Source organism: Gallinula chloropus (assembly GCF_964237585.1).
Source record: "Gallinula chloropus genome assembly, chromosome: 4".
Classification (NCBI taxonomy): Eukaryota; Metazoa; Chordata; class Aves; order Gruiformes; family Rallidae; genus Gallinula; species Gallinula chloropus.
The window spans coordinates 8,005,667-8,077,755 of NC_140088.1; the positions used below are offsets into that span (position 1 = coordinate 8,005,667).

The window sequence follows — 72,089 nt, forward strand, 5'->3', positions numbered from 1 at the left end:
TAAAACCTGAAAATAGTGGAAAGATTTCCTTCACCTTTTCAGGTGAAAAAATGGTGAAAATCCTGCTTGGTAATTTATTTCTTTTTAAATGACAATTGCTTGCTGCTTTAGTGTAATTGTATCAGATCTTCAAGTTGTATATTTTAATTACTAATCTATAGAGTTATACAGATAATAATATAGGTAAAAATATAGTTAGACATTCCATGCTGACTTTAAAAATACAGACATGTTGTACATTTTGGAGGACATAGTCTCAGCCACTGAAGTTATTTTGAATTGCTTAAGATCAGTCTCTGAACTTGTATCTGAACTCATGTGAATTGTTTCAGCAAAATACAATAGGAAATCCAGAGCCAGTCACTCCAGTGGTCATGCTGGTGGGACCATAACAAAATGAGGGAAAGGATTTTGCAGTTAGGGACACAAAGTAGGTGAGAATATATGTCAGCATCTATGGAGGAAGAAGCAGCTATGGCTTTTCTCTGTAATCTATCCAGCAAATGCCAAAACCAGCATTAGGACTTTGGATTTGCCTCCCACAGTGACCTTTAGGGTAAAATTTTCAGAAGCAACTCCTAATTTTAGAAACTACGACCACCAATAGCTTTCTCTGAACTTCATGGGAACAAATCCCTCCATCCCCAAGATGTCACTAGTTTTGGACACCCCATATGGAGACATCCAAAAGTGGAAGTCACTTGGCTAAGTTCTGGCCTTAACCTCTATGTCTCTGAAACTGTTCCACGCAACAAGTAGAGGTTATGAAAAGTGAGAGGGACAGGGAAATATCGTGGGATAAAGATATTTGGCAGTGGCATTTGCTGCAGAGAAAAAGTAAATAGTAAAAAATGGGACACAAATAGCAAGGAGCTGTTTGGGCTCAATGAAGGGGAGGCAGAGCAGTGAAAACATCGCTTCCCAAATGGAACAATGTTCAGTCTGTCCATTTTCCAGGCACATTATGTAGCCTATAGAGAGGACTTTGCAGGTAAAGCACCCTACTTGGTGCCTGGAACTGGGTGTATAAAGTACTATTTCATGTGCACGTTATGTGATTTGGTTTTATTTTTAACCCTTCTCGCATTGTTTTCAGCAGCGTGGGGCTTTCACTATTTACGGAAAGCCAGGCTTCTTGTGAGTCAGACTTGCTGAGAACATAGGGGTAGACTGAGGAAGCGTATCCCTTAGCAACAGAAAGCAAGTTAGGGTTCTTCAAAACTTCTCTATTCATGTTTTCTCTCATTGTTAATAGGTCTTTTACAAAGAAATTGGCTCACACTTCATTTGGAGTGCTTTAGGCCCAAATGTTAGTCAGGTTTAATGAGACAATTCTGTGAGTTTCTTTTGACACCAGACAGTTACTGAAAATTATGTACAGCATTATACCAATTGTGCCAAAGTTATATACCTCCTTGGGAAAAAGGTGGTGGAGAGACTTATGTCACTGTTTTTGTAGGTATGAGCTAATCTACTTAACTAACACATAAACTGTAGACAGGGTGCATTGTAATTTAACTTGTCTTCATATGACTTTCATTAGTCAGGCTTTAGGCATTAAGAAACTGGTTGTCTTGTTAGATGTATCAGTTAAACGATTTTAGCCAGAAAGCATTTTTACTCTACAGCAGTGACTTGTACAGCAATGGGGAGTATTACCTTTCTGTTTCAGGGACTGCTTTACATTGAATGTATGTGGGCTCTCGGGTCCTATATCCTGAGATATTGTGTGCCTTTCTTTATAAAACCCTCCCTGCTAGGCTCCTTAGGGTTGTCCCTGACAACATCCCACCCTCCCCACAGCTTCCCCTGTACTTTTTGCCTGAATTCTGACAAAGCTGATGGGTCCTGATAGCAAAGGATGGGGAAACTGGTTTCCATTGGTGCCCACCTCCCAGAACGTGGCCTAAGGCAAGTCAGTCTTAAGAGTATTTCCATGCATATCCCATGCAAGGCAGTGGTTGTTAGAACCCAGAGCTGGAACCTCATGCTTCTGACATTGTGTGTTCCTACACTAATGATGGCGGATGAACTCCAAATGAACTTGCACCCAGAACCCAGATGCTTAGGTACATGCTTAAGGGAAAAACTCAGGCAGTAAAAAGGTAATGTCCACCCTGTGTATGGCAAACCATATGGCAAAATCAGTAAAGGCTGAACTGGCCAAGTAGCACTGATAAAAAGGGGAGAAATTGGGGAGGAAAATATTTCACGTAAGTGGAAATAAAAAGATTATTTTGGGTGTCTTTTCTTGTTAGTGAAATAATTTACTGCACTATTTAATTGTTTTTATTCTAAATAAACCTGTTAAATTTTGAATGGTAATAACCATTCTCAGCGAGCTAAAGAAAAACTAGTCTTTCTCTAACTATATTGCTTAGTTAAATGAGGCGTGTTGCATATCCTGACTTCAGACCTTTCTTTAAGTGTCTTTTCTGGGTTGTTGATTCAGTGAATACTTCATTTATTTTCTGGCAGTTTTCCTGAAAGGAAAGCCAAGGAACATCATCTGAATAAATAATTGTGGTTTATTTTGGCAATATCTTGTAACAGCTCAAGTGGTCAGGTATCCTGCTTTTTAACCAAAGCACCCTATCATGTTGGAGCGTGACCAAGGGCTTTCTGACACTTCACATCACTGCTTTTGCTCTGCTACCTGACCAGACTTCTGCAGTTCATGCAGAGGACTTGCAGCTAAACATTGCTGTTTCTAGTTTAAGATGTCTGTCATCAAAAGTCATGAGTCTAGTGTTAGGGATAGTAATGTCTGTATGGTTCACTGAGGGATGTGGCTGATAAACTCAAGGGCATTACGTCTGCAGAAAATCTTTAAGTGATTCCTATAGAAAACTCTTTGAAAATAATAGGAAAAGGAAAGGAGCCACAGTCCTATATATTCTGGTAATTGTAAAAGGAGCTTCCCATCACTGATTTGTAAATTTATTTTACCTAAGCTTAGAAAAAGTTACTTCCAGCAAAAATTAGCAAATCTCTCTGAAAGATTCCTTGCTTTCCACAAAGAAAGAAAAGACATCACATTTCCATTGCAAGGTCAGGTTTTTATTGGAGGAAAATTTTCATTAACAAAATTAAGTAGCTTTTTTAGTTTATTCTTGAGTAAGGGCATTTGTAAAGGTAATTCTGTCAGGCAGCAGGTGATTACATATGAACAAATATATGTGGACTGAAAAATCTGTCCTGCTGCAGCCCAATGCTGAAGATACTCTTGAAGATGATGGTTGCTCTGAGTTCCAGTTCTGGCTTCTAATGTCTGAGGGTTTTACCTGGGCCCTTGTCACAAGAAATACATCAGCTGTCTCTGCAACTGTGTGTGGGCTTCACTCGTGATCTTTTGGCAATGAGGCCTAAGAAATGGGGCCCTTGAACTGAAGGGTATTCTTGCTGTGACCTTGCCATAAAGTAAGAATTGTACTAAGACTCCTTGGGAGAGCCAAATTTTTAACATGAGAGTCTGCAGAAGCAGCACTTCAGTATCAGTGTCCTTGCTTTGCTTCTATTTCTGTGGTAAGTCTTGGCAGAAAACTCATGGCATAAGGGAATTTAATGATTCCTTGGGCCATGTTTGTTTTCACCTTCCCACCTCTGTTTTTTCCTCTCTCTCTTCAAACAGAGAGCTATAAAATGTGAAACTGAAACCGCATGCTTTCAGAGATTTGTTAAGGAAATAAAAATTTAGTTTTTGGTGAGTTCCACCCTGGCATAGCGTGAAATGGGACTGCCTGCTTAATGCATTACAGGCCTGTTTGGTTTTGCCAAGAAAAGAGTTCCTACTTAATAAAGCCCAGACATTTTCATAAACAAGAGGACTAAAATGATTTGTAATGATATATGCTAAGCTCAGTGGGTGAGAAGACCAGCTGGCCTGACCTTGGCAGTCAGAGGAGTTGAACTCCAGGTCTTTGACCCTTGGCAGGCTGTTTTGCAGAAGTATGTCTGTGCTGACCATGCTAATAAGCAGAATGGAATTGGTTTGTGTCTATTGCATCCTTTACTTAAGTGGAAGTGGTTAAAAGCAGCTCCTCTAAGTTGGTGCAATGCTATTGAGAGATGCAGGAGGTGATACGTTGCTGCTTGAACCTCCCCACCCCACTTCTGCCAGGAAACTGGCTGCAAGTTGGATGCAAACACCTGCAGGCAAGAGTTGGGTGGGGAAGTGCTGGGTAGGTTGTACTGACCTAGCTGACAGTGTACTGCAATGTGAGACTGGAAGTCTTGGGCGCTGGTTTCAGGTCAAGCAGAAATCTGCTCTGTGAACTCAGGCAGAACATTAAGGCTTGCCCTCCAAAATAGACATCACGGTCCTTGCTGGGTTTGTTGGGTGGGGGGTGGGATTTGTTTTGATTCGGTTTTGTTTTTTATAAAAGCCTGGGATGTATTTGGATGTAAAGGACTTTGTGAGAATAAATAATATTTATTTTGGGGGCTGGGACTGCACTGCACTTTTCGATTTTTTTTTTTTTTCTCTCTAATCCCCTGAGTTGGGAAACAGAATCTTATTTTTCCTGGAAGACAGGGGGAGGGTGACAACAAGAATCAATGTGTTAAGCCATTAGTCACCAACTACTGGAGTACAAATATTGACAAGTGCAAAGGTTTGGTGGTCTTGCTTTTCTGCATGAATATCAGCAATCTATCACACAAAGCCTGCCTGTGCTTCCAGGAGGCCTGTCCCTGGGTAACGTGATTATTGCAGTGTAATAGGGAGGTAAATGGTTAGACATGGGTAGCATAGCTTCCACTGAACCTACATTACCCCATGTCTGCTTATGTAGAGTTTTGCCTTGCAACACAAATATCACCAATGTTAGGGTTCTAAAAATCAGCAAATTGCTTTCCTGCATCATACTTCCTCCTAAGGACAATCTTGTAAGTTCATATCTGATCATTTGGTTGTGGTTCTCAGGTCTCCATCTTTGCTTAAAAACACATGCTCTGAGGGACATCCCCTAGAAAAAAATGCTGTGTCTACGTTGTTCTCGTGCTAGGAATAGAATCACTGTGGGAACTAAGCAATTTTCAAAGCTGAAAGCACCCTGCAGTGAGACCTGTGAAATGGATGGCCAGTGAGCTCTGTGAGCAGAGGGGTAGATGTTAGTCTCAAAAATCTTGCCTGTAAAAAAAGAAAAAAGAAAACTTTCCACTGTTGCTGAGTCTGGCTAAGCTCCATCAGCTTGCAACACAGAGCCATTGTGAGTCACTGGATGCCATAGGCGGTTTCAAACCCTTATTGATGGGACCTGCTTAGAGGAAGGCTATAGAAGCCCTTGTGTTGGAGGTGTCTGCAACCTGGCAGACATGTACAGCCAAGGAAAGAAGTGTGATCTTGGTCCATCACCCAAATTGCATGCTTGTAGTCCTTTCTGCCCATGTCGTTCCAAAGCTCAGCATCTTCTGCAAAAATTGTGCTGTCATCTCCTTTCTTTCTGAAAATCACAAATCTCTTTCTGCAAAAATCTCGGTTTTTAGCACAGTCTGTAATGCTCTGGAACCACTCCTTTAGTCTCCCTTCCTAAGAACAGTACTGCTGTGACAGGTATAGACACATCTGTATGTAGGTCAGCAGCAGAAGAACAAGGAAAAACACAATTAAGACTTCCACTGACAGGAGGTAAAATGACAGTTCTGTTCCCAGACCAACCATTAAATGTACTTCCAGCAAGTTCTGCCCTCTTTTGGTGTCATTGTCTTTGTGTGCTTAGTTGGGCAAGTAGCTGCTTCGTGTGTCCATCTTCCAAACCTTGAGACATGGAAATTCATGGTGTGTCTAGATTTTCTGGTTGCTTTTACTTTTACCATCTGTTATAGATGGTTTATCTACTGTTTTAGGTATTCCTTCTTCGGGTTGCTATACATAATTCTTCTGGGTCCTTGAAATCTAAGGAGAGTTGCTTTGTTTCAGCAAAGCTTTTCTAAATCATCTCAAATCACCATTCTTAGAAGCTATCCCAATGAAGTTAATTGCTCTTCTGTGAGTAACAAAGAATTTACCTTGTTCTTGTGCTGATTGTATGTTAGATACTCATTAACAGAAGCATTCAATAATGAAAATGTCCATTCTTCACTAGGCCTCTAGTGCTTTACTGGGTTCTGACCCATAAAGTTAATTTACTTCATTTAATTCATTTTGCAAAAAAAGAAAAAAAAGCCATCTTCAGTCAACTGTGTTATGTCATCTGTTACCTATCAACTGTCTGATAAATGTGTACTGAAGGGCCATGATCTATCTTTAGGAGCAGTGCAATGACTCGCACACTTAACGGTCTTCCCTTGTGAAAGTATTCACATTAAAGTAAATAGGAACTTTTCCTGAAAAGGAACTGAATGGAGTGAGTGAAGAGTCAGGATTTGGCTGGTGGGATGATTCATATGCATTGGGTCTTACATTTGTATCCATTCCAGTTGTGTCACTGGAATTTAGGACATTGTCTCAGTCACTTTCTGATGATGAAGAGCTAGAAACGTGTTTGTCCACATGTCCTTAGATTAACAGACAATCAAATGTGTCTGCCCTCTTTGAGTATCCATGGACATATTTTTGGCATGACTTAACTGTTTAGAGCTGGGGTGCTGAGAATCAACTGTTTCCAGTTTATCATCCAGTGTATTTTTGTCTTTGACACATTAAGTTTTAGTCTTGGTGCTAAAAACATGGAGGAACTTTGGTCGTAGGAACAACTTTGTTCATAGATGTGTGAGTCAGCTATTTCAATGTCTGTTTCAGAGACCAGGCCCTAGATATTTCCAACCCAATTGTGAATGAAACTGACTTTATCCAGTGAATCTGCTATGATGCCCTACCTGGGAAATACTATAACATATATATATATATGTTATATATATATTATAACATATATATATGTTATAATATATATGTTGTAATATATAATGTATAAAATCATACATATACATATATTTATATACATATATATATATAAAATATATATGTATAAAATTATATCACAGGCACCATCCTTAGGCAGGAGTGGACTATAGTTGCAGAATTTCTACCTGGGATTTATACCTGGTAATTGCTATATTGGTCATTGACTTTTTATAAATTTCTATTCATATAGTATAAATCAAATCCTACTTTTCATGCTTAAGCCCTGACAATTGTTGTGAGCCATATTCTATACAGAACAGGGGTATACAAGTTTGAGAGCACTCGGGTACAAGTTCTGTCAAGGTGATTATGAGGCTTTCTTAAAAAGCTGTCAGTAGGGTTGGTGTGGTTTACTGGTGGGCTTGGCAGTGTTAGGTTTACAGTTGGACTTAGTGATCTTAAACATTGTTTCTAACCTATATGATTGTATGGTTCTGGTTGGTTTTTTTTTTTTCTTTCAATGCATGGGTTGAGTCTCTTAATTTCTTACAGGTTAAAAGACCTTGGGTATTTGGAGCACTTGAAATATGCCATTAAACTTCAGATCTGTGTCCGTTCTGGCTATTCTAAATCTGTTCCGCATGGTCAGGCTCTTTTCCCTGGGATTATGCTAGTTAGAGCTCACTGTTGATGATGGTGTGTGAACACATTGCAGCAGATAACTCCTGCCCAGAAGGGGAAAAAACCAACCCAACCCCAAAACCAGAAACCCACGCAAGGTTTTAAGGTGTAGAATTTGCTAATGCTTTTCTGTCAGAAAAGGCACAAGGACAGGGTTTCTAGGGCAATGAGCTAGGCTTGTTACTGAGACCCACACAGCCACAGTGATGGTGGAATTTGCTCATTGACTGATGTTACCCTCCTGAAGTGAAGCCTTATCTGCCTCATCTGTAACTCTGAAGGGAGGGGCAGTCTCAAGAATGAATTCTCAGATGACTCCCTGGCAAAATTCCTGCTCATTGAGTAGGATTTTGCTCCTGTGATGTATATTTTGCTGTAGATAAATTCTATTTAGTTGCACACAAGTTCCTACAGTTATGTACATGCCTTTCCATAGCTATTTTAACAACACCTGGCAGTGTAAAGATGATGAATGCTTCAGGAAAAGATCAAACCAGTAATGTATTGCTAGAACACAGACCACCAGCTTTGAGAGCACTTTATTATCCAAGCCATGTTTTCCCAGTGGAGTTCCCAGACTGTGTAAAAGGATTTTCAAGGAAACCTCTGTGCAGCCTCTGCAAACTTCATCATTTTTGGAAATGACACTTGTGTCTGAGTGCTTTTCAAATGAAAGAAAGCAGGGAACAAAGTCTCAGATGTTTTGCTTACCTGGAACATTATGGTTTTTTCCTGCATTTTTAGTTGGGCAATCGGTTTCTTGGGATGTTTTGTGGCTTTTTCAAGACCTGATATCATGTGTTGCTATTTATAACTGCTCAGGGTTGTGAAAGCAGAGGATTTGTCAGAAAACACAGAGGCTGATGTAAAGTATTTGCAGATCATAGCACTGGGTAGAGGGACAGTGGAAATGCCCTTCTTTCTATTGCAACATGTGGATTGTCAGACCTGTAGAGGACACAAAGCACTGTGAAAGGAGACAGTAAGAACACGGAGTGAAAAGAGAGATATGTGCAATGCATGGAATGGATCACATCATCTTTTAAAAGTCATAGCATCTATAAATAGATTGGTTCTTGAAGTTGGGGTAAATAGCCACCAGCAGCTATTGTGTGGACATGGGTCAGATGTTAACAGCTAGGAAGAACTCAGATCTTTTGAGCTGTTATTTAGCTCTTTGGTTCTGCCTTGCAGCAGTGAGAGGCAATGTATGACCTCCTGAAGTCCTTTCCTGCCCTTATTTCTGTGATTCCGAAAGCTACATGTAAATAGTTTGTGTTGAACTCAAAAAGCCATCAGAAGAAAGATAATGGCTGTGCCAAGACCATTCATAGCTCAAATACTTATTTTTCTTAGCATAACTACAGCAAAGATAAAATAAAGTCAATGATGTAGAGCTCTGTTTGACAGAAAACCTGTGGCTCACAATTATTTCCAGTGCCAGTGAATGATAATGGAATAAACATGGAATTGGATGCACTTACTTAAAAGAGAAAAATTAGAAAGATACTTAAGTGAAATGCTACCATTTTATCCATTTAGCTACTTACCATACCAACATGAACAGGGACTATAGAAGCAGCACTGATAATTCCTTCACTGCCTGGGTGCTCAGACTCTACAAAATAAGCTTGTGGTGGGGTAGTTGTTACCTGCCAGTGCTTATGTATCTTTGCAGAAAACAGCAGTCACGTTGAACTATCATGTGAGTAGAAGCACCAGGCTACTCTAATGTGCATACAGGAAATGGTGTCTGGCATAATAAGCATTTCTTGTGCTTTGCTAATCTTTATGAGTCACTGGTTATCCCCCTTGGCATATCTTACAGAAAGTGGACAAGACAGAAAACAAGCCAGCAAAATAAGGTGATATAATGATATAAGGCACACCTCTAGTGCTGAGGAGGGCTTGACTGGGCTCGTACCTGCACAGAAAATCCATTAATGCTCTTGTATATAGGAATGTTCAACTAATCTGAGTGATGCTTCAAAGTACAGTGGTTGTACAGTATTTATCCTTCTGCATGGATACTCTCACTCAAGAGTGAAAGTAGGTTAATCTGTTTTTTTCTCTTAGGGTTAGATTCAAGCAGAAATTTAGGAAGAAATAGCATGAGTTATCACAAGGTTGGTGTCCCAAGGGTAAAGACTATTACCTGCTAGACAGGGAGATCTTCCTAGGACTGAAAAGAATTGCACTCTTTCTAATTCAGACCATTTGTTTGACAAGTACTTGCCCTGGCTAAATTCCAAGTAGCAATAAGAATGGACTTAAGGAAGAGGTGAAGCGGACTTGGAAGACTTGAAGGATGTCATCTGGTGAAGACTGTAGCTATCCTTAGTTTAATTCTCTGCTTTTCTTCATCAGCTTGACATATCAGAATTTCTGTCTCCTTTCCTTGGAGTTTAAAGAGAATAGAAGGATTGGTGACTGGGAGAACTCAGACCTGAGAGAGCTGTGATGCTGGACTGTGTGAAAGATGTTAGAGCAGAGATGATAGTGGAAGTGGAAAGAAAATAAAAAAAAAAGACTAATGGAACCGTGTGTCCAGACAAGTATGTGAACTATGTTAAGGATGGAGAGAAAAAGTCTGTGGAGGAGAAGAAACTATAGAAGTTGACAGGTGACTGCTTGAGGTCCTAAATGATAACTGGAGTCTTCCAGCTGGCATGCTGCATCTGTCTCTCCCTCTGCCTTTTGTAGCTCTGGAACTAATTTTACAGATTAAATAAAGTACTTTGTCGACTCAGAGTGTCTGGCACTGAATTTGTAAATCCATCCTTTCTATTTCAGTCAGGCATGACTGGGTGAACAACCTCTATAAGTAAAAGAAGTGACATGAATAATTCTTCCTTGAAATAAGGTCAATGTTATCCTCATGTGACTGGAGTTGTGTGGAAGGAACAAAGACCTACATCAACCTGGTGCTATTAGCAACACTGGGTGCAGACATATTTTGTCATAAGTCTCAGCTAATAATTAAGGAGTCATTACGGTTATCTCAGTTTTTACAAGAACCACAGTAGTCTTCATAGAAATGTATTTCAGCATCAAATTCACCTTGGGGTGAAAGAAATTTTTTTCATTACAAAGCAACTTTTGTGTTATGCCCAAAGCTCTGCATTCATAGTGCATGTTGTACTAAAGAAGTTGCTAGTATTCATGTTCTGCTTGGGTTTTGTCATCATAAAGCCTAATCTTTCCCTGTCACATTAGAATGCAGTTTATGGAATATTATTTTTTTTCAGTTTCTGTTCCTTTATGTACTTCTGACTTCCCATTTCAGTATATAACATAACTGATTTAAACTACTATTGTCAGCTACCTTTGCTACACTTATGATATTTTAAATGTAAGAAAAAATGGTTGGTGCAGCCTGCTGCTGTTTTCAGATAGCATCAGATGGGAATGTGTTTTTTAAAATATACAATCTCAAGCTATCTTAGTTTAGTGTGGAAAGCTTATTTTGTCCTTAGCACAAAAAGAAATGGACAATTCTGTAGATTATTTTTTTCGTGCAGAATGATAGAATAGCACCAAAACCCAGCAAAAATAGTATGTCTTGCTAGTATAAAATGACAGTATCTTTAGCAAAATGAACTTGCATAGACTTTTCTCTGATAGTTGAAAGTATCCTGCATTAAACAGGAGGTAATCTCTTTAGAAATGCTTAAATTGCCAGTTTCACTGCTGTATTATATTTCTGCTTATCTGTCAACAGGTTCACATTCTGCACCACGTCTATATAAATCTGCTTAGAGAAAGCAATAAGGCAGGTGTTTTTACATTGGAAGACCAACATTATTTTCTTCTCATCTTTCTTACTTATCTGTAACCGTTCTCAATACAAATTAATCAGTATAGGTAGGGAAGGTTGTCTTTCTCATATATACTGATTTTTCAGTATATACAGTATATACAAATTTTACAAACATACAAAACATAGGACTTTAGAAATGGGTTGTGGAAAGCTTATGATTATACTACTGAATCACCATGAAAATTCTATTATACAGTCCCTTTTGTTTGGCATGGAGAAATGTTATGTAAGAGGGTTTTTTTAATGAATTGATGTTTTGCTTCAACTCTCTCAAAATCTGCAGTCATTAATGGTATCTCTTAGCCTAGTGTGGTATCTCTTAACCCTGGCTGAGTGCTCAGTGTAGAACTTGGAATATGGGAATAAAATCCATTCTGTGTTTACTGCCTGGTTCATCTGGATCCACTCAATGTGGATCCCAGCTGTGGGACTTGTGTGGGCTATGGCAGGAGCTAATGGCAGTGATGGAGCAGGTATGCAAGGAGCCCACTTTCCTTTGCCCAAAATAATGTTGGGTGACTCACAAAAGCAAAAATCACAAATAACCTGTGGGAATCACAAAGTCTGCCTAAATTTTTGCAGTACAAAACACTTAAGACATGCACCTTTGGAAGGCCTGTGTACAGGTGGCTGCCAGTGGTGAGCAGAAATGGGAGGCTGGGTGCTGTGTGCGCTGCACTGCTGCTATCTCAAGCCAGAAGATGCAATCACTCTCTCCCTCCTCCTCCTCCTCCTCTAAGGAGCTGGGATTAAGCAAGAAGACAGAATCGGCATTGGCCTCAGTGGCTTTGATATTTAAGTGGTTTGTCTGACTCTGGCTACTGTTTTTTGTACAAAAAAGAAAATTGCCAGGTAGCAGCCAACAGGAGGATGTTATGGATACGAATCTGTCTCAACTTTAGCAAACATAATGCTACTTTTGAAAGAGCTACTTCCTTGTACCAGTGCTCGTTAGCATGTAGAGCATCTTGAGGCCTTACAAGAGAGAACAGCAAGCAGTGTTCTGTACTACAGGTTCAATGAATCTTCTCAGGTTACCTAAGAGAAGACATCTAAAATACCAGTTGGTCTGGCAAAGATGTGGAGTAATTGGTGCTACTGTATTATGGGAACCACCTTCTTTAACTCCCAGATTATCTTCACATAATTATATTTGACTATTCTGTTGAGTTTACCAAGGTTCAGAAAAAGAAAGCAGGTGGAGATATGGGTTTGTGTTTTTTGCTGATTATACAGTATTTGTTGATAAACTTGTTTCATTATCGGAATCTGACACAGGTCACAGAAGACTGTATTTCTATTTCTAGGTATAGCAGTGCCCATTAGCAGCAGATTTTGGCAGAGAATTCTAGCCAAACTCATCAGTCACTTCAGATACGTGGGAATATGACCAAAAGGCAATTTCTTATCCATTGAAAATATGTCAGGAGATTAGAAAGGGTTGAACAAAGAGCCATTAACATGGGTTGGAAAATAAATTCTAGATGTAATGATCTATAAAACTAAAGTGGGACAAATTTGAACTACAGAACTACAATGATATATATCCTTTGCACCTTTTGAGTTCTTTAAGCCAGTTTATATAAACTGACTTCTTTGAAGATGTCGGAATTAAATTTACACATCAACTCTGTTTTTCTGAAGAATTCAGAATTTTTAGCACTGCTCCTTCTTCTGGTGACAGTTAATAATTTAGTGATTGGAGAATTAGAAATTAAAAACTGAGCTACTGCCTTTTTCTTTCTTACCCAGGCTACTACTGGCTAAACAAATTGCCTGCATTTTTCAGGGTCCTGCCTCCAGGGTCCAGTGCAGGGCAGTAAAAATGGAAACTGCACACCCTAGCTGTATTTAGGCTGGTTTTCCAGAAAAGAAACAGAGTCTGATCTCTGAATTTAACCTCACATCTAAACAATACAACATACTGAAGCCATTAGCTCTTTAGCACTAAACTTAGGGATGAGGAATTCCCTAGATGATTTTTGCATTCCAGGGCTGCTACCACACAAGATTCATGAGGACGTGAGGAAGATTCAAGATGCTTAACAAACATGCATATATATATATATATATATAGCGCATTATTCCCCAAACTGCCTGGTGAACTAACATTCTCATCTAATCACTAATTAGGTCTTGAAAAATTCTGTGGTGTCACTGATGTTACTGCAGAGGAAACCACACTGGCAAGCAAGGAGGAAATAGGAACAGCACTTTTGTTAATTTAACAGAATAGAAGGCTTAACCCTTTTTATGTTAGAACAGGGTCTGATATTTTACAGTAAATGTTTCATCCATTTGAAGGTGTTAGTATTTTTCCCCTGGAAAAAGGTTTGGCAAAGTCTGGCCAGACATTTCACATAGGTTCCATTTCAATCTCTCCCCAGGGCCAAATGCCACTGTATCTAAAGGTGGATCTTTGATTAGCAAAAGGACATTGAATCACAGGTTGTTTGGAGTGATCTGGTTTCAGACTCTACTGGTAAAACTCAGAGCAGAGTCTAGCTCTACAGACTAGAGAGGAAAAAACATCTGTGATACAAGTAAAAAAGTACAGTCATTCTATATAATTTTAAAAAAATCTATGCAAGTGATATTTATGGCTACCACAAGTTTGTTTTGCTGTTTCATGACCCACCTGGTCTTGTGTGCTCTCAGAATCACACAACCACAGAACAATTGAGATTGGAAGGGACCTCTGGAGGTCATCTGGTCCAAACCCCCACCCAAGCAGGGTCACATACAGCAGGTTATCCAGGACCACATCCAGATGGGTTGTGAGTATCTACAAGGATGGAGACTCCACAAACTCTCTGGGCAGCCTGTACCAGTGGTTGGTCACCCTCACAGTAAAAATGAATTTTCTGATGTTCAGATGGACCCTCCTGTGTTTCAGTATGTGCCCACTGCCTCTGGTCCTGTTGCTGGCTGCTACTGGAAAGAGCCTGGCTCTGTCCTCTTTGCACTCTCCCTTTATGTATTTGTATACATTGGTGAGATCTCTTGAGCCTTTTCTTCTCCAGTCTAAACAGCCCCAGCTCTCTAAGTCTTCTCCAGTCCCTTTGTCATCTTCATGTCCCTTTATTGGACCGTCTCCAGCATGTCCATGTCTCTCTTGTACCGGGGAGCCCAAAACTGGATGCTGTACTCCAGGTGTAGCCTCATCAGTGCTGAGTAGCAGAGAAGGATCACCTCCCGTTGCCCTTCTCTTCTGTTTTCTTCCTTAAACTAGGATCAAGGGCATTGTAATTTCCAACATCTTTACCCAAATTTGGTCAAAGATATTTACTCTTAGAATAAATTAAACTTTTCTCATCAAGCTCCTGGCAAACCAAACAAAATTAATAGCTGTAGATTGACATCTGGAGCAGCCCATTGGAAGTATCTTCTCTGTCTGCAGGTATAGCAGAAACCATCAAACTTTCACAGTGGTGCTTCATAATTTAGACCCTAGCTTGGGTCAAGACAGAGGACACTGGAAAGTTTCTAATGCTGATTTACGTACTTCAGATGGTGGAAAATTTGTTTTTGCCTTTGGTAAATTATTCCCCTTGCTGTGTCCCCTATTGCTAATCTGAAATTGAAGCTTTGGCTTCTAGCCATTGGATTAGTTTGGATGTTATTTGGATATACCAAATTAAAGACTTTTCTCCCTGTGAAGTAATAGAGTCCCCTCAGGCTCCCTGTAAAGCAGGTTTTCTGCCATTCCTATCATTCCCTTTAGGAAGCTTTCAAAAATTTTTTACATTTTCTTTTGAAATGTGAACACTAGGCTGTACTATTCCAATCGTGGTCTGCTGTCGTGTGTGCTGGTGTCAGATAGACCTGTATTAGCACAAGTAACACACTGATGCTTCTGTCTTTCTGAATCCACCCCAAAGGTTGCTAAAAACACAAACTGCTGAGGCACAAGGTCATTGATTTTGCTAATCCAAAAAATGTTCTTGATGGAGTGACTGAGCCCCCTTGTCATGTCCCAGCTTCTCTCTGCATGGCAGTGTGGAAGTGCACCATGCATAGATAGCTGATGGCCTTGATCTTACTTGCTGCATCTGTGCCTCATTAGAATCTCAGCAGTGTGACCACACTGCATACGTGTGCTTCAAGCAGCTGGAGCTCCCCTGGAGCAGGCAGGGCAGAGCTTCCCAGGCAGACCCATCCTGCTGCCCCCAGCTGGGGACCAGGGCGGCCTGGAGAGCACTGGGGATGGGGATATTGCCAGGCTGAGATGTCAGCTTGTGGGTGGGGGTCAGGAACAGGTCTAGTGAGGGGAAAGTAGCAGGAATCAGGATCAGACACAGCCCTGTGATGGTCAAGCTCAGGTTGGAGGCAAACGGTAGAGTCTTGCCTCAAAGTGCCTACCACGGGAAGAGGGGAGGACTGCCTGGTAGCCTCTCCACACAGCCAGCAAAGGGACCCTGAGCCCTGCAGCCAGACATAGGGAGCAGGGATGCCTTTGGAGCCCTGGAAGCATACCAGCTCTCATCATAATAGTAGGTGCTGAGAGTGGAGATTCTTCTTAGTCCTCCTTGTGTTGTTAATGGATTTATAGAAACATCTTTAATTTTCTTTTATGGCAGTAGTCAAATTAAGTTCTAGTTTGGCTTTAGCCTTTCTAATTTTCTCCCTGCATATCTTCACAACATCTTTGTAATCCTCCTGAGTTGAACACCCCTTCTTCCAAAGGTCATAAACACTCCTTTATTCCCTGAGTTCCCGCCAGAGCTCTCTGTTCTGCTGGGCCAGTCTTCTTCCCCTCCACCTCATCTTTTGGGGATGGCCTGCTCTTGTACCCTTAACATTTCAATCTTGAAGAGAGGTCAACTTTCCAGGGCTCCTTGCCCTTCAGTACTGCCTCTACCAGTCCCCTGAACGGGCCAGCCTGCCCTCTGGAATCCCAAGGTAGAAATTCTGCAGACCCTGCTCCTGAATCCTTCAAGAATTGAAAACTCTTATCGTTTTGTGATTACTGTGCCCAGGACAGCCTCCACCCACAAAGTCCTCCTTTGGTCACCAACAACAGGTCCAGCAGGCAGCCTTGCCTAGTTGGCTCACTCATCAACTGTGTCAGGAAGTTATCTTCCAAAAACTCCATGTACTTTCTAGACTCTTCCCTTCCTGCTGTACTGTATTTCCAGCAGATGTGTGGTAAGTTGAAGTTCTCTATGGGAACAAGTGCTAGCAATTGTGAGACTTCTCCCAGCTGTTTATGGAGTATTTTGTCTGCCTCTTCATCCTGGCTGGGTGATCTATAACAAACTCTTACCGAGGTATCTGCCTTATTGGCCTTACCCCTTACCCATAAAAAGTCCACCCTATCATCACCATCACTAAGCTCTACAGGGCTACCCCACCACCTCTCCTTCCTTGCCTATCCCTCCTGAAGAGTTTTTAACCATCGATTGCAGCACTCCATGTGCGAGTCATCCCACCATGTTTCCATAATGGCAACTATATCATTGTTTTCCTGCTGCATGATGGCTTCCAGCTCCTCCTGTTCATTGTTAATGCTGCAGACATTGGTGTAGATGCACTTTAGTTGGGCTATTGATCCCACCACTTTTTTGGGAGGGCAGAGGCCCTAATTCCTATGTGACCATTCTTGTGTGTTTCCATGTTTTCTAATACATCAGTAACGTTAGTATCTTTGCTGCCTCATGGCTCTCCAGCCCCTACATCCACTGACTGGAGACTGTAGGACCTTACTAACGCACTGTCTCTCAAATAGTTGTGTGCAGCACCCAGGCTTATCTCTGGCAAGCCAGGTCTTATCCCTTTCCCCCTTCAAACCTAGTTAAAAGCACTGTCAATCAGCCCTGCTAATTCCCGTGCAATGACCCTTTTCCCCCTTTGGGACAGGTATGCCCTGTCTGTATGCAGCAGGCCTGGTGTTGTGTAGGCTGAGCCCTAATCAAAAACCCCCAGATTTTTCCAGGTGACACCAGGCAACTCAGGAAGCATTCCGTGAAACACTTGCAAAGGACTTCTCCCTTTCCCAGCAGCCTAGTTGATATTCACGGTGCTAATCAAGATAGTAGCTGTCCCTGCCTGTCTTTTCCAGGCTGATGAAATGCAGAGGTCTCTTTCTGCTAAAGGAAAAGTGGCAGATAGACACAAGAGGGGTGGAGTAGCTCTGTGAAAGCTGGCAGGCAAGTGGGAACCTGATATGGCTCAAGCTCAACAAGAAAGCTAGACTAGGCTACATCTCCTATTGGGTTTTTGGCACACAGAATTTGTGAAGTTCACTTGTAGCCTGTGGGTTTGCTGCCATTTTGGGTGAGGATGGGGAATGTAGTACTAACTTATTTTGAGAGTAGGTGATCTTGTCCAGTGGTTGTAAGGCTGCACCCTGGTGCTTCTCTCTACTGTCTCTATTGTTCATCTCCTGTCTATTGTTACAGTTATCACTTACAATAAAAGGACATCGATTTACAAAACACTTGATCTTTATTAATGAGGTATTGTTGTGGGATGATGAAATCAATTGAGAGCTTCGTAGGAGGAAAAGGTGATGATGGAGTGTGATGTTGCATGGGCTGGTGGAATGGATTGCATGCCTTTAGCTGTGTAGCTCAGGGACTATATTTCCTGTGGTTGCCATCTATTCCCTACTATTGTTTCCAGTAGGTCTGTCTTGTGTTTCATTGACTGGATTGCATCCAGCTGCATGTCTTTCAGTACTTCTTTGCCATTCCCAGGATGGAGCAGAAGTCCAGTTACCTAACATCCTCCTTGTAGCAGCAGTAGATACTCCAGGAAATTCCTTAATACTGATACACTTCTGGAAGGATGCTTTCCCAGGTATACCATCCTAAGTTGCCAGTTGACACTGTAGGATTTCCTGCTTCTGTTGGCGTTTTGTTTGCCTCTCATAAAGTAAGCCCATAAAAAACACACTCACCTCTTTATTTTACCCTGTCATTCAAACATTCTCCAGAAATTTTGCAGAGGTGTAGAAAGATACTGCAGAAATTTGCTCCTTGAGGTCACACGTGAAGTGAAAAAAAACCCCAAACTACAGATAATTATTCCTAGTCTTTTTATTTCCCCACTTAAAGACATATATTTAAACCTTAATTAAAGTCTTAAAGCAAACACTTCATTTAAAGCCTTGGGTGCTGAGTGTTTTTTCCCTACTGTGCAAGATCAGCATCTTATAAAACTTCTCCTGGGATTACTGAAGTAAAGGGATAGGGAAGGGCAATCAGAGGAAGTATTTAATGAAGGATGTTAAACTATTCCAAACAGAATCCTTGAGGGAATATCTTTTGAGAGGAATCCCTATGTGGCAGGAGACAAGCTGGGAAAATATGCAGCCAATATCTTTTACAGCCTCCTGAGAAGTGCTGGTGGAATAATATGAGGAGCGTTTTCCTTTCTTGCCACATTGAGTTTCTTCCTCTGTGCAATGCTGGCAAAGCGTTAAGCATCCTGTAAAATACTGTCTTTAAATATATAAATGTTAAGAGGTTTCTACAGCTGTAAGCCACAAGACTGAGTGTGGCTACCTCCACTGAGTTTTTATAGCCTTCTGCCAAGTGACCTCTCTGGCTCTCTCCGCACCTCTGCCTCTCCCATGGTGCCTCATCACCATGTGTCTGCACTGAGCCGACCCTCAGTGGCCATGGCAGGCTCCTCAGAGCACTGTAACATTAGAGCCCAGATGTTGTAGCTGCTTCCCATCCCCTAAATAAATACTGCCATTATTTACATTCTTCTTCTACCACGTGGCAAGATAGGCAGAACATAATCTGGAATCTGCGTGGCACAATCCTGTACTCAAGTGTGTGTCTGAACAAAAAAGGTGGGATTCTGATACACACACACACACACACACACACACACACACACACACACACATATGGCAAGTTTGTGCATCTGTGACTGAGTTTGTAGTAGGATCCTGTTCTATTTCAAAAACACATGTATTAGCTGGGTAATTTAATTTCTGTAAACTATCTTAGATGTCTTTTCCCTTAGTTGGTTATTTGTGTGTATCAGATTTCATACCACACATTCATTCATGTGACATAATCAATGAGTGCGTTTTGTGTGAATCTATCATGTAATTTACTCCTCTACTTTTCTATATTATGGCATTACAGTAAATTAGCTTTGTCATATGAATACTGCATCCTACACTTCATGTGGTGTAAATACATTTCATTAATGGATTGAATTGCATGCTTTAAAAAGATCCACAAATTATCATGTATTGTATCGCTGAAGTGAAAACACTGCCATCCACAAGTACTGTCTTTTGCTTTTGGATTCAGCCTATGCTTCTGGCAACAATAAAGGTGCCTTTGGAGGTTATGTGAGGATAGAGGAGGGTACTCACTGGAAATTACTGAACGCTTTTAAAAGAGGATTTTAGTGAGTTCAGAAGGTGACTTGGAAGAATGTGGATGAGCCAGAGGAAAGACAGGATCCCCACATTGTCACTTATACCTGTCTTCATTAGCTGGGAAAGTAATGTCCTCTCAAAATTGGTACACATTACTTTGAATTCAAGGTTATTATTCAGGAATTTGACAGAGATTAGTGGGTACCAGATGTTCTTCTGAGTTTCCTTTCTTATGGAGTAGTAAACGTTCAGGCATCTGAGTGAGATTTTGGGCTCCGTCTGTGTTAGGGTTGGACCTGGACCAATGCTGGGCTTTCAGACAATTCATTGTACTTGTTCTTTGCCTCTCCATCCAAGACAATCCTTGGCTTCCTCTCTGCACCTTACTGACCACGTAGTTCATGTTTATTGAAAGGGAATAGAAGTGGGAGTGTGGCAGCTCATAATATATAAAGTCTTTTATTATCACTGGGACTTTGAATTCTGGACAGTAGCATTCAAAACATCTCCCAGATGCTTGAACATTGAAAGTGAGAAGACCTGTGGTTGGGTGGCTGTGTCGGTGTAGGTCACCATTTCCCCTGCTCTGATGTGGCCCACTGGGAAGGGTGTGCACTACTAGGGAGGAGTGTGCCAAACTGTCAGCAGGATATGTCAGTGCCAGGTAGACACGGGCACAGCGCACACGTGTCTCTACTAGAGAAAAGTGAAATTTCATGGCATAATTCCTGTGCTTAGACCAACACTTTCTGTCATGACCGTATTGCTTCTTCAGCTGTGATCCTGTAAAGCAAACTTATTTTCCCTGAACTTCAAGGCTTTTTGAAAATCACTGTGGATCCCACAGCACAAAATTGTTTATGGGTTATCTGTTATACATCTAAATATACATGCACACAGAGACCCCGATCTTACCTATGTTCTTTGCTTCACAGTGCATAAGTTTACTTTCTTCTGCACTAAAACACGTATTGTTGATACAGGACAGTGTGGGATGATCCACTTTTCTCTGTAAAATTGGCCTATCCTTATGCTCAATGCTGTAACTATTCCTGGTCAGGTATTTAATAACACACTCTCAGCTTGTTGCTGAAATAGCAGCTTACAGGACAATCTTTAATATGACAATTTGTATTTTATCTTTCATGGAAAAAACAGGGGAGTTTTTAATAGAAATGCTGAGAAAAAAACAAAACAAAAACAAAAACAAAACAACTCAACAAACCAATGTAAATCAAACTACTCTGTGATTAATAAATTATAATATAGTGAGATTCTGGCCCCTAGAAAAGAAGTAACTGCCAGAAGAAATATGCATGTTTTTCCTCCTCGAGCCTTTACTGAGGTCACATGCAAGACTTCAATGGGCTTTTCATCAGGCAGTTAGTTTAAAAAGCAGAGTAGCTCCTGGGATATAAGGTGGCCTTAAGGGCAGACTCCTGGGCCCCCAGGATAGACTCGTACCTAGAGCAAACCTAAAAGAAACCAGGGTAATCAAGCTCTGAAATTAAAACACAATGTAGCACAGATCTCTTCAGGTGATTCCTCACCCCAAAGCCAGAAGGCATAATCACGTAATAATTCCTAGTTAAGTAAGGGTGCGGTCATTTGCTAAAATCTTTGTTTGCAAAACATAAACAAGTTTTTCTTCCTTAGGGAAGAGAGAAAAGAAACAATTTTAAGGCTGTGTTGGTTTTGGGTGGATTCGGGTTGGTTTTTTTTCTCCTTATTCGGACCATTCCGAGCACAGCAGCGCAGATAAGACCCCATTCACCACCACACAATGGGGAAACAAGCTCAGTCAAGGGAGTTCTCCTAGTATTTTTCTCTTCCTTCCATACACCCAGAAAAAAAAAAACCCAAACCAAAACAACAAACCTCTGAAAATTACTAAAGAATGAATCATGTAGAGGCTCACTTACCATAGTCATGAGGCCGTGAACGTGCACCTAAGCCGCTCCAGTCTCTGCATATAGCAATTACCCTGTATCTGCTCAAATGATCTTAAAATGAGGTAAGTGTTCACGGAAGATATTGGCTGCTCCCATCTGGTGTGGGCACCCACATTGCCAGAAGTGGTGCTGGTCTGTGATCTCCAGGTTTGACCTCCCTCAAGGTTGCTATAGAATCTCCACTGGGGTTTTGTCAATAAATGGCTACGTATCGTCTGACTTGCAGAACCTCAGAAAGGCCAGGGAGGAACTCCAAAGTGGGACTGATCTGTTTATTAAGTAAGGCCAACATTGTGAATGGAGCCTAATTACTGCAATTTCTGAGCAGGAAAGGCAGCTCAAAAGATCCCTCATGGAAAAAAAGTTCATGTCGTGGGACAGAAGTGTCCCTCTTCACAAGCAGATTATGGTTGCTTGTCTAGGAGGTTTATTTGGACACACCAGCATCCTGACATGCTAACACTTCATAGTGAAACAGATGGTGAAAGAAAGAATATCAAGCTTCTAAGGACAGATGATGGAAAAAACATGAATTTAAGTCAATCAATCTATTATAACAATGAATTAGGAATAACTGGGACTTTGCTTTGGCCACAAGATGAGTTGCAGGAGCATTAGCTTGTCTACCAAGGAAACGCTCTAAATTTTATGAATTAAATAGTATATAAAAATCAGCATTTTAAATTAATTATGTCATCCTTTGGTTGTAATATTTTGCATTCTTGTTGCTTTTTGTAACTAATCAGGCAATACAATCATTCCACAAAAGTATTTCTCCATTAAAACCCCTTATCTAGCAGTTAATTCACCATATTGTGCCTACAACACACAGATTCCTACTCAGTTTTCCTGTAGGACATTGTAAACCACAATAAAAGACATTTCAGCACTTACAAAAAAAGATATTGACAGTATCTTCCCCTCCCCAATTCTTAAAAATCCTCTTAAGAGCCTGCTTTTTCTACTCACTACATGGAGTCTTGGATTTTCTATTCTGCACTGCTTCGCTGGGGAACCATACTGTAACTGGGTAGGTGGAAACAGCAAAGCATGTTTGAAAAGACAGATTTTAACTATGAGTGGTGGTTTGGGGATTGTTTGTTTGTTTTGTCTTTTTTTTTTCCTGAGATACATGTGGTTTGTGAAAGATGACATAATTTGGCCAGCAAAGAGAGTGGGAAACCCATGTCAGCTTTGTCCACCCTATTCAAACACCAGGATAAGGACTTTGAAGTTTAAGAGGAATAGTATAGCATTTGCCCAACATGAGCTGAAAGCTGTGTAAGTGTGATTGATGCCTACTGTGAATTCTGCTGTTAACTTTTAACCTACCATAATCACCTAATAACATTGATTTTTGTTGCTATTGTGTGGCTGGATAGCTGGATAGGCTCCTGAGGCTGAAAAAGATTAAAAGAAGAAGAAAAAAAATTGCTTATCAGAAAATCACATGTGGTAGGCACCAACAAGATTCTCAGAGATGCATGAGCATCAAGATCTTAATTAAACTTAATTTACAAAAATAAAAAGCAAGTCATATCTTCAATGGAACAAATTGGATGTCCTGCCATGAAGGTGTCTGGAACTGTTTACAGGACAGACTGACTGCAGCTTTGTTTTAAGCCTGGCACTGCAACTACTTCTATGTATAAATTATTAATTTTATAACTTGATGTGAACATGCATTTTACGTTCTATGCAGCCAAAGTAATACTCTGACAGTACTTGCTCTGGATAACATCGGGCAAACATCTTAGAAAATAGACAAATTTTGTTAGAAACATTAATTTAAAAGAGGAAAACACATCTTTGATATAAGTTTTATTAGCAAGCCATTCAGAAGAGAATTTAGGGAACAGTACATTCATGGTTCTGTATTAGGAGAAAAAAAAAAGCTTTAATTAGATATGGTAAGTGATCAATTCTGCATGCTATGATCAGGAGGACAGCTCTAGTAATTATACATACAATAAGATGTCCAAGTCCATGAACATCTGTTCCTAATCATCCAACTCAGAATATAGAAAAAGCTTACATTTGTATTCATTTTGTATCACAGGAACCCAAACCCAGAAAGTTTTATTGTAATCATTTTGCAAAAATGCCCATTCTATTTTAAATAAAATTAAAAAAATTTAGCAAAGTATATACCCTACTTTCAGTAACATAACTGAAAAAGATCTTAATGTTAGAGATAAGCATTTAGGTTGGCAGAGGTACCACATTATTTATGGCCAGGCTATATACAACAGATATAATCAATATTTGTTAGGTTTTTTTTTTCATAACAGAATAATTATATTAGTAAAACTACTGGTTTGGATATAATTACAGTAATATGAATGTGCCTCATATTTATAGCATTTATTCTTCTCCTGAAGAAAAAAAGAAAAAGTCTATGTACTAGTACTAGGTAGGGACTTCCTAAATGAAAAGGCAAGGAGATGAAGTAAAAGCAATTTCACCACTCACCCATATCAAAGACAATGCTTTTGTAGCTGTATCAGTCAGAAAGTACTAAGAACCAAAATTCTGCTTTTCTTCCATTATACAGTCTTCTGCTGTTTTCTGCTTCAGCATTTAAAAAAAAAAAAAAGAAAAAAACACAAACCAAACAAAATCCCCTCAAAGCCCAAGAAAAAAGCCTAATAACAAACCAACCCCGACAACTTTACTATCTTACTGGCATTTCAGCAGGACAGTAACTGCTGAAAGCCAACTGTAATTTTCACTGCCAGCTACAGATTGCACAGAAATAAAGTTTGCCAGTAGTGAAAATTGCACAGTGGAGGTTTGAATTATAAAATCCAGATGGTAAACGATTGCACATTCACTGACTGACAGAACTGGCAAGGTGGAAGTTCTGATCCCTAAAGTTGTTGATCCCCAGAGATCCTATTTTGGGTTTTTTTCTGTTTGTGGGGTTTTTTTTTTAAAGTTGGAAAGGTGTTTTTTGTTTACATCATATAATTCTCTCATTTCCCTTGGAAGCTGTGGGACAACTAGACCTGTGAAAACTCAGCAACTGCAAAACCACTGGCTTTTTTTTTCTTTATGTATAGTGATGTTAAATGACCATATAATGTCTTTGAAAAAAGACAAGACGTAGGAAAGATTTTGAAGCCTGGTCTTTTCTTTAATGTTGAGATCTTTGATTTCTGGTCTGTCAGAACTTCTGTTTCTGAGTGCTCTCTGACTCGAAATCCTTGGCAATGCAGCTAACAGCTATGGCTGCATCCTTCTGATCGGTGGATTACTACTTTCCTGGACAGATTCTCTATTTTATTACAATGCACCATTTTGGGCAGACATGTTTCTCTGTCGTTGAGATGCGTGTCCCAGAAACACTGTGATGCACTTGGTAGGATATGGCTTCTGGGGAGGAGTATCTATTTAAAAAGGAAATCAGTTTTAAGGTAATCAGGATGTTATTTATGGTAATTTTCTATTTCCTTTCAAATGCAAGTACTTGCCCTAGATAGAGTTCTTAGCACTCCAAATCAAAAAGGTAAGACAAACCTCTTTAAAACATGGAAATGTTTGTATGGATGCCTATACAGCCAGAGTCTTAGAAAGATGCTGATTTAAAAATCATCAAAACTTTATTTTACAAAGTTATTATACTAGCAAAGTTTACTGCTCTGCCTTGTTTGCACAATTTACTTAGCAGGTTGAACTTCTCTGTTTACATAAGGACAGTCTCAATAGTTAGCTTTTCTTCCTCATAGCCATATTTACTTCCAAGGTTTTGAGAGTATGATAGTCCACAGCCATAAAATTAACTGCCAAGTGCTATGTTGTCAGACCATCGGACATTAATTGCCTTTACTATGCAACTTTGCCTCCTCCACTTGCAGTCTGCTCTCTCTCTTGAACACCCACTGTTCTTCAAACTGCTGACAGCATGCCACAAACATCCAGAAGACATGCACAAACTACCAGTAAAAACTGCAGGTTTTAAGGTTTGGCGTATCCCAGGGACTGATGGAACAAGATGGGGCACTTAATCCCTTCAGGAAGCTGGAATATCACTTCCCAAAAGGCTATTTTTACACTTAGAAAGCTTTAGAAAAACTTTGAGTAAACACTCAATTATCACTGATGCTGGCTGAATTCCCTCAGTGCTAACAACCTTTAAGGTGTATTTGTTTTCCCAAGGCCAGGATTTGGAAGATACATCAGTTAAAAGCATGTTCATTTAGCAGATGGTAACCTGACTCAAAGCCTACTCTGAAGTTTTATCACCCTAACTAACTTTGAACCCTAGTGCAGGCCAAATGATGGTGGCAGTGAAGGAAAGGTACCAGCAAAGGCTGGGCTATCAAACAGCCCTGCCCAAATGGGTCGAGTCCTGATGGTTCCCATCCTTCCAGATGGTCTCATGGGACCTGACCCAAGGATTCAACTCTCCGATGTGACTCCTTGTTTTGCTCAGGATTGCTTTTCTTCCACCTTAGCAAATGGGATTGGCCGTGGAGGAGTCCAAAGTGTGTCAAAGCAAGTGCAAAAAGGGGGTGTGGGGGAAAAGCCACTGAACGAGTTGCTAGATCAGCTCAAGCCATGACACGTACCTTTGTCCTCACACCAGCTTTCAGTATGATATAATATTAAGGGTGCTGACAAAGGAGCTCCAGCAAGTCTCACCGTTGTAGTGGGAGGAGACCTCACACCAAAACATGGCTGCTTTGCCACTCTGCTGGGATTTGGTGCCTGCATAGGAGGCAGGGGAACGGTGCAGGCGCTGGTGCTTTGGCTGCCACCATGTACAATTAAGCCCCCAGTGAAGGTGGGTTTTTGAAGTGACTGAGGCAAAACCACACGTTTCCCTCTGTCAGGCCCACGGTCAAAACCTCCAGCAGCAGGGTGGGAAGGGCAGGTTGGGTTGGTGACCTCTTTAAGCAGTCACAGCAAGATGTGCTAGCAGTGCTGTGTCATCTCCGTGCAAACAGTCCTGACCCTTGGGGGTTGGTATAGCCATACCAACATCGTCACAGAACTTCCTTCTGTAGGCAGGGCTTCAATTAGCATCTAATTAGATCATGAGACATCAACTCTCCATGACACTGTGAGGTATTAAAAATACTATTTTTTGGTTCTCACTTATACAGAGAATACTCCTCCTCTCTTGCCTTTTTCTCTCTTGGGGCCTTTGCAATCCAGCTCTAGGCACAGAACTAGTCTGCCTTTCCGAAAGGAAGAATCTGAAAGCAAGGCTCAAAATGTTAAAAACTCTCTGCTCTAAGAAGTGTGAAGCATCTGTAAACTCTGCTGTTAACAAAATACATCAGCATGTAACAAGGTACCTAGCCTTTACTGACACTTAGCAAATGTTCTTGGCCTCTAAACCAAGCCTCCTTAAAATAAATCATTCTGTCAGAGCTGAATGTCCTATTTCAGACTGCTGAACTCTTACTAGGTGCCATGGAGTCAGGTGTAAGCAACAGGACTCAAAAGTTAGGGAAATAAGAATCCAGAATGGAAAATAGAAAAATATAGAATTATTTGCAGAAGGAAAACCAAAAGTTTCTATGGTGTAAAGATAAACTGAACTTTACATGGCAGAGGGATAGCTCATATGTAATTGGGTGATGTAGGATTTTTAATTAAAATGTGGTGACACCTTTCATGTCTGTGATACACAGTGCTGTAAACAAACTGTGTGCTTGTCTAAAGGTGTGGGTGATGTGAATTTCCTTATTTCACACCTTCATGCCATTATTTGTGACCTGTGCAATGCTGCTGTAGCATACATGCTACAGTAGCTTGCTTTGGGGAGCTGTGGAGTGGTCACAAGAAGTGCTCGTGGAAGCTTTAATGTCTGGTCCTGCTCTGGCTCTATTCCTCTGGGTGGTCCGTGTGAAGCATAGTTTGTATTGAGAGCTGCTTTGCCTCTTGTATCAGCAAGTTGATGACTTAACTTGGGAGTTACTGCACTTGCAGCCCAGCATCTCTCCACTCCGCTTTGGTATCCCCACGGGGAAACAGCAGCGTGCCTGTGGGCTTGGCAAGAAGTGATCCTTCTTCAGTGATGATGAAAGTGTGTGGTAGAGATTGTGTGATTGCTTAGGTTACAAACTCCAGTGTGGAGACTTGCTGGGTGCAAACTGCATGCATGGGAAAAGAGTTTCTATAAAAGTCAGGAGGGGCAAACAGATGAAATAAAATATTATCAGTAAATAAAATCACTACTCTTGGGTCTTGTTTCTCCTGGCATTTTATCTTCATATGGAAAAATATTGAGTCTGACTGCTACTGCGAATACTAGCAGTGTGAAAAACACATCACCCTTCAAAGGACTGAGCACATTGTCCACCAGAAAACCCATTTTGCCAGCAAAGGGTGGAAGATGCCCTCCCAAGGAAGACAGGACTTAAAAATGCTTGTGGAATAAACGTATTTACAAATCTTTCGCTATTGCTCTGCAAGTAGGGCTGTGGACTCAGCTTTGTAAGAAACATGTATAACTCTCTACAGTGGCTTTTTTCTGATGGAGATCTGCCTAACTCATAATTTCAAACTCTCAAAAGGAGAAAAATTGAGCTGAAACGGGCAACTTCAGCTACAGCCAGAAGATACCCGTCTCAGCCCTTGACTTGTCAAAGTGGCAGCATTAGACTCAATAAAGAGGCTAAACGTCTACAAATACTTGATTCTGGCACAGGATCATGTGCACACATGTACATATAAACAGAAAGAGGGAGAAAAATCCAAGTATTTTGGCACATCATGGCTTTTGCCTGACAAACATGAATGAGCAGTACAACAATGCAGCATTAATGTTTCCTAATGTATCCAAATTTTATAACATTGACATTTTGCCGTTGAATTAATCTTGCATCCCTTGCTGATTGTTATAGCTGCTCCTACTGAGTTTTCAGATAAGTATTAAGGGATTAATACGGTTGAGAATTGTATGTTATTAATTAGGACCACAGTTTATTGTGAAGCGTGTACCTAAATCAAATAAAGTCCTTTGACAATCCATATCTCACCGTGTAAGAATTTATCTGATGTAAAAAGCCTTGCTCGGCTCTCAGCAGAGCTGTCCGAGGGTAACTGTGGAGGACCAGGCATGTGCGCAGTGTTGTGCACTGGGGGGGCTGATGCTGCCGGATTCGAGGAGAACAAACGTGGGATACGTGACCCATGTGTCGGCTGAAGCAGCACCAGCGGCACGGATAAGCCTGTCATCCCGGCAGGACTCGCGACTTGAAGGGCAAGAAAATAACCGGCCTGTTTCGGGGGGAACCGTGCCGGGTAGCAGCCTGTTACGGGGGTGAAACGCATGAAGCTCCCGTGCCGTGGCAGATCCCCCCCTCTCCGCCCCCGGAAACACGCACCCCGCACCCTGCGGGGATCCCGGGCTGCGCCGGACGCGGTGCCACGGCGCGCGTGGGACAGCGCCGGTTCTCGCCGTGCCGGGAGGATGCTCTCGTCACACGGGGCGGCAACATCAGAGGGGGAAGGAGGCGTCGGTAACTTCACCGACACCGAGTTAGGCGCTCGCCTTGTCCCGCAAGGTTTCCAGCCGGGCTTGGCCGCAACCAGCATCTCTCCGCAGTGTTCCGTTGCTTGAGTTTTGGCTTCTGTGGAGGCTTTGTTTGTCCGTTTGCTCAGCAGAGCCAGGGCACGCTGTGCGTTGTGAGCCCAGCTGGGCAGCTATTTACTTTTTGGCTTTTCATGAGGCAGCTTTAATCGGAAGGCAGGCGTGCTGTTCGGTGCGGGACGGGCTGAATAGCGGCAGCGGGACCGTATTTCGTGGTGGGTCGGTGCAGGTCCAGCGCTGCCGGAAAACGGTTCCGCGGGGGGGAAAGGCGCGTTTTCGTTTGGGAGCGCGGGACGAAGTTTGTCACGGATTGACTCAAGTTGTCTCGGCGCTGGGCGCAGCCGCTGACAGCCCGGGCGGTGTTTCCTGCCAGCGGAGCCCAGCAAGGCGGCAGGGGCAGGCAGCTAAGGGAAGTACTGCTTTCTTGGGTGAACTCTCACAAACCAGCGCGCTCCTGGCCCAGGAAAGCTGTGCCTGCCGCCTGATGAGATGCTCCTGTCTGCTGCTGAACCTGCCGCTGCAGCAGGCGGGGGTGTAAGAGGCGACCCGCGCACTCGGCGGCGCGGGCGATTGGCAAACCTCACTTGGAGCCCCGACCCGTGGGAGCAGGGCGGGGTTGGGTGGCGGTATCCCCAGGTCAGGTCGGGTCGGGTCGGGTCGGGTCGGGGAGTGGGGGGGAGGAGGGGCTGCAGCGCGGCTGACATGCGAGGGGAGAATTCCTCAATGGCGCTGGCCACGCCCACCGCCCGGGGAGGCGGGGCTTGCGGGCTCGCGGGCCGCGCCCACCGCGCGCACGTGTGGAAGCGCCCGCAGCCTGTTCCCCGAGGGCTGGCCGACGCCCCGCGGCAGCCGATTGGCTGCCTGGGCCGCGGCGGGCGGGGAGTGGGCGGGGCAAGGCGCGCCGCGCGGTGCCGCGGCGTGCGGCGCGGGGCGGGCTCCACCCACGTGCGGCGGCGCCGCGCGAGCGGGCGGCAGGGCGAGCACACATCCCGCACGTAGCCGGCGTATTAATCAGCGCGGGGCCATCTGCCGCCTCGGTCCATAAATCGTCCGGGGGCTGCCGGGCGCGCTTCTCCCACGGCTCGGGGGAGGTCCCGCACGCTGCTCTGGGCGGCGGCACCAGCGCGGGGCTCCGGCAGCACCGCGGCCCCCGCGGCTACGAGCCGCGGAGGGTAGCGCAGCCCAGCCCGCCGCGGCGAAAGTTTTGCTTCGTTTCGCCTCGCCGGGCCCCTGCTCGACTCGGCCTGGAGCCGGCGGCGCCTCGGTGGGCATCGCCTCCCGACGCGGGCGCCGGCAGGGCAGCAGCGCGCCCGTCCTCGCAGCGCCATGCCGCTGGGGCACATCATGAGGCTCGACCTGGAGAGAATCGCCTTGGAGTACGTCGTGCCCTGCTTGCATGACATCGGCTTCTGCTACTTGGACAACTTCCTGGGGGAGGTGGTGGGGGACTGCGTGCTGGAGCGGGTGAAGCGGATGCACCGCGACGGGGAACTGGCCGACGGGCAGCTGGCCGGCCCCAGCCGCGGCGTCGCCAAGCGGCACCTCCGCGGCGACCAGATCAAGTGGATCGGGGGCACGGAGGAGGGCTGCGAGGCCATCAACTTCCTCCTCACGCTGATAGACCGGCTGGTGATGTACTGCGGGAGCCGGCTCGGCAAGTACTACGTGAAGGAGCGATCCAAGGTAAGGGACCGCGGGGCCTCGGGTCCCGGCGGGACCGACCCGCAGCTCAACTCTTGGTGGGACCTGGCGGGAAGTTTCCACCAGCTCCCCTGTCCCGGGTCGTGTTTTCGCCGTCCGTGGGTGTCTGTGTCTCGGGCAGTCCCGCTGGGCTGTCCACTCAGCACCGCTCCGGGTGGCGGAGGCGCCTTGGGCTGCCCAGGGGATGCCCTTGCCGGAGGCGGCAGGTGCGGGGGGGCTGCCCGCTGCGGCAGCGCACCCAGGCTTATTCACCGCGGTGCCTTGTGCAGGGTCTTTTGCCCGGCTTCTCGGTTGTCGGACCCTGGACAGACCCTTGGGTGCACCGCCGTGTGCCATCGGGGGTCGCCTCGCAGCTGACGAGGGGAAGGGGGCTGCACAGCCCCGGAGCCCGGCTGCTCCAGCTGCGGAGAGCGGAGATCGCAAACAACAGCCAAGCCTTGACCATGACTTTCCTTTGAAGGGTTGTTCCAGGTGGAGGGAAACACTCCCTACCCCCTCCCTATCCTCTCCGAGCACGTACGCGGCTCGGATCCGCTTATTCGGTTGTTTGCGTCCGTGCGATAGTGTTATCCAAAGCAGTTTCTATGGTCCGGCTCATGCCAGTGACCTGCAGCTGAAGGTTATCGTTATTGCGTTGGGTACCTGGCACAAATTAGGGGATGCTCTGCTTTAGCACAGCAAACTTGTGTGTTTTGAAAGGGAGAGTTATTCCCCCCACACACACTCCCCAGGCTTTCTTGATCAGGAATGGAGAGGACAGTTTCATTATAGGGTTATTTATCAACAAGGTTTATATACACTTGCAATGTCGTTACTTCAGTTAGAGAGAACTTGGCTTTTTCTTGTCTGTTTTGCTGTGGCAAAGTGGACTGGCTCACAACCAAGTTTGCTTTGTTGTCCTGAATGCTGAAAACATACCAATTTCTTTGTTTATGACTTCAATTCTATAATATATATCGAAAATACCCGCTTTTTAGAGATATGCTGGAAGGAGAAACAATGCAACTTTGAAAAAAAAGTTACAGAAGTGAAACGCATTTCTTTTGGTCCCAACTTGCACTATACTAAGGGGACTTGGGAGTGGTGCTGAGATTTAATTTTAGTCACAGAAAATGAAGGAAAAACCAGTATGGTGTCGATGTTTACTTGTGAACGATGCTTGTGAGCACCTTAAAACCTGTGCATGCAGCCCCCTGCGCACTTCCAGGCGGGGGTAGGAGTAATAAAAGGTTGAAACTTTGCTCCTGTTCTTAGCTCCACTGAACTACTGATCACCAGTCAGTTCAGTAAAAAGCTTGGGTAGCGAGGTGTCTGGATTTCACTAATTCTCGGTGGGAGCCTGGTGTTGGGATGTATAAATAGCTGTTCTGCTTTGGCACTGCCTTTAAGGTCATCCTAGTTGACTTATGCTTTCCTGATTACTGCTGAGAGGGCACTGCTGGCCACCTGTATAGGGAAAACCAGGACCTTACACTAAAGCTGGACTAGAGTGAAGGCAGGTTGCCCAGTATTTGTACACTGGTTGGGGAGAAGGGTCTTTTGGGGAATGACCTTGGGTTGAAGAGATGATTTTAAAGCTGAGTCGGGGTGGTGTTCGTGCAGTCATTTTTGTACAAATAGTACTTTTGGCCTTTGTGCTTTAGTGTGGAAGGTGTCAGACTCTGCAAACAGCTCATGGAAATGCTGTGCAACAGTCCAGGACTGAAAGTGACTCACTGTTGTTTGTAAAACTGAATGTGGAGGAACTTCCATCAGGAATTAATAGTAACCAATCCCCTAATTATAAGTACCATGGATATGTGAGGCCCTAGAATAGCAACTGCCATCAGTAACTGAGATGTGGGATGCCTTCAGCAGGAAGATTATTCCTGTGACTAACCAACTGACTGCTGTGGTGCATGCAGATTCCCACGTCACCCGTAGACATTTCCCTTCCATTGAAGCCACCCATTTTGCTTGTCTTCTAAAGTCTTGTGAATGCATACACAAAAATCCCAAATTTGAAGTCAGTGTACTTTTTATTTGCTATATTATACAAATAAATGGATGCCCAGAAAGCTTCTGTGGCTTAATATTTGAAGAAGCATGGGGTGTTTCTGAGCGACTGGACCAGAAATACTTAGCTGGACATGTACTATCATAATTTATTGTTTTGGGATATAGGAATTAGATATGGGGCTAGGAGTCCAGAGCAAGTTGTTCAATGTGTTGGCTGCACAGTAACTCTTCTTGTCATGGGAATGAATCTATGTACTATCACCCTTGTCGTTCTTCAGAGGTCTTTTGCTTTTAAAACAATTGTATGATTTTAATCTTCAGTCTTAAGGTGTTGGAAAGAGGGTTTGCTTAGTAAGTGAACTTCTGTCAGCTCACTGTTTGCTTTGTGCGATGTGTTTCATGGTATTTTTGTTTTGGTAGCTACACAAACATAAGACAGGTATTTTGTCCAATAAATGAAGCTTTCCTTGTGGCTACATGAGAGAAATGAGTCAGGATTTTGCTGTTTCCAAATGACTTCCAACAGCACTTCAAGAAAGTTAAGATTGCGTCAAAGAGAAAGGATGGAAGTAAAATTTTACAAGGGTACTGGATATTCTTTTAAGAGCTGTTGGTTGACCTTTAAGGGTTGATAATAAAAAGTAATCTTTCATCTTTGCAGACCAGTGATCTGAATCAATCTTTAGAATAAGATAATTTAAAATATTAGGTATTTTTAAGTATTAAGTAGTAATAATAACAATATTAGATATTTTAAGTATTAAGAATAAGATAGTAATACTTAAATATTAGCTGACATGGTCAAATGATCAAAATAATCAGATAGCATCCATCTAAAGACCTCTTCTGTTGACACCCGATGTACTGCTTGTTGACTTCTGTTTTCCTCAACAAAAGTTTCCATTTTCTAGTAAAATAAGTACCATGGTTCCCAGTTTGTAGTAGGTAAACAGCTAAGGATCTCACCAAGGCATTGTTGACCCAGGGGGAGTCTCCTCCACAGTGTGGGAAGATTCATTCTTGTGCAGAGGGACGCTCTCACCTGAGGACAGTGTGGCTTTGAGGACCTGAATCCACTCTGCTGGAGCCTTGATGCTTGGTGGAGAAAAGCTGGTGGGTGGTTTTGGCAGGGAAGTGAGGCCACAGCTTGGTTTCCACGGCTGGTCACCTGGAGTGCCCCTGGGTCAGGTGGTGCACCAGGGACTGTGGGTGAAAGGGTGATGTGCTGCACCTTCTGAGTCCTCATGTTCCTAAGTCCCTTCTTGGCGTTAATTAGGGTTTGCAGGGGCTGGAGGGGATGGTAGAGGTGATGTCTGAAAGGTTTGAGCCTGCTTGCAAATGCATGTTGCTCAGATGTGGAGGTGGCACAAGAGCCTGACATGTATTGTAAAATTTTCTAGGGGGCAATTGCAAAATTTTGTAGGTGGTGAAATGTCTGTCCTGTAGAAGAATAATCCCTGTATTATAAATAAATCAAAGCAACAGCTTTAAAAAAATGAAAATACCTCCCCAAAGCAAGGTAAGGAAATGCACCAGAAGAGAAACAGCTGGAGAAATTTCTCCCTCAAGACAAAAGAAAGTTTTAAAAAAAGTTAAAAGCTGCAGATGAGCCAGGTGCTGTGGCATTTGGGATATCCATCCCTTGGGCCACCTCAGGTGCTGCAGAGCCTGGGGAGCCACGGGCCCTGAATGTCCCTCCTGTGGGGAGGGTGGGACTGGGTCAGCTGGCTGGTGTGTGAAGGTAAAAGCTACAATCACAGTGGCCTGGGTGGGGTGGCTAGATCACGTGCTGATGAGGGGCTGTGGCTCTTCATGCTTGGCCTCAGCTGGAGAAGGCCAGCTCCCTGTGGCCTGGCAGGCTCTGAATGATGTGGTTGACGCTTGCTGCCCTGGGCCACCTTGCCTGAATCAGCACTTGACGTTCTGCCAGCATCCAGTCCTTGAGGATGAGGGGTGGAAGGTACTTTGAACTGGCGTGGATGTGCTCTGTGTGGACTCTGCACCTGAGTCCTGACAGCACTGTGTCACACTGAATCACTGGTACCCTCTTGTGTGCCTTCATGAGTTAAACCCTGTGTCAGCGCTGCCTTTGGGGACCTCAAGCTTATCTTGTGCCTGTTGAACACCAGTGAGCCATGCTGGCTAGGAAATAATGTGAGAAGTCATAATCCTCACAGCTAACCTGTGTTGAAGGAAGCTTGTGACTGATGTGTTGAGCTCGGAACCCAACTGCTTGCATTCATTGTCAAGCATATGGCCTGAAGTTTAAACAAAAAAACCCCTTCAATACGAGATTAGTTAACATAGAAGTTCTGGTGGGATGTGAAGTTTCTTCAAATCTTTGTGGGCCTTTCAATTTTTTATGGCATGTCCTTCGCTTGTAGTCACACTGCCTCCTTGCTCACTCTACCCTGTTGAGCCCTCTGACTGTTGCAGAAGCAGGTATTTCGTGGTGGCACTTCATGGTTAACCAGTGTTGGCTGAAAACCAGAGTGGGTCCTTCTGCCTACCACGTGATTGGGGTATTGGTTGGTAAGACTTTTCTTCCTGAGGATTGAAGTGCATGAAATCTGTCACAGGCTTGGATTGAGTGGTTTTTCCATGTCTAATTTACATAACTTGTAATTTTTGCATTTAGGTATGAAGAAAGGAAAGTTCTGTTCCATAGCATTCCAATTCTAGTCTTTGCAATTAAGACAGAGTGGGATGCTGCATGTTCTGATTTGAGGTGTGGATATAAGGAGCTGAGTAACAGAAAGCTGGCTATAGAGCTGAAGAGCGTTGCTGCCTATAGAAATATACTGGTTTATTATGTTACAAAGGATTTTTGATACTTGCATAGCAGAATGCCTTGCAATTAGCTTACAATGGGAGGTCTGATGAATACCACCATCCAGAAGAAATATGCATAATTTTTCTTTCTTCTAATCAAATGCACATGTTCTGGCATAATGGGTGAGTTCAAATCTGTTCTTCTGGCTCGTTGCCGGCAGAGTCCAGAGCCACTGGAACTGTAAATGCAACAGACAAGTCATTTTATGATATCAGACTGAGGAATTCAGCATTGGCACAGATCCTAGAGTGGTTGCTTTGGCTTGGTGTCAAAGCTGATGTTTATATCTGTGTTTGTCAAGCAAGATTAGTTAGCCTGGTTAATTATACACAGGAATGTATAATTTTTACTTGACAATCAGAGCATTAAATGAGTATAAACCTGGGCATATTAGATCTTGTTTTTGTTCATCAGATTATTCTCAATGACTTTTTGAAACTTTTCAGAAGATACTTCTCTAAAAGAGGCACTTGGAGAATCTTTCAGAATGCGTCTTCACTTGGCGGGGACAGGTATGCACATTATCCATAAGTGGGGTCAGAACTGTGGGTACCCTCTATGGAGTGGTGTTTGAGCTTATGGCTGGGTGCTGAAGTTACAAGCAGTTTGCATTTGGTACCTGTTAGGTATTACAACTCTGAAGAACCTGACTGTAGTGCACTGGTAGACTCGACCTGTGGTAGGCAGTGGAAGTCATTTGCTGTCTTTGGTGTGTGTTACACCAGAGCCTTTGGCAGCCAGGTGTCTGCTGTCGGTCTTCCTTTTACTGTCTTGTGGAGAAGTCTGTAACTGCACAGTGACCTTTCTTAGACCATGTTAGGTACCTCTTTGCATGCTTCACCCTGGAAGTGGCAGAGGGAGGCAGAAGGTGGCTAATCCTCTAAGATGGGGAAGAAGTCTGAGCTCTTGGGCAATGTGAATAGCAGAGTGGTCTGCTTACCCTGATTTTGTGCACGTGTTAGTGGCACCAGGGTAGGTTACTTGACTTTTTTTTATACAGTCTGTAGTTTTGCAGTCTAGCAGTGCTTCATGAGTCTAACTAGACTCTGGAGTTACACAATGATGGCAGGGCAGTCAAGTTGTCCACCATCTGTCCCGTACCGGTAGTGCATTTTCCTCAGTTCTTTCTTATCCATTGCCATGGTGGCTCTGGTATCAGTCCTTCCCAGCACCACTTTGTCAGCTCTTAAAGCACTGGTGACTATGCTGGTGTGCCTGCCAATACTCCTATTACTTGGAAACCCTAAGTAAATATGTGCCTCTCAGTTTGTTTTTGAATGAGGGCTCATTGCTCAGTAAATGTCAGTGTAAACGTTCAACCGTGGTGTGGGGAGGGAAGCTGTAGTATGAGTGGCATTAATGCCTCTGGGTATGGGGAGTGTTTGTCCTTTGGACTGGTGGGGGTGTGTATCAGCATCGCAAGGCACACTATCCTTGAGAGAGCCACCGGGGAAGTGGCAAGATTCAGAGTTCAGTGCTCCCTTCTGCTGAGCTGGCATTTTGAGAGGGAGGGGAGCTGGTCCTTGCTATTAATATCTGTACACAGCCTTTTTCCAAGGTAATTATTAATGAATAATTCAGTTCATTACAGCTCACTGCTAATAGTAGTATACATTTCAGTGGAGATGCGCTGATGCTTGGAACACTGATACGGGGCAGCATGTACACAGTAGACGTGAACTTGCTTCTCTGCCTTAAGGATTCCAGCTGTCCATGTTGATCCAGTGTCTTTATTTGAGTTTCCAATAAACTCTTCTTTCTTTGACCTTCAAACTTACCTGGATGGCAGCTCAGTGTAATACAGCCTTACCTTGCATGTTGCTTCCTGAGCAATTTTCTTGATTTGTTACGTGGAAATGTCTTTTTCCCTCCTCTTTCTCCTTTTTCCCCTGGCGTGTTGATAGTGAGGGATGTTCAGCTGTGCCTGTACATCCTCGGCAATTCCTTTCTGTATGTGGAAGAGATGGCATAGAAGAAGATAAAACTGCAATGACCTGAACATGAATGTGTTTTTAATCAGATGAAATCTTGATGTTTGCTGAACAGACTGTACACACTTGGAAGAGATCAATACTTTTATCAAATGTTTCAAGATGACTCTTCCAAAGTAAAAAGTTCTTTTTTTTTAAAAAAAAAAGTTTTTCCTTCATTTCTGTTTCCACTGGATTGCCTTTTTGTCTTTGTGCAATAGGTCAGGGGCAAGTGGTCCTTCAGCACTGGCAGGCTACGTGGCGCTCATCCATCTTGTGGTGGATGGCTTGTGAGAATGAGGAGGTCAAGAAGGGAAGCCTGTGAGTAAGTGTTGCCGGCTTTAGATTTATGGAGAAGGAAGATGTGTGCATACCAACTTGAGGGAGTTTGAAGCCCTGGGTCAGATTTATCATGACTATAATCCTTCTGTCACAAAGCTAAAGACTGAAACGATGTTAAAAAGCTGCCAGCAACACTAAGATTCCCCAAGCTTCTGTGGAAAGGTTTTATTGGATTAGAGAAGTTCTTGGGTAGAGGTGTTTTGGGAACTGCTTCTGGTACCTGTGCCCAGGGCAGCTGATGGTCCCTGTGGTGGGCTCCAGGGAGAATAACTGATGCACTGGCATGGAATGTGGGGAGAGGGCTAGACCGAAGATTGTGATTGATTACATTACTTAGCAATTTGTTTTAGACCTTTTATTGCTTTGAAAAGAGGTAACAGGGAGTTGGTCAGAAAAGCAAGAAGGTCTCTCTAGCTGTTCAGGCAGTGAGGTGCAGGAAAAAAGTTTACGAAGGAGGCTTATGCCAAGTAGACTGACTATCTCCTATTGTTTAAACTTATTCACAGCTGTGTCATCCCATCACCACTGCTCTGACCATTCCTGCTAGTGATTTGGAGAGCTGTAAGCCTCATTTCCCCTCTTATCACTCACTCACACATAGGCATTTACTGTCTCTCAGTGACAGAACAGAGCTTTTCCCTACAGTAATTTTTCTTTTGTCATTGTATTTTCATAAGATTAATAGACAAAGAAATTTAGTACCACCACGCAAAGCACTTAATAGAAAGCAGTTGATTAAACAAACTACTTGTTGCTCTGATTTTTCACAAATAAAGTAATGCAAGATTTTTCTGGCCATAATGCAGTCTTAGTAAATGTTCATGTTACCAGCCACCCACTTTAAAATGAATAGCATAAATTGCAGGAGTACAGTATAGCACCCTATCTGCCCAGACTGGAAATAGTTTGTCCAATGCTTTGGCACCTGGAAATGACAGGGTAGCAAAGTCTTTTGCCAGACATCAGGGAATTACATCCTACTTAGTAGCAAAAAGATAATAATTTTGGGAGACACATACATATTTTTGTGTGGATCCTTTGGTCACAGTATTGGATTTTGTGCTTTCTTTCTGGACTTGAAAATCAAAACAAGAAACACGTTTGTATTTTTCTTGCCTGTAAGTCATAATAATAATTAACCATTGCCTATGTTGTCTTGTGCAGTAATTTTTATACAAATTGATAAGGCAAATGTTCTTAAAGTTTTGGCCCCAGTTCAGCAATTCACTCAAGTACGATTTTTAAAGGCTTTTTGAAGTCAGTGGGACTGAAGCACATCATGGGCTATGCTGGAATGCTTAGAAAACTTCAGGAAAAGTTACGATGACGCTTGTGCCATCCCAGTCTTTGTGTTTTGTCTTCTGAAATATGGGCCATCTTCTACATGGCATCTTGGGAGGGGCCAAGGAGCCTTACCTGGTGGAAGCTAGCAATAGCAGTTACTGTTTGTTTGACCTCTGTAATTGACTATCTTGTGGCAAACCTGCCTTACACTGCGAACAGCAGCAGTTATTCCAGTAACGCATAGAGGGAGATAGGTGCTGGTTAGTGCAGGCTGGGGAATGTCACCCTGAAGGGGAAAAGCCTGAGTGTGAGGCACTGTCAGACAGCAAGCTCAGAGGTGGTGGGTGCCAGCATGGAGCCTCCTAACTGTCCCGGGTGATGAAAGTGCCGTGGTGGACTATGTAGTTGGGGGGTTGGAGAGGGAGGGGAAGCATAGAACCAGGGAAATTTGGGAGGAGAAATGGTTTTTAAAAAAAAGGCTTGGTGTGAAATGTCAACTAGTATTCAACTTGTGTGTTCCTAGGGTAACAGCCTTTGGGTGTGGTCTTGCTGCTCAAGACTGTAACTGCACCTTCCCCTTGTGATTTCTCATAGGAGATCTGGTAGAAGTGCTTTGAGAAGTGGAAGAAAAGCTTTACTGAATGCTGTAACATGGCCTGCTGTTAGGGCATGTAAACCATGATGTATGACTAGATGTGCACAAACAGAAATGGGTCCCCTGGGATGTATTGGTAACTGTTCTTTACAGTGTTCGCCAGTGTTTCTGCTTCCCTAAATGAACTTGTCCTCTGTCTTCTGTTGTCTGTGGAGTATGTGCATAGTGTCTCTGAAGCGGGCCAACAGGAAGGGTCACTGTCTGGTTAACTGTTCTACAGACTTCCTCTTGACAGAGGAGCAATGAGAGGACTTGTGAATGCCGGTCCTCATTGCCAGATTTACTGTAATTCAACATTTCATGGTGGTCAAAGGCTGAAGTGTCAAGGTTGTGTTACACTTCTCAGTGTGTAACTTGATGTCTAACTTTGGTGACCTAAAGACTCAGTGCTAGTCTGACAGGCACAGTGATAATTTCTTGGCAAGGATGAAAATGTAGTTGGCTTGTGCTTTGTTTCTTTTCACCTATGTAAGATATCTGCAACTGAAACAAAATGAATTTTCTTTTGCTTTCTTAGTTTGCTTTTGTCTTTTGCTGGCACTTGGTTAAAAGCCTGTTTCCCTGCTAACCATCCATAGAAGCTAATGCTGCTAATGATGAACTGTATTAGTACAGTGTGGTGGCTACAGTTAGGAAAGGTGCCGGTTGTGTTGATGGTGACTGAAACTATGGGCAGATGTTGTACTTGTTCCACCCTCATGCTAAAAATAGACATATTTACCCTTATAGCCCTGGCTTGCTATCTCTACTGCTTTTCATCTCTGTTTGCCACTGCAGAGAAGCAGTTGTGCCTCACATCTAACAAAGCCAGCTGCAGCCCCTCACCAAGGGGTTTCTTACCCCCACTCTACCCCACCATGTCGTGTCTGTGCAGCCACCTTCTTTCATCTTCATCCCATGGAACAGGAGGGATTGGGATGAGGGCTGCTTCCTCTGGCTGCCCAACTGGCTGGCATCCTGAGACACCCCTGTCCAGCCTCCAGCTTGGCTCACCCCTGGCTGCCCCTGTGGTGACTCTGAGTACATGCTGCTCTTGTCACACTGGCTGCCAGAGAGGAAAGGTTTTGGAGAGGAAGAGGAAAAAGGAGGGAACAGAGCCAGAAAGACCACTCTAGGCTTTCTGCATCCTCAGGAAACATCCTGAACCCACACCAAGGGGACCACTTCCCTGCTCAACAGTTGCTGTACTTCCTGCAAAAGCTACCTTAAATGCTAAAGAATATGATTACTTTAAAGACCCAGTCTTGGACTGGATCTGTAGAAACCTGAGAGCTGTTGCTTCAGTGAGTCAGTGGGAATGGCTGGATAAGGAGGGCTCCGGAGGGGAACTGCAGTGAAGTAGAGCAACAGGTGTGAACATAGCCAGAGGGAAGGCGGGGAGGGCACCCTTTGGGACTGGCTTCATCCCTGTGCACAGCCACTGCCCCAGCTGGTAGAGTCAGAAGCCTGTGGCAGTGGCCACGATGCATACAGCTTGTAGGGTTGGTCTCTTCTGTCAGGTGGTGGCAGCATAAATCCGTGGGAGAGTCTTGACCAGTGGAAAAGGAAAGTGGGATTTCAGCAACCTGTGTTCAAAACCAGAGCCTGATGTTGCCTTGCAGCTGGGTTTAGGACTAGGCTTCCTTGTCTGTGAGCTGAGTGCTTTTGTGACTACCTTTAAGATGTGCACGTGTAAAGCTGGAGCTCAATTTGTTGTGTGCATGACTGTGTTGATGCATGCCTGCTTTGTTCAGAGTTGCCCAGTTTCTGTCTACACACAGGTATGAACTGTTGAGGTGGTACAGAGGGGAGGCACCACAACACTTAGGATTTTTTTTTTGCCAATTCATTTTTATTGCCTAGCCTTAGAACGGGCATAGCTATATTATTATAAAATTGCCTTGAATTTGAATAACTTCTTTTCCTTCCTGTGTGGAAAGATGCTGTGTCACTGTATACACGTCCCCTTTAATTGTACCCACATGAGAGAGACTGTACTGGTGCAAGGTGCGTGTGTAATCAGAGCAGTACAACTTTATGTGCAGGCAAAACCTTAGAGCTGTATGTGTTGCTTAGACATAGGAGAAATTATTCCTGATGGTAATTTTTTATAGGTAATTTTAGTGAGTATTATCCATAAATATTGATGTACACAAAATCCTATGGAGGAATAAATACACTGTTAACTAGGTAAGCTCCTCTGAAAAGGTGGTGGAAGAGTAAAAGATGGGTGTGGGGAGTGATACGGCTTTTTCTTGAAATTAACATAGGACATAACTGGGCTCATCAATTAGCCTTAATTTGGCATTACTGCTGTGATAAACTCTTGAGAACCTTTCTTCTCTATTTATGTAGCACAGTAATGTCTCAGGCAATTTTGGGAGTACCCTGAACGCATATTTAGGGTACCCACCAAGTGTGGTGGTGCTAGTGTGAACCCTGCCCCTCTCTCTGGTGGCAGAGGGGGATGATTTTCGCTGAGCCAAAGAGCATGAAGAACATCTTCCCGTTGTTGTGCTGCCTCTGCTGCCATGGGAGCATCAGAAATCATGAGAGGTGATCCCCAAGGAGAGACTGTGCTGTGAAGTCAGGACCTGTCTTCCCCTTGGCACAATGGCTGTGAGGTGGTGGATCATCGCCTCCTCTGCCTACGGGTTCTGGGGGTGCCCCCTGTGAACCTCAAAAGCAAAGCACTTATGGGAAGTGTTAGGGGTGCTGCCTACTGCGTGTCAGCTGTTAAGTTTGTGGGCAGTGTTGCTCAATTGCCCTGGGCCTGTGGGCTAAAAATAAATGAATAATAATGAAAAAGGGATGTTGGTCGGCTTGGGCAACTCTGACACCAGCAAAACACAGCTTGCCTGTGTTGTGGCTGTCTTTCCCAACCTTTATTTAAACACCCACAAGAGCATCAAAATAGGTAGAGTTCTTTAAATGTTGCAGGGAGAAAAAAAAAGTGGTGTAATCCTCTGGGTGATTAGTAGCAGAACTGTAAAGGTCTTAAGTGCTGACAAAGAATGAAAAGCTAGAATATTTAAGGAACTATGAAATTATCTTTTTACCACAGCGCTGAGGATATTCGTTCCACTGAGGATGTCTGTGCTGGTTACCATGCCTTTATTCCCTGCTGAGAACCTGAGTATCCAGGGATGGTCCTTACAGATTTCCTTAATGAGCCTGCACTTACTTATGAATTTGCTTTTCTGTGGGGGTGGCACTTGTCATCCTGTCTCCCGGGACTCATTACAGGGGACGCTTTCTCTATCTGCATTGATTGCTTGCGATGCTTCCTCGTTAGTGCAGCTCTTCCAGATTTGGCTCTCCATGGAGAGGAGGGGACTGAAATACTTTCCTGGGTGATGAAAGAGGGCTTGAAGAACAAGCAAAAATAACCCTAAAATTTAATTAAACAGATTTTTTTTTTAAGTGTGGGAAATAAGTGTGTGCGTGCGGCAGGAGCTGGGGGAGGGAGACCAGTAAGAACCAGAACAGAGAAGCGCCTTGACTGTGTGTGTGTGTGTACTGCAAGCGTGGGTTTCCCCCTCTTCCCTCCACAGCGTCTCTGTGAAGTGTACTCTGGAGTAAAGTTTGCGTTTGATCGCCAATCGCCTCACGCTCCGCACGTAGCACTGTCGTTAAGCCATCATCCCGCTGGCCTGAAGCCAGGGCTCCCGGCGCAGGGGAGGTCGGTCTTTCCAAACTGAAACAGCCTTTATTGATACATCGATGCACTGCGCATGTTTACGCCTGCTAATTGGGGACTTAATCTGAATATCCTTGACTGAACTAATTGACTGGCGGGAGCCTTTTGCGTGTCGGGTCCTGCCGGGATGGTGTGCCTGCTCCTCGCAGCATCTCTTCTGGAGCTGTATTGTCTGCGTGTGCAGGGCAAGGCACAAAAACTGGCAAACGTTGCAGCCTAAAATGTAGTTTTAGGTCAGAGGAGCATGTAAAATTAAAAAAAATCTTACCTGATTTTACCACTGCACGAGATGAAAGACGCATTGGGAAACTGGAGAGAAGGGTTAATTGACATACATGCAGCAATACGTAGATTAATTAAGTGTGCAAAGAAGGAGGTTGATTCTTTCAATTATTCGAAGAGACACAGATGCTCGCTGTAAGGACAGTTGTGATCCTACTGCAAATGTAGATTTGCTTCCCTGAATTTCAGTATTCTGTTTTTTTCCTGGCCATGCCCAGAGGCTGAACACAGAATGTGGGTGGTAGCCTGAAAACAAGAGGTGTTATTGTACTTGGCTTCAAAAAAAGAAGAAAAAAATCCCCAAAAAACAAAAGCAGCGTAGACAGTATATAGAGGAAGATGATTGCCTGGGACTCTTTCGCCCAGGAAACCCATGTCAGGCTTCTTGGAAGCCTGGAGGACTTCTCCCTGGGTCAGGCCCTTTCGCAGTTTCCCAGATTGCCCCTTCATGTTAGGACCCTGGGGGGTATCCAGTCATGGGGAAGCTTAACAAAACTCACCACTGTGTCCAAAGCTTGGTTTTGCAAATGCTTCCTATTCTCTTGGCAGTCACGGATGGCCACTGCTGACATGAGGCGTAGCTGTTCCACGACTTTCCACTTCACAGCGGTGCTGCCCTGGCAGACAGCTTGAACTTAAAGGGCATCTAGATTTATCTCTGAGTGGGTGTTATACTAAGAAAAGAAAAAGTCACGAGCTGAAGCTGTCCTTCACCAGTAATAGGACTCTCCAGGCCATGAAGAACTAAATTTTGTTGCCAGTCATTAGAAAAGCTTTGTAAGCCCCACCACAGATTCATTTAATAGGGAGTCTTTTTTAAAGCTTCATCAATCTGATCTAGCTTCTGTACAGACAGATTCCATAAGATTTGAAAGCCTTGTTAGTGGCTCCTTGAGCTACCACTGGATAGATAACATGCCAGTCATCAACAGCTGTGGCATGGAGATAATCCATGAACAGAAGTTTTATGGGTAGCTTTTTGTTTCTACCCTTAGTCCTAAAAATGTAATAAGCAGGAACAGTTTTCCTTCTTATGGCAATTAGGATAATACCAGGTAATAATAGCCATTTGGTTGGTAAACAAAGATAAAACAGTATCTCTGCATCTTTTTCCTGCAGATGAGAGCAGTGCTCTTTCCCACAATTTCTGCTCTCAGGCTGTCCCTCAAATTTCTCCAAACTGTGGAGAACTTGAAACAATATGCACTTGAAACAATAATCAGGCTACAGTGCATACAGAAGACCAAATAGAATAAAAAGGAAGAGATGAGGTTTCTAGGTTTTGCAAGATTTTAATCTGGTAATCAGTGTTGCATACATGCAGGGAGAAGCAAGTATGAGACCTCCTGGATAAAATACTGTCCCTGGAAATAAGATTTTTGTACAGTTAGAAGTACTTGCCCAGCAGGAAGGGTATTTTTTTTAAAAAAAAGTTCAGTGCTGATGGGCATTGTGAAAAAAGCATTGTGCTCCTAAGATGAGAAATGTTGAGAATAAATGCATTCTCACTTGTGTGGCTGCATCTCTGGCCATAGAAACGTCTTCTCCTTTCCTCTCAAATTCTCAGGGCTGCTGGTACAGTCCAAGACTAAAAGTATCTGTGATGTCAATCTGTCCAGGATACAGAGAGCAGTCCCCTACTGGTACAGGGTCCTATCAGTCTTTCATATTTTGTTTGCCATGGCTCACTGGTCCTTCAGGAGCCACTTGCCACCTGCACCCGAGGAAGAATTGACTAGCTGTGCTTGCAGGTGCATTTGTGGAGCTTATCTGCTTTCTTTTTCATGAAAGAAGGTAACTGTCCCAGGATGCTATTTCTGTTGGCTTTTTTCCTTTTTCAGATGTTTTCCGTATGACTTCAGTTTAGGCCTTCATATTAAGATAAAAATTGAAGTGAAAAGGTGCAGCTGTCTTGCCCTGTCAATTCTAGCACTTTCCCCAGCATTTCTCAATTTCTAAAAATAGGCTTCTTCTCTTGCCTCCAGCTCTGAGCAAGAAGGCGATGAGAGAATCATAGAATTGTAGAATCATTAAGGTTGGAAAAGACCCCTGAGGTAAAGTCCAACACCACCATGTCAACTAAACCATGTCTTGGAGTGCCATGTCTATGTGTTTTTTGAGCACCTCCAGGGATGGTGACTCCAACACCTCTCTGGGCAGCCTGTTCCAGTGGCTGATCACTCTTTCAGTAAAGAAGTTTTTACTAATACCCAATTTAAAGAGGAAATGGCTAGGCTTAGCTCTGTAAATCCAACAGCTCTTTGACTGAAGACTGATAACCAAGTTATGGGTGAGGGAATTAGGTATTAAGTTGCCATGCAATGCTGCCATAATGCCCACTTCATGTTTTGCATGACTGAAGTGAGCAGAGTTTTGTGCTGCACCACCCTTCCCCACCCACTAGAACTGGAGATTCCCTTTCCAACAGGCACCAAGCTAATGTCTCTGATTTTTTTTTTTGTGTGTTTTAATATAATTTTCTTCCCTCTGTTCCCTTCCATCTCTTCAGAGATAACCAATTAGACCAATTTTCCTAGTTTATGCTTCAGTATAGCAGTTGAGTGGTTTAACTTTCATAAATTCAAACAAACTAATATTTAATAATGTTCATGAATATTTTATACTTAACCATTTTAAGCTACATGGTGGAAAACACTTGGGCGCAATTGGGTGCAACAAGAAAAGTACTTAAGAAACACCCCGTTGTGCCTGTGTGTCAGACTAGCCTCAACTGAGAATCTCTTGTCTTTGATCATGAAATGTCAGACTACTCATGTTCTTTTAATGTAGAGCATGCTGTGTGCCTCGTGCTTTCTGGCTGTACAGACTGTGTGCATCTATGGACTAAAATCAGGTTGAGTACAATATGCACTCAGCCCTAAGTCAGTCAAGGGAATCCTTATTTCCTGTAGTCTGGTTGAGCAGGTTTTGCTTGCACTTGAGTTCAGGACTGAGAACCATACATGAGCATCCTGGTTTTGGTCAGGCTGGAGTTAACTTCATTTGTAGCAGCGGATGGAATGCTGTGTTTGGGAGTTAAAATGGGAGTAGTGCTGATAACACCCTGATGTTGTTAGTTGCTGTCAGGCAGTCAAGGACTTTCTCAGTTATTCGTATTTCTCTATTCATGAGAAAGGAGGGGCAAAGCCAGGACAGGTGACCCAAAACTGGCCAAAGAGTATTCCACGCCAATTACGTCCTGCCCAGGATATCGGGGGGCTGACGGGAGGAAGAGCAGGGGTGGCTCCAGGACGTGCGGTTCTTGGGGGACGGTCGGGTTCTGGGACGGCTCTGGGTGGCACGGCCTGAGTTGTGGGTTTGGTGAGAAACTGCTTTGTGTATCAACAGCTTCATATATCTTTGCTCTAAAGTCCTGTTAGCATTGTTATATTGTATCTTTCTGTTATCTTAGTAAACTATCCTTATCCCAACCCACAGGCCTCTTAATTTCTTGATTTTGGGGTTATTTGCACCTTCCTTTTCCCTTCCCTCTCACACACACCCCACCCCACCCCCCCCTTTCCCTTTTCCCTGCTCTTGTCCTTTAAGGAGCAGGCAGCTGTGTGGATCTCTGCTCTCGGCTGGGGTAAAACCACAACAATGAGACAGAAATTTGGGAATCTTGGAAGTGTGCAGCCAAAGAAAAACTTATCTGAAAGCTGAAATAGCTATGGCACCAGTAATTATTATAAGTGCCTTGCTTTTTTAGACAACCGTTGTAGTGATATCTTAGATCAGCATTACTTTGTGACTATATCGTACCTTTCATCTAACAGACTTCTCAAGTGATTTCTGAATTTAACTACTTGATATATGGGCTGAGGTGGTTTACTCTGGGGATCAAAAGCAGCTGCTGTTCAACAGTGCACAGGACAAACCTGGTACACAAAAATGGAAAAACATATTATGGGGTCTTCAGCTTAATCTGCAAGAGCGGTTGGTCTTGGCAGCATAGTTACACAGGTCAGGATCTTCTTTGCTTGTTGCAAAGGTCATACTGGTTCTGGGAGGAAAATAAGGGATCAGTATGGGGTTACAATCCCTACCTACACTGTCTACATTAGGAGTTTGTGACAGCTCTGGCTTAGTGGTAGCAGACCTGGAGAGCATCTCCTGACCTGCTGTCATCACTGTTTCCTATTAGGCAGCATTCACTTCCACTTAGGACCATCTTTTAGCTGGGGTGTTCTCTGAAGCGTTTTGTTCCAAGTATCATCCCACTCCAGTGCTGCTTATTTTATGGAATGTAGCAGAATGATGCCTCGCAGCATGATCCTGGCTATCAGCTAAGAAAATTTGTGTTTCCCCTTGCTAGAAGGACTGGGAGGCAGGGAAAAATCCTTTCTGTGGAACTGCTGCTTTTTATCTGCCTCCAAACTTTGGTATCTTGCAGTTTGACTTGCAGATTTCTCTGGCTGACTTGAGTGTAATACTCAAAAACTGAATGATGAATAACTTACTTTTGCAAGCTTCTGTGCAATGTCGAGTATACTGATGATTCCTGGCTCCTCACTGAAGTTGGTAATTACTGCTTGTTTAACTGGTGGTTGATTTGCAGCCTCTTGGGAAACCTAGCATCTCTGAAAATGACAGTGTGGAAACTGCAGGCTTGATGATTTGCTTTTCGTTTTCCAAGTTCTGTAGGCTTTAACTTACGACTGTCGACTAGACCACCAGAGCATTGCTCTTCAATCTGTGGCGTGTGTGCGCACATGATTGCAAAGGCATGTGTCTGTATATCAGAACTTGAACTGTTCAGCTGGTGGTTAAGACAAAGTTGTCTATTTGAACTTAAATAAAGGAGGGTTGGGTTTTGCTGAAACTTGCTCTGAGGGCTTACACTGGGAAGTTAAGCGAGCTAATAATCATCATAATGGATTGTATTTAAAAAAACAAAGGGTATGTTCTTGCTCATTGCTGCCTGCTATAGTTAGTTTAGGCTTGGAGTTGGCCAAAGGAGGGAGATGCTTCCAAAAAAGCAGTGGGCTTTTCTGGGCACACCTGAAAGTATAGGAAACACTTTTTTTTAACTGATGCTCCACTTGGTCACCTGGTAAATGATTTAGTTATTCTGATCCAGCCTCCAGCCTTTGTAGCAAGTCAGTGCCCTAAACTGTCCAGTTTAGTGTTCACCAATTAACTAAATTAAGTCTTGGTCACGCATCTCATCTCCTGTTTCTTGTTTGATTTGAATGAATCCAAAAGTAGTGCTAACAGCTGGGATCCCTGCTGAGGCCAGCTTGATCTGCTCTGGAGCTGCTCCAGCCAGCGCTCTGATAAAGCGTGATATCGTTTCAACAGGCTCTAGGAGGACCAGAATGATTTCCTCTCATTGTTTGAGGTTTCATTCAAATATTCGCCATGCCAGGAAAAAGGATATTTCATTTCTGCTTTTCTCCCTTCACTGCTGCTACTGGAAAACTTTTTTCTCTTTTCTTTGAGTTAAACTAGAGTGTGGCCAGGGCTTTTGGATTCTGAGGGAATTGTTCTACTCCATCCCCAGGGACTCTAAGTGTTGTGGTTGTGAAAGGTGCACATTGTAAATAAATTAATAATGCATCAATGTCTTGGAGTTGAAGCACATGTTCTGCTAAGAGAACATATTACGTGGAGGAGGCCAGGGAGAACTCTGGCCTTCTGCCCAGATTTGGTAGTAAGTAAAGCATCTAAATCCCTTTAAGGGTCTGGCCTGCAGTCTATTATTCTTCAGCAGGTTTTTGATCATGGCATTAAAAAAATAGTAATATTGGGTTGATTTTTGTGCTGTTCACTAATCTTAGAGTAACATCCTATATCAACTGTAACACCTCCATAATTTTGTGTTGTACATTGACTTAAAAAGGAGTTATTATCAGCCACAAAGTTTTATTCCCATTGTGCATCATGCCTCTGATATGGTTAGCTTAGTGCAGGCACACAGACTCTGGGCACCCACTGTGCTTGCTGTGGAGATGAGCCCTTTGCTCCCCTGGCACAGCCCTTCTCCCTGCCTCTCAGCTGGCATCACTGCAGCTCTTAGCTGCTCTCCCAGCTCCTGGGGTCACGTTCCCCATCATACAAGGATCATGTTTAGCAAAGTGTTACTATTCTAATTGTTTGAACTAATCCAGTTTGCTGTGCATGGGATGGGTGAAGGGTGCAGCTCCCTGAGCTGTTGTGCTAGCAGCTCAGATGGCGGGGTGGGTGGGCTTTGCATGAGGGAGGTTATCCTCCCCCGTGATGTAATAACTCCTTTGGACCGTTTCTACATTAGTTACAGATGGCTTGTGGTTTCTGCCAGGCTTGTGCCACTAAGCCAGGCCTGTTCCAGTGCCAGGCTGTAGACTGGCCCTTACTGCTGTTATCAGGCTCATAATGAAATGTAAGTTCAGCTGTAGAGCCGTCTGTAACAGCAGAATGACAACAGAGCAGGCAGGACCTGCAGGGAGGTATCTAGCCAGCTGCCAGGTGTGATGGAAGAGGGCTTATTACTGGGAATTAAAGGTACTTGCTCTTGTTCAGTGTAATCTCCTGCCCTTGTGGGTCACCAGCTCCAAAGCAGCTGTGGCCTGAGGTGTTGGGGTGAGGAGCAGGCTCTGGTGACTTACTGCTGCCTGCAGGTGCCATTTGCTGGTTCTTGTGGGGAGGAAGGAAAGTCTGTGACTTCAGATGCAGAACAGTGTTTTCACAGCTGTATGTGTACACCTGTCCTAATTGGCCAACTCCTGTGAATAGACTTTTGTTGTTGGTAGCAGAAGGTCCAAGGGATCCATTGTGCTGGCCAGCGGTAGCTTCTGTTCCAGTGCTTGTTGGTGCAGTAAAACTACCTTTGTGATTAAAGCAGCATGTGCTGTATTCTAGTTGGCCATGTGTCCTGTGAGAACAGCATGACTTTAGTGTGTTAACTTCCCTCACAGGAGCTGGCATGGGGCTGTGGTTTGGGTTTGTGCTGAACGCTGTGTTGATAACACAGGGATGTTTCCATCACTGCTGAGCAGTGCTTACACAGAGCCAAGGCCCCTGCTGCTTCACATACCATCCCACCAGCCAGTGGACTGGGGGTGCATGAGGAGCTGGGAGGGGACACAGCTGGGACAGCTGACTCAAACTGAGTTTCCATAGCATATGACATCATGTTCAGCATGTAAAGCAGGGGGAAGAAGGAAAGGAGGGATGTTGGGAATGGTGGTGTTTGTCTTACCAAGCAACCATTATGCTTGATGGAGCCGTGCTGTCCTGGGGATGGCTGAGCACCCACCTGCCCACAGGATGTGGTGAATGAATTTGCTTGTGTGTGTGGCTTTTGCCTTACCTATTAAACTCTCTTGATCTCAACCCAGGAATTCTCTCAACTTTCACTCTTTCAACTCTCCCCTATTCCCATCTGTAGGGGTGAGCAAGCAGCTGTGTGGTGCCCTGCCACTGGCTGGGGTTAAACCACAACAGCTAGGAAGCAGAAAACAAGACTTCTGTGTTCCTAGATAAAAACTTAAATTATTCTTGGTAAAGGCTATACTGTCAGTCTATCAGCTGTGCTTGCTTGGGGCAGGTCATGAAGTGGTGCACAATCACATCCTCGTTCTGTGGGATGGACATGTAGAATACTCTTATATCCAGAGTTTGGATGCTACTGCTTGGATGGATGGAAAATGAGATGGGTAAAAAACCTGTTTGGATGTTTGGGCTTGTCTGGGAATGAGATTTCTGTTGCCACAGTTTCAGTGGAGTAGACGCTATGGAAAGTGACTGTGGTATCACTACCAAATAGTCCCAGTAGTGAAGAAGTAACCCAGACACAAAAATCTGGTACCCTACCAACTGTGTGTCTTGCTCTTCCCTGCATCTTGCTTAGACTGCTCATCATATCAATTTAAGTATAATACCTTTGCTGTAAAAACCCTTTTTAAGACATGTTGACTGTTGTGTGGTTTGGAGTAATTCATGGTAGGCTTATCTCATCGTTCAAGGTGAAATTTAAACCGTGAATTAAGCGATTGTATCAGCAAGTCTGGAGATGATCAAAGAGAGAAGTAAGCGTCTGAAAGCTGTTTGGTTAGTTCTGTGGCTCAGTGCATGAAAGCAAACATGCACTGCCCTGTGCAAACACAGCACAAAGAAGTTGCAAATTTTTGCAGACTTTGCTCTGTGGACTTTTACCCATACGTCCTGGGGACCCTCACTTTGTGTTGGACCCCAGGCATGTGTGTGATGGGGGCTAGAAGATATGAATAGAGGAAGATGGTGGTAGTAAGGCATGACATCCTGGGATCGCTTTCTACTTTCATTATGACTGCAAACATCGGTTTTGCAATGACTGCTCAGCTTTAGAAACCCAAGCAAACTTCAGCTGAAACTGCCTCAAAGTCACGTAGCTTGTAGAGGACTAAGGCTTGTACTAAACAAAACAGTGTTTTAGTTTAATTTGGGGTTTTTCCTCCTACTTTAGTGTATATATTGTGAAATATGGGGGTTGTTTATTTCCAGTTTGGAATTTCACACTGACTTAACCAAACCATTCTGTGTTTGGATTGGAAGGGACCTCAAAGACCATCTAGCTCCAACCCACCTGCAGTGAGCAGGGACATCCTCCTCTACTAGACCAGACTGCCCAAAGCCCCATACAACCTGGCCTTGAGCACTGCCAGGGAGGGGGCAGCCACAGCTTCTCTGGGCAGCCTGTTCCAGTGCCTCACTGCCCTCTGAAGACTTTTTTCCTAATGTCTAATCTAAATCTGCCCTCTTTTACTTTCAACCCATTACACCTTGTCCTGTCACTATACTCCATGAAAAAATGAAAGCAGCTTGGGTAAGGATACCTTATGGTGGTTTCTGTTGTGGGTTTTGGATTGATCATCTGAAAAATTCTGAGCCAAAGCGGTGGTGGGAAGATGCTTAGCAAAGAAAAACTGAAGGTGGGCATCTTTTAGAATTTATTTCTTTACTGTCTTTATCTTTCAGGCTATGGTTGCTTGCTATCCTGGAAATGGAACCGGGTATGTTCGTCACGTGGACAATCCAAATGGCGACGGGCGCTGCATCACCTGTATTTATTACCTGAATAAGAACTGGGACTCCAAAGTGAGTAAGCCATGGGGTTGAGGCAAAACATGAAGGAAAAAACACTTCAGAATCAGAGCTTTGGAGCTGTCAGTTGCTCTGTGAACTCTGGTGAACTTATGAACAGCTGGTCCATTTTTCATGGTGTTTATGGCAACACTTTGGAAGTAAGAGGCTGAACTGCTTCCTTATCATTCTCTCTCCCATCCCACACACATGTTGTTTTGTTGCTATAGAATAAAGCTTCTAAGCACTGGGCTGCTGACTCTTTCCTCTAAACATAGCAAAAGAGAAGGAAGCACTAGGAAAAAACACAGTCCACTAAAGAATAAGTGGATTCTGGGTGCAGAAGAAAATTGCAGCACAAATTTGGGACCTTAGCATTCTTGATACGGTGCCTTAAGGCTAAACTGCAAAAGATCTCCGGGCAGTTACCTTTTTGGTTTTCTTATTTATGAAGTGATGAGCTTAGGAAGATGAGTGAGCACAGGGCTTGGTTTGTCCTCTCCATCAATGATTCTATCCAATAGGTCTCTTGACAGGATGGTGCTCTTATTTCTACCTGTATTACTGTAAGGCAATAAAGTCAGCTTTGAATTGGCCATAACTTTAAATTAGAAACAGAATAAGGGTTTGTAAAAATGCAGAATGTCTCTATGCTTTTGCTGTCATAATACAGCACAAACCATATGATTCTGTGAAACCATTTATGGACCATCTACTGAAAATTGCCCAGTTTTCTTTGTCTCAAAATTCTCTTGGCTGCTTTAGGTAGATGCTGTCCAAGCACAGGTAAATGCCATGAACCCCAAAAGTGAGTTCAGATTTAGAGGCCATGCCACTGAAAAATGCACTGATGGTGAAACCAGTATTCCTTTAGGGAGACTAGGGCAGTGAAACCTCTCAATGTAATAAAATGAAGTAGGACATGTGGGAGGAAATGCAAATATCCAGTTTGTCTTGTGGACTGCACTCCTAGTAGTGAGGAAGTACCCAATCAGACAGACACTAAGAAAGCTAACTGAAATCCAGGACAGTGATGGAGAGTATTGCATAGATGTGATGGTAATTTTATGCAAATGTATTGCTGGAGGAGATGCAATACAACCATGCTGGCCTTTAAAAGCTACCATGTTGCTTTAAACCTGACCCAATAGTTTCTTACTGAGTTTTGCATGCCACAGGGAGCCACTAAGTTGGGTCAGTGTAGGGTTGACAGCACCTTCCCTGCACTCTAGTGTAGCATAAAAACCTTGGAGTGGTAAGGTGGAACACCCTTACCTACCTGTCTTGTGGTCTTCACTGGCTCTGTGAAGTTCTCTGAGCTCAGAAGCTTCCCAGTATTTGTTACAGGGCCGGTGTTGTCTTTATGTTGGTTCATTTACTTTAGCCAGATATTTACACTGTAACATTACAGACTGGGAAAATCAAACTGGCCAAGAAATTCAGCGTGTGGTTTTCCAGTGTTGTCATGTAGCTGTCTTGGTTATCATTAGATGTTTATTTCCCATTTGTTGGGTGCTGAGGACAGAGAAATAAGTCATTCTTCACATGAATGTGTGGGTGTTTATGTAAAACGCAACCTTTCCTTTTCTTTCAGCTGCATGGTGGAATCCTTCGGATATTCCCAGAAGGAAAGTCCTACGTAGCAGATGTTGAGCCGATTTTTGACCGATTACTTTTTTTTTGGTCAGATCGAAGGAACCCACATGAAGTTCAGCCTTCTTATGCAACCAGGTATGTAGCACATTTGGCATTGATACTTGGCCAGGAAACAGGAAAGCATCTCATGTACCACTATTTGTATCTAAAATTATGGCCATTGTGTGTTTACACATGTGCATAAAAAATAGATAGCTAGATTTTGGTTTTTAGTTACTGGGAATTCTCTCATCAAATAAGGAGGAACAAGCTTGAATGGTAAGATTCCTCATGTGATAGAAAAAAAAAAGCCCTTTTAGCATTGACAGGAGAAATCTTTCAAGCCAGGCACAGCTATTTAGCTGGGTTATACTTTTGCCCTCATATAACACTATAGGGATTCTTGGGGCTACTGTCTTTCAAAAGCTGATGTGATGCAGGGCAACCCCCAAGCTGCCTGCAGGCATCCCAGAACAGAAAAACATGCAGAGGTCTGTAAGCTACTTTTGCCCTCTGTTGCCAGGGGCTGTACACTCTTTTGTGCCTCCGAGCAGAAACTCTCACCTATATTTTTATCTTACTTGGTAAAATAGACATTACACAATGCTGTCTATATATGTCTATAAAGATGTGCTATTTGCAGCCTATTTTTAATCTACTAATCCAGTTTTGGGGTTTTTTTTTTGCTTTCTCCATGAGCATAAAACTCCAGGGCTGTATTTTAATAGCAAAAGCTGAAACAAACATAAGATCTCTTTCTTTTCTAGATATGCCATGACTGTGTGGTATTTTGATGCCGAAGAAAGAGCAGAAGCCAAAAAGAAGTTCAGGAACTTAACTGGTATGACTCTTGTATAAGTGTTCACTAGAAAGAATATAATGCATTTTGGTATTTCCAAAGTCAGAGACAGACTGGGAAGTAACTCTTGTAGCTACATGGGTATGACATTAATTTTTATAAAGCATTTTTTCATATCTCATCACTAGTCAGTTATTTATGTGGAGATGTTGTGACAGAAGAAGATTCAGGCCTGGCCTCAGTATCCCTGATAAGCATGATGGGGAAAACAGGAGAGGGGGTTTCTGATTTCTCTCCCAAATGACTGCTGAGGTTTTGTCCCAGTCCAGGAGGCTGCTCCATCACTGGAAGGCTCTAAGCTCTTCTTTTGTTATTTGGGAAGTATATTTTTATTGTCTCCAAACTTTGTTTAGCACAGTCATGAGGCTTACACAAGTTTCATAGTCATGTACTTTAAATATTTTATCCAAATAAGGCCTGTCTTCTATATTAATGAAGGGCAGTTGGGGCTTGCAGTAATGTAAAATGGATTTGTCTTTAATTTACAAGTAATTTCTGAGTGAGGATATTTGTAATGCCCTCAGAATATATAGATTATGAGTTGGAAAGAAACAAAGTTTAGAAATATATGAAGACAGGCTGAGAGAGTTGGGATTGTTCAGCCTGGAGAAGAGAAGACTCAGGGGAGAGCTAATTGCAGCCTTCCAGTACCTAAAGGGACCTACAGGAAAGTGGAAGAGGGTCTGTTCATCAGGAAGTGTGCTGACAGGACAAGGGGGAACGGCTTTAAACTGAAAGAGAGTTTAGATTAGAAATTAAGAAGAAATGCTTTACTGTGAAGCACTGGAACAGGCTGTCCAGAGGAGCTGTGGCTGCCCCTTCCCTGGCATTGCTCAAGGCCAGGTTCTACGGGGCTTTGGCCAGTCTGGTCTAGTGGAGGAGGGTGTCCCTGCTCGTGGCAGGTGGGTTGGAACTGGATGATTGTTGAGGTCCCTTTCCAACCCAAAGCATTTTCTGATTCTATGATGTAAGTGCATCCTTTGGCAGGCAATTGCTAGATTAGCTGTGATCATGGTGCACTTCAAGTGCTACCTACATTGAACTGAGTCTTGTAGGTAGCTTGAAGCAATCCCAGAGACACTTGTGTGGAAGCCTAGGAAGAAGTGACCCTGGCTTTCATAACAGCAGCAACTCTGCCTGCTACTATAGTAATGGCATGTGATGAATAGACAGAGTTGTCTAAATGTGTGTCAACACTCTACCTGGGGCCATGCTCGAAAGTCTGCTTTTTGGAGCACTTTAAGATCTGGTCTTCAGGCAGTGCCTTGAGCAGTTCCTCAACATGCATTGTGGAGAACATTAATCTTTTAAAAAATGTCTGCTATGCAACTGGAGACCAGCAAAGTTGTAATTAGCTGGATGGTTTTCAGAACAAACTGTTGTCATCTATGTAGCTGGTATGCACATCCACTACTGGCCTTTCACTCTGAAGAGATGTGAATAAACAAGGCTTCAAGAGTGGGGAGAAACATACCACAAACCTGGAGCCTGAAAGCATTTGGGGCTACTGCATGAGCTGTATTCAATTTCAACAGGCCAAGTGGTCATAGCAAGGTTTTGTACATCTCATTAATGTGCTGTGGGTTCATACAGCAGTTTAGCCCATGATTTCATACCCATGAGTGATTTCATCATGAGTCTGAATGGGAGGTGCTGTCCACTGAAAAAAATAAACAAACCCAAACACAACCAAAGCCAACTTCATCCTGTTTCTGAACTTGCAGATGAATGCTGCCACAACCCTCTGGCTTAACTTTTTTTCATCTTTTCTCTGCAGATGCAAGGAAGAGAGAAGCCCCTCTTAATGAAGACTAATTAACTGTTCTTGAACTCTTCTGGAGGAAATAAGATCCCAAAGATGACTTTCATTTCCAGCGAACAAGGGCGAATTCTTGTTATGGACAAGAATGCACTAGTTGTGTCCAGCATACGCATCTTATGTTGATGGTACTTAAGGCAGCCTCCTGTCATGCCTGCACCTGGCAGAAGGAATGCTTGTTTTCTATTTGCCTTTTCCTGGAAAAAATAACCAGGTTTAAAAAAGAGTGTCAGTAAGTCTGGTGGTAATGACTCAGCCAACTGGCTTTTGATCACTCTTGTAACCAAGATAACAATCATTGGAACTAGTGGTAAAAACCTCAGTCTTATTTGCACTTTATGGGGGGAGGGGGGGAAATCTAGCTCAATGGGAAGGAGCTTTATGAGTTTTAAAATCTGTGGCAGACTGCTAATGGATGGGAGAGGTATTGGAAATGTGAAATTAAACTGGATTTTTGTAGAGTGTCATATTATGGTCTGTCCTACACGGGACTGTTGTACTGTCCAACATTTTGCTGCGCAGAACACTGGCTTGCTCTTTGATAGCATGACTTTTTCAAACAACAGTTTTTTTGTCTAGTCATTGCTTTTCCTGGATTTTCTTGCTTTTCAACAGTCAAGGTCTAGTGGTGCAGTTGTGCTGCCCTTTCTGTCCCAGGACTGAGGGGGAAGAAGTTATGCATCTGTCCACAACGTTGTAAAACCTTTTCCTTTCTGTCCTGAGCAGGATGGGTTGTATGTCTTCTTATTTTCAAAGTTGGGTAAAGCAGCTGTTTTCTCCCAGAAGTTTGGTAAACTTGCAAGGCTGATGGCACACAATGCATTGGCACTAAAGGCCAATGATACATAGAGTTAAGTGGGATTTTTGTTACTTCTCCATCTATTGTGTTTTGTATGACACAGATATGAATCTGAAAGGAAAACACATCTGGCAGTCTGACAAATGTATGATAAAGACTGGGTAACTTGGACTTGATCTCTATGCTGCTTATCCTTAGTTAACACACTTGTTTAACTTTGCATGCATATGTAATTTGAATGAAACAGCCATTCTGTTTCAACTGATCTGTTACCCAGGTAACTACTGCTGTGCTCAAGCCACAAGATTGGAGTTATTTGAATGACAAAGCACACTTTTTTCTCCACTATTTTTTTTTAAAAAATAGACTCAATGAGTAACTTGTGAGCCATCTCCAATCTGCCTAAGCTTCTACAACCAGCACTTACTATGCAGTTTGGAATAGCTCTTACATCCACCACCAGCTCCCAGCTTCAGTATTTATCACTCACACTAATTGTTCTCAACCTAATACACTCACTTGGCATTCATTTGTGTCTCATGTTGTCAGTGTGTATGTCAGACCCCATGTTCTACATAGATGCCCTCTGTAGTATCCCATATTTTCCAGTGCCACCTGTCTGCAGTGGTGAAGGTGGGCTGTCTGTGCTGCTGGCCCCTGTGCCAGTTGACAGCATCATGCAGGGTTGTCAGGCTAGTAATGGGTCTCCAGGCTGGCTCTGTTGCACTAGAGCTAGGGAGCAAAAAGGTAGCATGCAGCAATGGCTATTAAACATCACTGACAGAAGGGGAACAGCTGCATGGGACAGAAAAGAAGTAACTTTATTGACATAAATAATAATAGAAGTGGAGTAATTTTTAAGGAGGCTGGTCTCTTTAAAAGTCAAACAGAAGTGGGCATCTTTCAGCATATTTCTGAATGTAAATACAGTAGTGCTAAGTAATCCCTTGTTCTCTCTGGCTTCTCCCAGAGATCCAGTGATGGTCTTAGGGGCTGGACTGTGTTCAGCCTGACCACTGTGCACCTTAAGAGAAGAATACGAGGAAACATGTGAGACAAATATTCTTGTAACTCAAGACTAGAAAGGCTGATAATCTGATAAATATCCTTTAAGGTTAGGAAAAAACCCATTATTCCACTAGAGTTGCTTTGAAGTAGCACAACATAGACTTGAAGGCAACTTAATGGTAACTTGAAAATCTCATTCTCCAGTGTTCATGTGGGAGGAGAGGCTAAGCCTTGGAAAGATGATAGGTCTTGAGAAAAGAGGGACATGGGATTGCTATTTTTAAAGGGGGTGGGAGGAAGGAACCCAACCTGTTGTATTATTATGCAAAGTTGATAATGGCACATAAATTTGGAACTCCTACAAAAGACAGACATAGGCAAAGCAGAGCAAATCTGGCTTTGCTGTTAGAAACTGTAACCTTAAAAGAAATGCACTAGAAGGAGATGTATAGTACATGTCACTGGAGCCTAGGACAGTAGAGAACCAGTGGGGTGGGAAGGGAAAGGCTTTGTGTAAAGGTTGAAACAGAAAAGTACTTCAGTAACCACTATGGCAACCACCTGGCTGCATCAGTGGTCAGCAACGTGTGTGGTGGATGGAGTGTGGAGCAGTATAGATGCATTTATTGTAAATAAAGCACATATTTTCATTTTTAGCCAATATATTCCTGATCCAGATGGAGGAGAGAGCAATTAGTCTGTGTCAGAGAGCATTTCTGGTTTTCTTATTAACACATATAATTAAGAACAAAAACCTCGAGGGATTTTGAAACAAGTTCCTTAGTTCTCTGCTCCAGATCTTTATCCCATTTCTAGCTCAGTGGGATTCTCTCCTCAAAGTTGCTGTAGTTTTAATTGGGGGAGTGGGTGGGGTGGTGGTTAGGTGTGAGTCCCCGGGCTTGATGTTTTCTATCCAGATTTCTCTTGCTTGTCTCTAGAATTGTTGCAAACTGCAAGAATGAAATTGTTGAAACGTGGGGGAAGGAGATTGCTACAGGTGGGAGGGCATTTTAAGGAGACTCCTTCTTTGTTTCTTGTCTTCATGGCAAACTTCAAAACATCTATGGCTAAACAGGACTTGACCCCCAGTTGTGGAAAGGAGTGTTTTATCTAAGGCATTTCATATTTAGCCCTCTAAAAGTTTTATTGGGTTTTTTCAACCTTTAGGTAATGTGCCTTCATCATTCATATCTGTGAAGATGTTACATGCCATATGTCATGCAAGTTTTTCTTGGCCCTTTAAGAATTAAGGTTGCCTTTCTGAATGCAATTGCACTGGAAGAATATGCAGGGCCAGTAAGCCACAATTTCTGACAGCTAGTTTTTATTGTGCAAGGAGGAAAAAGGCCAGGTGACAGTACTGAAAATCAAGATAGTATTTTTATTCTTAAACCTGTAACCACTGGCCTTTTGAGCAAAGTAGCCTCTAATAAATCTTATTTTCTCTAGATTTCTTCTGGTTTTATGATGAATGACCTCTGCAAAATATGTCTGAAAAGATCCACTCTTTATTCCCTCTCTCTTAAAACAGTTTCAGTCCTTTCCTATTGCATTTTTAAAATGTTGGGATATATTTTATGTATTTGTTGTTGTTACTGCAGACTAGCTGGCTCTAACACCACTTGCATATAGAAGAAAATATCTATTTGCAGGCAAATAACTAGTTGTACTTTGACTGTGCTGTACTCCCAGCAGATATCTGAGAGCGAGTTATGACTACATCTTCTTCTCTTGTCAGGTTGTATGCTGGTCAACAATGCTGGCACTTTGAATCAGATTGATATAGAAACCCCTACCAGTATGTTACCATACATCACACTTTGTGTTCCTGTTACTGTTAAAGAAATAATGTGGCAGGAGTCAATAAACACTGGGTCATGTTAAATGTTGTACTGTGCCAATGTTTTCAGTCTTGTGTCTTAACGTGGTGAGGGTTGTGGCGGGTGGGTACAGCGCCACACACCTGGATGAGGTGACACTGGAAGCCACATCAGCCACTGTTGGAGAGCTCTTGCCATCAGTTTGGCACGTTTCCTTAGTCACTTCCTCCTATTTCAAAGTTACTTACCTTGCTAATGACCCTCTTCTTGAAATGCCTATTTGTTTTTATGCTCCTGTTGAACTCGATGACATTCTCATTATTCAATTGTCATCTGATAAGCTGTATTTTTAAGTGTTCACATCCTCCTGCTACTTTTTCAGTCCCACAGTTTTATCCTGCAGCTGTGGGGGAGGCTTCTGCCCACTCCTGCTAACACTACAGTTGAATGGAGTCCAGGATGTTTTCACTTGTCTCTTAAAGTGCTGTGAAGTTTTCATTTTGAGTTTTTTTTCAATATTATGAATAGTGGGAATTCTACCTCCACACCCCTAGTGCAAAAGATGCTTTTTATGGTGGATGGCTTGGAGTCTTTTTTTTTTTTTGTTAGAGGGGAGAGAATTAGAGATAATTTCCCACTTTAAGCATTTCTTTTACACCAAGGAGTGCTTAGAGTATGTGGAGAAGGTCTATGGAAAGCAGGGGGGGTTTCTCTTGTGAGCATGCTCCTCGCCGAGGAAGGGGTTGGTTTGTAGGGACAGCTTAAGAAGCAGCTGGCCATTGGCCATCCAGCTGCCAAGGACTTGTCTTTTCTCTGAACTTCAACTAAATGCTGTCTAAGCAAATATGCTTGTGGTAATTGTTATCTTACAGCTATTTAGGGGTCTCTTTCCTTCCCCCACTTACCCAAAGGGATATGGCTAAATATACTTGCACTGACAATTCCCATGACTCTTGAGAATGCATCAGATATCAGAGGTTGCACTGGAAATTACAAAGTAGCATGACATTTGAAGAGAGGTTAGTAAAAATTGATTCCCCTTTCCCACATAATTTTGTCTCTCTGGAGTACTTCTACTTCAGAGTTAGTAAAAATCCCATCCTCTCTCACAAGGCATAGATTTTTATTTTTATTTTTATTTTTTAAATCTGCCTTGTGGAAAGAGGATAATTTCATCAGCATGTGTGCTTATTTTAAACAATGCTGGAGGTTCTAAATAAATTACACTAGGCCAACCACAATCAAGAGCAATTTTCTGATGGTAGCAAACCCAGGCAGGGCCAGTGTGCAGGTCTTGTCCTCTGCTGGGCACCCACAGTGGTAGATCTTTCTGCTATGGGTGAGGGAGGAGGTAGTTTGTGGTCCTTGATTTTAGCCAACACCATGGACACTGATTTAGCAGGAAGAGAGTCAATGTGACTGAGTCACCTTGGGGGTTTGGGAAAGCTGATCTGGCTGGCTCTTTCGTCTCCTGTATGGTGGCTGGTGAGAAGCATGGAAAGGCAGACCCTGTAGCCCAAGGTGAGTCTTGAAGATCACTGGTGATTACATGCAGCTGTTCTTACTTCTTTTCATTTTGACATTTTCCCAGGGTCTACCTTTTGAGTGCCTTGTGCTGAAATGCCTCAGAGTACCAAATCAGTTGAGGAAAGATTTCCAAACTGCAGAGCCAGTAGATTTCAACTGAAGGCTATTTGTGTTCTTTTTTTGCCCACCTGTGTCAGTCCGATTATTAAAAAATAGTCTCCCCTTACAGGCCTTGCCTCTCTGATACAGCTGTTACTATTTAGTTCAGTTCCAAAATTGTGGAGTTCAAACATTTTCCTGCTTCCTGAGGCCCTGATACACACGAAGATGCTACATGATCTTTCAAAAACCATAATGCTCTATGCAGCACAGAAGACTTCTCAGCTGAGAAATCATCATCCAATTCAGCAAAGAAGCAGCAGAAGGGATGACACTACTCATAAGAGGTGGTGAAAGTTATTTTAAGCCCCCTTTGGTTTATAGAGGTGATGGTGATCCTGTGGCAAGGTGGTCTTGACCTATTAACAGTGTGTGTGACCGCAATAGGTGAGAGCAGACCTGGGCTAGGACCAGAATTGACCATAGGACAATGCTGCAGGCTCCACAGTATGATGGACACATTTGCCCAGCACCTTGTGAACAGCAGCTGCTAACCCTGACCTGCTCTCTGCCAGGCACATCGTGCTGCTGATGTGCAAGTGCCCAGGGCTCAGCTGGTGAGTGATACAGACAGCCCAAGTGTTAACTCATTTAGGGGCTACAACGTGGAGCCGTGACCATCTTCCACAGGGTTTGACTTTGCTCCTGGCAGAGAAATTGAATTCAGAGCTCCCCTCTGGACTGGATAGAGGGAATGGAGCCATCTTCTAAACAGGCTTCTCTTTCTGTCCAGAGCATTGCACAGGTGGGTATGGGGAGCTGTGTGAGGGATGAGCCAGCAGCACAGCAGTAAAAAAAACCTGTCCTGGAAAGTAGTGAAGCTTGGTGGGCAACACCTGTCCAAGAACTGCACCTTGGGCTAGAATTATGCAAAAAGAGAATTTTACCTCATTTTCAGGACTAGTAGTTTTCTACTTGCCTCTTAGGCATTAGAGTTTAGAGAAGAACCTGCTGTGGGAACTGAGGGTGGGACCTGCAGGCACAGCAGCATCCAGTACTAAATTGACTGCATCTTGTGAGAAATGGAATGTTCAGGTCCCTTCAGTGTGTGGAAGCAGAAGGGGAAAAAAAAAAAAGTATGGGATGGTGATGCATACAGGAATGGACAGCAGCTGCTTCCCCTTCCACAGCAGCTCTTGCAGCTGAAGCCAGGACAAGAGTGACCTCATCCCCCCCCCTTGGTGCTGGACACCTGTTTGCGCATCTCCCACCTCCCAGGAAAGTGATGAAGCACCTCACTTGGCTGTGAGCTCAGAGCTCGGGCCTGGCTATGTGTGGTGGTGATAGCATTGCCAGTGCTTGTGAGCTTTACCAGAACAGCAGGTGAGACAAGACTCCTCAGGCTATCTGTCTGTCTAGACAGACTTGCCCCTCTTCACAGGTGAACCACACGAGCACCCAGTTTGTCTGTAACTCCCATTCCACCTTTTTTGGTTGTGCTTCCTTCATGGTGAGGCTGTCCCCAGAGCTCTGCTGCCACCACTGTGGTGGGCACAGCTGTAGTGGCAAGCTCTGTGCTCATGGTGGAGAAAAGCCAAGCCCCAGTTATCCCTGAGGCGAGTGCCTAGCGATGAGCTCACCTGCCGCTGCACCAGCTCCCACAGGGCCCAGCAGCCTGTGCTCTTCATCCCGGTCAATCCCTTTCCTGGCAGAGGATGTTGAGCTATTAAAGCTTATAAAAGATGACATTACTGTCACTGTTACTGCTCACTCCCTCTCATACCAGTACAAGAAGCCAGCTACATCTCTGTGGTACTGTAACAGACGCTCAGCAGCCTGCGGAAAGGGGGAAGATAAAAGCATCTGAGATGTTGCTGGTCTCAGTGGGCGTGTGTGTGTGTTTGTTTCCCTGTGCAGCTAGAGGGGAGCCTGATTTCCAGGGGGAATTAATTTGAGAAAACAAAGTTGCTCCCCTGCTACCAGCTAATGTTGGTAATACAAACCAGTTCTTTTTCCTAAAAGGACTGCAAAAGGAAACCACGTAGTGCATCTTCTGAAAGCAGAATAATTTAGACAGCAGTAATTTTATCATCAAGCCTTTGCTATGGCTTAGCTAACCTTCTAGGCTACTGCTACGGCTTAGCTAACCTGGCTACTGTTAGTGGAGAAAAGATATGTTGTATTTTCCAGTTTACAGAAGGGATTCATTCCCTTTTCCAGGACTGATACAGGAACAGATCTATAGTTAAAATATTTACTGTTCCTGAAAGGTGTGTCATTGAAGTAGCCTTTTTTTTTCCTTAAGTAAATTGAATGTTACTGCTGCTTCAAACTCAGTGCAGTGGCTGCCACTGCAGTTGGTGGGACTCCTGAGTTGAGTGCAGCTAGGCCTGCCTTGAGGGTGCCTGTAGGTTGCAGATGGGAGGTCCCCATGTAACCTCGAGTGATGTTGTGGTATGTTGGACAACAATGGGTTGTTTTTTTATTTACTAAGCATTATACTTTGTGCCAGGTTACACACTTTTTTATAGTGGTTCAGTGGATGCCCCGGGTTCATCACTGATGGATGGAAGCACATGCCTCATGCAAGGGAGAAAACGACTGTTAAGAGATGGATGATAAAATAAAGAAAAAAGAAAGCCATCTGAACAGACATTTAGTAGGTGAAGGAAGAGGCTTAGCAGACTTAAGCTCAGCTGTCTTCAGAGAGTTTTCAGAAGCTCACTGCAAACACATCTGTTTCAGAGCTTATGCTCCTTTATCTGTGAGAAGCTAAACACTGGTGAATTCTTTAATTACTTCCCTAAAAGACGTAATTTTTTTTCTATAGCCAAGGCTTGCAACAGGATAATTTTAACTTTGGTTTAAAAACAAATGTCAGTACAGAAAGTTGTTTTGATTTCTCTTTCTTCAAATGTTTCATTACCAGTTCCACTTAGCTTCCACTCTGTTGGTCCTAAACTTTTCTTGATTTGAGGAAGGCTAATTACTTTACTTTTAGCTCCCTGTGCTGCAATCCCAGTGCATGTGCATGACAGAGCTGGACCTGGGCTGGACCCAAGCTGCTGTGGTGCCTGTGCTGGTGCAGCACTTGGGGCATGAACCCCTCCCAGGACTGGGGAGGTGGAAGACTCTCAACCACCACCAGTCAAATAGTTCAGCTCATTAAACTGTAATAGCTACTTTGCGCACAAGGTGGGTGGCCTGGGGTGCCCAAGTGCTACATCACATCCAGAAACCTTAATTTGGAGCTTCCCAACCTCTTGCCTACCACCACAGTTGTCTACACTTAATTTAGCAAAGTTCCCAGAGCACTGGTGGGTGTCTTCCTAGTTGGTGAAGAGCTGCCTCAGTCTTGAAACCGCTGAGCAGACATGATTCTTCTGGGCCTGGGTCCCATGTTGACCATGGCAGAAGGGAAGGGAGTTGCCCCTATGCCTTTCTCTGATGCAGAAGAAGGATGTCAAAAGGTGGTGCCAGAATTACCCAAGGAGAATCAAGCTGGCTGCATTCACCCACCAGAAGATGATCATAAATGTTAGGCTACACAGTGTGTGTCTTTCTGATGGAGTGTGGTCTTTCTGGTTAGCTCATTGAAGCCATTCCATTTTGGAGTGAATAAATACATTTTAATAGTTTCAGGAGGAAATTTATCTGAACTGGAATATTGTGGCTTGGTTGTCGACTTCAAGAAAGATGTGGCCAAAAGTGTTTTTCTATCAGTCCACTGGAAAAAAGTGAATATGATCAGAGACCTAGAAAACATGACCTGTGAGGACAGGCTAAAAGAAGTAGGATTGTCTCTTCCAGGGATAAGGAGAGAGAGGAGAGGGGTGAAGGAGAAAGTTAAAGACACATTAGAGTCTTAAAATGCAGGAAAGGCTACTTCTCTATACAAACTTCTTTAGGATTGTTTGTTCTCTATATCTGTAGTGGATAACAATACATCTGTATCTGTGGTGATAAAATTGCATCAAGGAAATTGTCAGTTAGCTATCAGGAAGAGCTGGACATGGAACCACTGGAGTGTCTGAAGAGGTTGTGGACATGGCATTATCAGAGAAGTGGTTGGAGAAACATCTCTCAAGAATGATGTAGGTAGAAATGATATTTTTCCTTGGGGCAGTGAGGAGGAACTGACCAGACTAGATGACATGCCCTATATCATGGCAATGTAAATATAATTTTTGGAGTCTTGAGTGGCTGAGGTACCCATGGAAGGGAAGAAGTTTGGGGTTGTCCTATTCAGGGCTGCCATTACTGAGGAATGAAATTTAGCCTGATGCTGCCATGAGCAGTTGTCCTTCCCGCCCTCTTCTTTCAGGCCTGATATGTGTGTGGGTACCCATGTTGACACTCTATGCAGCAGGTCGGGCATGGGGAGCATGTACCTTAGGAGGGCTGAGGAGCCTGGCACTGCTCTGTGCTGAGTGACAGCTCTCATCTCCCTACACAGCAAAGAGCTGAATCCATGTTTTCTGCAATAGTGAGGCAGCGGTAGCTCCTTTTGTACCTGCTCCCTGTTAGATAGTTAATGCATTGTTACACTTACAATTTGATGCCTTAACCTTTTGATCTAGTGCCCAAGACTGTGGATTCCCCTCCTCTTCATCCCTCAAATTCAGGAATTGCAATTCTGAGCCTGATGCCCCTTTTGTCTCTAACCTGGAGGTAGAGCAAAGAACTGATTTTAGAGCAGGGAGCACATCCTGCTTTCCCTCCCACCCAGCACAGCCATGCAGCTGGTTGGGCTCTCTGTTTTGTCAGAAATGTTGAGTTACAGGTATTCTTCAATAGTTTGTTACAAATAGAAAAAAAAATAGAGGAATGCTGAAGAAATACACAGTGAGGCATCAGAAGTTAACCGTTAGGGACATGTGGGGTTTTGATAGCAGGAACCTCTGCTTCCTTCCCCAGTTCATGTCCTGACTAAAAAGAATGTGCTTCTGTCCGTCTGAAAGTCAGCATTTGTTGAACATATTCTCCCCTTTGCAAAGCTATGTTGATTTCCAAGTATATTGTAAGTAAATTCTCAACTGAGCCATTAATTCTTTCAACACATCTGAAAGAGCTTGAGTTAACTAATGTGATCATAAATTCAAGCCCTTGGAATACCAGTACTTGAGCCTAGATGTGTTTATTATTAATATTAAATACCAAACTTTTCCTTCACTTTTACAACTGGCAATTCATCAAAATTTTATATAGGGTTGGGACCTATAGTGTTCTTGCTGCTATAAATATGTTAATATCATAAGCCAAACATTTCCCCCCTTATTGTTAGTGTATTTCCTCTGCTTAGTCTCTGCGAATGTGGCCAGGGAGCACATGAAAATTGTTGGGAGTCTCAGCTTCCTTTCATTTCCCTTGTCAGCAAATCATGGTCAGAAGATGTAGACAAGACCATGTTGGAGGAGGTGGGGGCCACCCCAGCCTCTGCAGAGGGCATGTCTTCTCTAAACTGGCTCAGCATCCCCTCTAGGCAGAGCGCTCGTGTCAGCAACCTGATCAGAATCTCCCCCCGTGCTGCAGACTCAAGGGGCAAGGCAGCATCCAGGAGGCTTCTCCCTTGTGGTTGTAAGACTCAAAACAGACCAACACAAACTGCATTCATCGGTACAATGCCGTTGGGTTTGCTGTCTTTTCCTCTTCTAGCAAATGAGTTTTCTCTTGCACACCTTACAGCTCTGGGAATTACTGGCAACCGTGCCATTGCTTCTCAGGTTTGAGGGAGGGCCTGGAGATGAGCAGGTAGGGGAACACTGAATTATCTTTGTTTGAAAAATGAATCTTGCAGCTCAAACTTGGACTGCAAGAAAAGGTGATAGCGTGGCTGTTGTTTGGTCACCATGCAAGACTACAGCTTCAATGTCATTCGGATGCTTACCTGCAGTCTTAAAACATGCCTGCAATGGAGAACCTTCTATGACCATAGCTGCCTACTCTGTCTTTCCAGAGCACATGGTCCTCTGCAAGCAGCTGGTCAACACTTTCTTTTATGGTTCTGGTTGCACATGGGAAGAAATTCTTTAAGATGAGCTTGCTGTACAAGGCTGCTCAGTGATGCCTCTCTGGCTTGTGAATGTTTCCTGTTAGAAATGCCTCAGCAAAAGTTCTTGTAAAGTATTTAGCATGAGTCCTGGACAGAAAGTAGGAGCAAAGCCATTCAAAACTTTATTTTCCTTCTCTGCAGTAATTAATTGCACAAAACAGGGCCTACACTCATTTTTTTTCAAGTATCAGAAGAGATTATGAGAAAGGTTCAATAAATCAAACATGGAAGTGTTGCCACCAAGTGGTACAAGTTGTGTTAGGCAATGGCTCATAATTTATAGATCATAGTGGTGAATCTGAGACGCCCTGATATATTTATAAAAAGATTATTTTTTGTTTGTTTAACTCTGTTTTTCTTTGGGTGAGGCATTTTACTTCCATGGTGTTAAGCAATCATACCTGCACCTATTTCCCATGCACAGTGGGTGCCTCTTTCAGCTGCATCTGGAGCTGCAGGCAGTGGAGGCACAAATACGAAGGGTCTTCTGGGTGTATGGGGCTGCTCAGGCTGTCTTTGATGCAGTGCTTTGTCTTGTTTGGATGTAGTGTGTCCCTCCTTCTGCAGCTTCACATGGGAACAGAGAGAGTGGCCCCGCTTAGGAGCAGATCCCCTGGCTTTCATGGCTACCTGAGGAATGCCCCAGCCTGTTCCCACTGTGTCCAGCGCAGCCCCTCCTGAGTGACTTCAACTCTTTCAAAATCCTCTGCAAATTTATATGGCTTTTTTAATGGCACTTATGTGTGTGCAAAGGTGTTTTCAGCTAAAGTACTAAGTATGCTGTACTTTAACTGCATGGTTTTGTTTATTGTGCAAGGGCTGAATAATGCTCTTTGCTTGCCTGTTGTTTAGAAAGCCTGGATTAAAACAAAAAAAGAGATACTTTTTTTTCTTTTTCTTTTTTTTTTTTTTTTTTTGTGGAGACAAGACTGAATCTCTTCTTTTATTTATGTTGTGAGGCACACAATATTATTCCTGAGAGGTGCCTCTCCCATGGGGATGGGGTTCTCCAGAGCTGCTTGAGGCGTGAGGCAGCAGGAGGCAAAGTGAAGGATACAGATGTGCACACACACACACACACAGAGGTTCCACCTCTGAGCATGCAGGTTTAAATCCCAGTGTACACAAGGGGTGCAGAGGATCTGTAAGCCTCACACCCCCTCCGCCCCCCATGTGGCATGGCTGCCAGCACCACCAGTGGGACAGTCCTCCTTTGGTGTGTGGAAAGGGGCAGGAGCTGGAGCACTGAAAGCCGTGGTGGGGCCTCATATAATGCTGGCAGTGCAGTGCTGGGTTGACCACATGGTTACGTTGAGCACCTGGAATAGGACCCCAATGAGAACTGGGCTTAGATTTAGGTTGAAATGATGCTTTTTCAAAGCTGACATCTTTTCTAAGCAGATACTGCTTCTTAGCTTGGTTTCAACAACCTTTCCCTTTCTATTTGTCTGGGTAATTGCCTTTTGTTTCTCAGAGTGAAAGCTCAGTTAAAGTGCTCCTCACTTCCCCCCACCTTTTTTTTTAAAACATTGTCAGTGTTGCCACCAAGCAAATGATGGCAAAAGGCAGAAGCAGTCACCAAGCTCCTTTTATCCCAGGTTTAGTCTCTGTTAACCACAGATCACAGCAGAAGCATTAAGTTAATGCAGCTGATCTCCTGAAAGGAAGCACTAGAAAGGAATTGGCAAATCTATGTGTTAGTGAAATCTGGTGGGAGAAAAGGTCTCAAAAAGTCTTGCCACATAACTTACAAAGATCTTACAAGTGTGAATGTGCATGCATTTCATTCCCCCCCCCCACATTATAAAGAAAATGAAAGTAAATGTAAAGGGGGATGTTAACCTGGGTAACACTTAGCATTGTTAGCCAGAAGGAAAATATTATAATTAAGATACCAGATCTATTTAAGATATGTCTTATCAGAAGCAGGGGAACGTGCCTGAAATGGCTTATGTTTTACTCTATGTTCTATGTTCAACTTGACCATTTATGAATAGCTAATTGTCTTCCAATAAGAGGTCTGCTCTTTTGACATCACACCTGCATAGGATTTTTCCACTTCTTATTACTACGCCTTTAAAAGAAATTAACACTGATACATAGAATCATAGAATCATAGAATGGTCTGGGTTGGAAGGGACACCAAGGATCATAGAGCACCAACCCCCTGCCATAGGCAGGGCCACCAAACTCAGGCCTGGAGCTACACAAGGCTGCCCAGGGCCCCATCCAACCTGGCCTTGAACATTTCCAGGGATGGGGCATCCACTACTTCTCTGGGCAGCCTGTTCCAGCACCTCACCACTCTCTCTGTAAAAAACTTCCCCCTAATATCTAATTTAAACCTTCCTTTCTTTAGTTTTAATCCATTCCCCCTTGTCCTGCCATTGTCTATCCTTTTAAAAAGTTGAATCCCCTCCTGCTTATAAGCTCCCATTAGGTACTGGAAGGCTTCAATGAGGTCCCCCCACAGCCTTCTCTTCTCAAGCAGACAATTTGATACTAAAAATCCACTGCAGGTAAAGTAATTATTTTGGAAATGATTACAGCAAAATCAGGTTTTCTTTATTTTCCAGTGAGGATTTTGCAGGTGGAAGATACCAAATCCTTATGACGTGGTTGTTTGTACATGGTTATATCACTATATCTGTCACATGTTTGTAAATAGAATACATTCTTTCTTCCTTGCTATAAAATTTTCTTTTACTAAAGAGATAGGACCATAAATAGAATGGTTTTAAACAAGGTATTTGATAACTAATTAGAACAATGATATTTTTATTGAAACTTTACAAGGTCCATGACACTTTCTGGGCTTTTCCTACTTTTGCTTGTGGGCGTAACAGTGCCTGCACTGAAGGTGTTAAATCTTCAGTGAATGATGAGCTATATCTCTTTGGCAGAAAAAGGAATAAAAAAACCCAATCAAACAAACAAAAAACCAGGTATGTTTGGTTGAGCAGTGTGTGCATATTTTGTTGAGCAAAATGGTAGACTAAACCGTATCGGACTGTTGTGGGGTCAGGACAAATTTGGAGACAACTGACCTGAATTAAAAATGGCCATGAGCAATAGGCACGTCCTGGCTATTTCCACAGCTAACAGACAGCCTGGAGCCCCATGATGGCACAGCCTGTGGTTTGCTTGTTTTATAGACCTGCAAGTAAGGATTAAACCTTGGTCATGACCTCTTAGGAGCAGAATAGAGAAACAGCTTTGGGCCTTGTATGTTTCACTTTATTAATTTGGTTTTTTGCATCCATTTTTTGAAGGAAGGAGAAAAAATATCATGAGGTGTTAAAGCTGAAATACCTAAACTGCCCTGTTTTTTTTGTGTGTCACAAAAGAGGCTTAAGCATTTAAATAATTGAGTTAGATGGCTAATTATTGTCATCACCGAACTTTAAATTAGTTAAAAAAAATCTATTAAAGGATTCTAAAATAATGTCGTATTAGGATTACAGGGAATGAACGTCAGCACGAAGAGACCTTTCT

General features: G+C 43.4%; 1 protein-coding gene across 1 annotated transcript; it reads left to right on the forward strand.

The window, feature by feature from the left end:
* Positions 1-30,516: 30,516 nt before the first annotated feature.
* On the forward strand, positions 30,517-57,865 carry EGLN3 (egl-9 family hypoxia inducible factor 3; the record flags this gene model as incomplete). The annotated part of the gene is made up of 5 exons (XM_084263827.1): positions 30,517-30,873; positions 52,872-52,991; positions 54,571-54,707; positions 55,379-55,452; positions 57,248-57,865. The coding sequence occupies 5 exons, from the start codon at positions 30,517-30,519 to the stop codon at positions 57,283-57,285; spliced, it is 726 nt and encodes a 241-aa protein (XP_084119953.1). The 3' UTR covers positions 57,286-57,865.
* Between the last annotated feature and the right edge of the window lie 14,224 nt (positions 57,866-72,089).